Genomic DNA, 70,418 nt, shown 5'->3' with positions numbered 1-70,418 from the left:
CTTCCAGCCCAGATGAGGAGAAGGGATGTTTGCCCCCACTGCCATTACTATTCTTTTAGTTAGTTGAGGGTTTTTTTTTTTTTTTCTTTTTTAGCTTCCCTGAAAGCCACATGTGCAAAGTTCTCCATCATCTCTGTACAGGGCCTTCTGAGCAAGCATCAGGGTGGTCCATTCCTTTTTAGTGAAATACAGAAATAAAAAAAAAATTTGGGAGGCAGAGCCAGGCGGGTCTCTGTGAGTTCGAGGCCAGCCTGGGCTACAGAGTGAGTTCCAGGAAAGGCGAAAAGTTACACAGAGAAACCTTGCCTCAGAAAAAAAAAAAAAAAAAAGAAATTTTGGAAGTTTTTCCTGTGATTTTTTTTTTAAATTTATTTATTTATTATGTATAGTGTTCTGCCTGCATATATCCCTTCAGGCCAGAAGAGGGAGCCAGATCTCATTACAGATGGCTGTGAGCCACCATGTGGTTGCTGGGAATTGAACTCAGGACCTCTGGAAGAACAGCCGGTGCTCTTAACCTCTGAGCCATCTCTCCAGCCCATTTTCCTGTGATTTTTATGGAGTGAATTTTTTAATTTTTTTATTTTATAATTTAATTTAACTTTACATATCAGCCATGGATTCCCCTGTCCTCCCCCTCTTCTTGCCCCCCCCTTAATTTTTTTTTTATTTTGCAAAGGTTGGGAGGATGGGGTCTTATGTAGTAACCCAGGCTGACCTAAAGCTGGAAACGTGGCTGAGGTTGACCTTGAGTTTTTCTTATCCTCCTAGCTCCACTTCCTGAGTGCTGGAATTACAGATGTGCACCTATGGCTGGAATGGAGGAAGCTAGGCAGTTCTCTACCAACGCAGTCACAGCCCACACAGGCATATAATTCATTTCCTTCACTTAATACCTTGTATGTGTTTTCTCATATCCACATATATAAAAGCATGATTTTTTTTTTCTTTTTCTTTTTTGGCATAGGGTCTCAAGTAGCCCAGGTTGGCCTTCAACTCTCCATTCTCCTGCCTCCAGCTCCCAGGGGCTGGGGTTATAGGTATGCAATGCCATGCTGGGTTTATGCAGGGTTTTATGAACGATAGACAAGCACTCTACCAACTGGGCTACAACCCCAACCCTCAAGTGAACGGCTTTTGGATTTTGTTTTTGTTTGTCTGTTTATTTTTTAAGACAGGGTCTCACTATGTAGCTCTGGCTGGCCTGAAACTCATTATGTAGACCAGGTTGGCCTCGAACTCCTAGAGATCCACCAGCCTCTCCCTCTGGAGTATTGGGATTAAAAGTGTGTGCCACTACACCTTTATTTTTTTAATAACTTATATTGGTGTTTTACTATCCTAGGACTGGAGTTACAGACAGTTGTGAGCTGCCATGTGGGTGCTGGGAATCGAACCCGGATCCTCTGGAGGAACAGTCAGTGCTCTTAACCTCTGAGCCATTTCCTCAGCCCGGCTGTTCTTTTTTTTTTTTTTTGTTTTTTTTGTTTTTTCAAGACAGGGTTTCTCTGTGTAGTTTTGCGCCTTTCCTGGAGCTCACTTGGTAGCCCAGGCTGGCCTCAAACTCACAGAGATCCGCCTGGCTCTGCCTCCCGAGTGCTGGGATTAAAGGCGTGCGCCACCACCGCCCAGCCCGGCTGTTCTTTTTGATGGTATAGTTCTTTTGTTTTTGGAGACAGGGTTTCTCTATGTAGTTTTGGTGCCTGTCCTGGATGTTGCTCTGTGGACCAGGCTGGCCTTGAACTCACAGAGATTCCCTGGCTCTGCCTCCAGAGTGCTGGGATTAAAGGCATGTGCCACGGCTGCCCGGCTGATGGCATAGTTTTTTGACAGGACTTCACACTATATCCTGAATTGGCCTTGAACTTATACCATGGCATGTGTGTGGGGTTCCAAGGACAACTTTTCAGAATTGATTCTCTCCATGTGAGTCCCAGGGATTGAACTCAAGTTGTCAGGATTGGCAGCAAGTGTCTTTCTTTACCTGCTGATTCATCTCAACGACCCTGGTGAGTTTTTAAGACTTATTTTTCTTTTTTGATAGTGCTGGGGATAAAACCCAGGGCCTGTGGTCTCCCACTGAGCCCACTCCAGCCTCAAAGTTTCTCCATCTGCCATTTTCCTCCTTTGCATTCATTCCCTTTGTGGCTGGATGGACATGTGATCATTTATTTAACCCATCCCCTGTGGTTGGACATTTAGAATACTTTTCAGACTTTGGCAATTACATGTGATGTTGATAATGAACATTACATATCTGTCACTTTGCGCCTGCTCAATGAGCTGTGAAATAACCCCCCGAGGTGGAATTGCTGGGTTGAATCTACATGAGTTCATAATCTCAGTAACTACAGCTCAAAGTGTCCACGTGACTTAGCAGAGCCACTGACATTCCCACCCCCAGGACAAAAGAATTCCTGTTCTGCTCATAGTCTTGCCAACTGAAAGCCTTCTCTTGTGTGTGTGTATGGAGGCCTCTGTGTGTGTGTGTGTGTGTGTTCATATATGTGCATATACATGTATGTGTGTGCATTTGAGTCCAGAAGTTGACATCTGGCATCTTCAATTGCTCTCCATCTTTTCTGCCTGTATGCATGTCTGTGGACCATGCACATATGCCTGGTGGCCCTGAAGTCAGAAGAGGGTATCAGATACCCTGGGACTGAAGTTATAGATGGTTGTGAGTCACTATGTAGGTGTTGGGAACCAAACCCGGTCTTCTGTAAGAGCAGCCAGTGCGCCGGGCAGTGGTGGCGCACGCCTTTAGTCCCAGCACTCGGAAGGCAGAGCCAGGCAGATCTCTGTGAGTTCGAGGCCAGCCTGGACTACCAAGTGAGTCCCAGGAAAGGCTCAAAGCTACACAGAGAAACCCTGTCTCGAAAAACCAAAAAAAAAAAAAAAAAAAAGAAAGAAAAGAAAAAAGAGCAGCCAGTGCTCTTACCCACCGAGCCAGCTCTCCAGCTTCCTTTTTTTTGTTTTTTTTTTTTGTTTTGTTTTGTTTTTTTGTTTTTTCGAGACAGGGTTTCTCTGTGTAGTTTTGCTCCTTTCCTTGAACTCACTCTGTAGCCTAGGCTGGCCTTGAACTCACAGAGATCTGCCTGGCTCTGCCTCCCAAGTGCTGGGATTAAAGGCGTGTGCCACCACCGCCCGTCTCCTTTTTTTCTTTTTTTGTGACAGGGTATCATGATATATCCTTGGCTAGCCTGGCACTTATGTTGATAATAAGACTGGCCTCAAATTCACAAAAATCCATCAATCTCTGCCTCCTGAGTACAAGATTTAAGGCGTGGAGTGTTCTGTCTAGAGTCACACTTTTTTTTGGTTTGTTTTTTGAGACAGGGTTTCTCTGTGTTTCTGCTCTGGCTGTCCTGGAACTCACTATGTAGACCAGAATGGCCTTGAACTCACAGGGATCCACCTATCTCTGCCTCTCAAGTGCTGGGATTAAGGCGTGCACCACTACTGCCTAGCCTTCTTCCATTCTTACACATCCAGTTTGGAGGGTCCCCTGCTTAGGGAGTGATGCTGCCCACAGTGGGCTGAGTGCATTAACAATGCCTGGCATTAAAGGGAAGCTTTTAAAGGTAAAACAAGGTCACTCAAGTTATTTAAAAAGTTATCCCTGATCACAGGGGTTATGCCAGAGTAAAGCTAAACACAGACATTAGATGGATGTCCTTGAACAAGATCTCTGAAGCTTCTCTATGAAGGCTGTGTTCTGGCAGAGTCTCTATGGAAGTTCTTGTTATCACAACACACTCAACTTTCCCCCTAAGATTTATTGTTTTAATTTGTTTTATTTCATGTGCATGAGTGTTTTGTCTGCATGCATGCCTGTGTACCACATGTGTGCTTAGTGCCCACATAAGTCAGAAGAGGGCATCAATCTGGAACTGGAGCTATAGATGATGGTGAGCTATCATGTGGGTGCTGAGAACCAAATTTAGGTCCTCTGCAAAACCAACAATGGACCCATCTCTCCAGCCCCAATCCTTATTTATATGTGCTGTGTGAGTGTGTGTATATGAGTATGTTTGTATGTAAATGCACTACATGTGTGCATTGCCTAAGGAGGCCAGAAGACAGAATTGGATCCCCTGGGACTGGAGTTACAGGTGATAGTGAGCCACCATGTGAGTTCTGGGAATCAAATTCTGGTCCTCTGAAGAGCAGCAAGTGCTCTTAACCATTGGGCCAACTCTCCAGCCCCAGTTTTTTTTTTTTTTTTTCTAGACAGGGTTTCTCTGTGCAATATAATAGCCCTAACTGTCCTGGAACTCCCTTTGTAGACCTGGCTGGCCTCGAACTCACAGAGAACCACCTGCCTCTGTCTTCCATCCACTACCACACCTAGATTTTTTCTTTTTCCTTTTTGACAAAGGTCAGATAGCCTCATCCTCCCAGCTAACTCTAAGGATAGCTGGCCTCTTGGAGTGTTCCAAACAGTCCATGGCCCTATGGCTGCCAGTGTGCCCCACAAACAGACATTGGCTAGAAAGGCATATTCTAATGTAAGCCTCCCCAACATGAGTCAATTCTCCGTACACACACACACACACACCCCTCACAGCCAGGCCACAGCCTCTGCCTTGCTTAGGCTGAAAATCCAGAACGCCAACAGATGCCCTTCCTAATATGGGCACAGGACTGCCTCCCACCCCATTAGGTCTTTCACATTGAGACTCCCAACCCCCTGAGTACATGGAGGTGTGTCTGTGTTCACTTCTGTTGAATGTGGTGGACTTCTGTGGCTGCCCATCAAGGGTGGAGGTGACAACAATGGTGAGAGCCAGAGCTGAACACATCTGCTGGTTTTCTTGAGATGCTTGTGCTTAAACTTGGCAGCCATGTTGTAAAGAAGGCCAACTAGCCCAGAGGAGGCGACATGGAAGTGTTTTTGCTGAGGCCAAAGTCAACACTGATATCCATAACCAGATGGGAATGATGGTACACACTTGTAATCCAGCATTTGGGAGGCAGAAGCAGGATTAGGAATTCAAGAACAGCCTTGTCTACATATAAAATTTGAAGCCAGCCTAAGCCACTTGAGATCCTGTCTCAAAGAAGAATGAAGGAGGGGGACTGGAGAGATGACTCAGCAGTTAAGAGCACTGACTGCTCTTGCAGAGGACCCAGGTTCAATTCCCAGCACCCACATGGTGGCTCACAACTGTCTGTAACTACAACACCCTTCCACAGGCAAAACAAAACACCAATGCACATAAAAAAATAAGTAATTAAAAAAAAAAAAAGAGGGTTGGGGGGATTTAGCTCAGTGGTAGAGCGCTTGCCTAGCAAGCGCAAGGCCCTGGGTTCGGTCCTCAGCTCCAGGGAAAAAAAAGGATCTTCTATTCCAGCCTGGTCTACAGAGCGAGATCCAGGAAAGGCACAAAGTTACACAGAGAAACCCTGTCTCGAAAAACCAAAAAAAAAAAAAAAAAAAAAAGGATGAAGGAACCTCCCCACTTGAGCCTACAAAACAGACCACACATGGATAGTCAAGAGTCTCTGTTGGAAGGACCACATAGTTGCCTGGTTTTCTAAATCAAGGTCATTTTATTTGAGATTTTCTACATGCCACAAATTTACATTAAGAACAGCCATTCAGAATGTAGTTTGTCAGCACCACAGACACTTGGGTGGGTGTCACTACCAGATACCAACTACAGGCAGTTCTCCAAGCTAGACAGGAGTCAGGGCAGTCTGTCATCAAAAGAGGTGGGGATGGTCACTTAGCACCTGGTCACAAGGCCTTACCCCATGCCCCAAAACAAAACACTCAACTCAGATGCTGCCAGGTAAAATTACACACAGTCTGTCATGGTCAGAAGTGGCACAGGAGAGGCTTCACGCTATTACCTAGACACGTGCTCTTGTGTGTGCATACACACAGACACACCTACAGATGCACGCACACTCTTACTGTGGAAACCCTTGTTCGTACACATATTCCTTGCACAGCAACCCATGAACACTTCGTCAGCACAGAGGTCAGGGCTTTGAATGGAGTCAAGCCTGCCCCATCTGCAGCCCCAGGTTCTGAGGCAGGTTCCAGGCCAGCATTAGCAGCAGCAGCTTCAGGGCCTGGCCTCCTTGAACAGCACCACCCCAGGCAGCCCTATGGGAGCCTGCCAGGTCTGCCTGGGGTGGGACAGGTTCAGCCAAGCTCCTGGTCCAATAATTCAAAGAAAAGCCCACCCACTGGTGGTCCTCCAAAGAGATGTAAGAGTGCAACCACTGAGCAGCTAACATAGTACCCACGGCTGGTCTAGACCCCCATGCAGTATTGACAGAGCCTAGTAACTTCTATTGTACCCTGCAGCCCCAAATGCAGATGAGACCAGTCACAAAACCCTTGCAACAGTGCCGTGGATGCTGCTAATAATTGCAAGTACTAGTGAATTGGTGACATCCACAGGAAGAACGTAGGACCCACTACCTGCAGTCACATTTCATACCCCATTTCCTCTCTCTCTCTCTCATCTCTATATGGCACAGAGTCTCATGTAGCCCAGGCTGGTTTCGAATTCCTTATATAGCCAAAGCTGGCCTTGAACTCCTGATCCTCCTGTTTCTACCTCCTGTGGGCTGGGACGACAGGTATGCCCCACCACACTTCTCTTATTTTTCCTTGTAAGAGTTCAGCAATTTCCAGCTCTTCTAAGGGGTAGGTCACAGCAAGGGCTGGAGGGAAGGGGGCATGCTGGCATCTCTTGGAAAGGATGTTAGGGTGGCTGTCCATCCTTCTTGAGGGTTTGGCCTTGGCTCATAGAGGCCTGGCCCTTGTCACCCACAGCCCCACTGCTTGGGCCGATCTTTCCCACAGACCCCTCTGAGCCTAGACCAGCCCAACCCCCATCATCTTGCTAAGCGCTTAGCTTTTAACTTTGTCTGATGCGGTAGACAGACACTGAATTTGCCCTGGATCCCCAAATGTGAGAGGCACCCAGTGGGTTCAGTGTCTGGGCCCAGCCCTCCCTGGCCACAGCCTGGGTCTAGACCAGGTCTGAACCTCATAGCCTTGTTACAAGGCCTCAAGGGTCAATGGCAGGACAGAGCCTGTCCCTGTCATATATATAAGAGCAGAACACTTCTTACCCTGGCCGATAAAATTCCTCCTTAAGAAAATCAGGAAAGCAGGTTGGGGAGATAGCTCAGTGGGTAATGTACTTGTTGCATGAGGAACTAAGTTCAGATCCCCAGAACCCACAAAAAGCCAGACATGGTAGTGCACATCTGTCATCACAGAACTCCCATCAAGAGATGGGAGACAGACAGGAGACTCCCTGAAAGTTCATGGGCCAGCTCGCTTATACAACAGCAATCAAGAAACCCTGTCTCAAATGAGGTGGAAGGTGAAAAGAGACACCCATGATTGCCCTCTGTTCTCTGCACATGTGCCACGGCACATACAGACCTGCACACACATACATGCACGCTTGCACATAGAGTTTTAAGAAGAGAGAAAATGAGGAAAGCCACTTGGGGAGCTCAGTATGGTTTGCTGGTATGTGCCAAGCCACAGGGTTAGGAGACATGGCATCAAAGACAAGACATAAAACACAAGGGCTGGCTGGGCAGTGGTGGCGCATGCCTTTAATCTTAGCACTTGGGAGGCAGAGGCAGGAGGATCTCTGTGAGTTTGAGGCCAGCCTGGCCTACAGAGTGAGTTCCAGGACAGCCAGAGCTACACAGTAAGACCCTGTCTTGAAAAACCAAAATAAATATAACAACAAACAACACAAGATCTAGAGAAGGAGGTAGAGGCAAGAGCAGCCTGGGCTGGGCTGAGGCAGGGATACAGGCAGCCATGGGAGGTCAGGGGATTTCTGTTTACAAAGGATAAATTCACCTATCTCCCTCCTCTCTCTACCACAGAGAACACACACCACAAGATGCAAACTTGTGTGCATGCACACAGGCCTACCTAGGTATACATGCACACACATGCAGGTGCAAACACCCATGTATACTTGCACACACACGCATCAGGCACATAGATACCCAGCACAAGCACTCACTGTCTTCTTGGCAGGCAGCATATGGTCTGCCACTTAACAGCCGAGTCCTGCCAATCGGGGACCATTAGGGTGGGTTCTTTTCCCAGCGTCAAATGCTGCAGGCTATAAATTGCGATTAACACCGGTGCCAAAATAGCACTTAGCAAAAATAAGCATGCTATTGACATCTGGTGGATCCTTTTCCCCAGTGGAGAAAGAGAAAATTCTCACTTGAAGTCAAAGGACTGCTGCAAGAGACACTAAGAATACCAGGCCTACCACTTGGGTTGCTTCCTCAGACAGTCTGCACCCCAGCCTCCTGTGAGCAGCCCCTTCCTGTCAGCCCAGTTTCTGGACATGAATGATACCACTGGCTAAAACTGCTGGCTCTCACAGGATTGACAGGACAGCTCTGGCCTTTGGAATAAAATCCAAGCAGAAAGGTGAGTTCCTGTCTGAAGGAACGAGGCTGCTGTTTGTTTGGTGTTTTTGTTGTTTTTTGAGATAAGGTTTCTATGTAGCCCTGGCTGGCCTAGAACTCACTATATAGACCAGGCTGGCCTTGAACTCAGAGATTCACCTGCCTCTGCCTCTCAAGTGCTTGGATTAAAGCCTGCACCACCACACCCAGCTGAGTGGAACTTCCTTTAAAGGAAAAAGTCACAAGGCCTCTTAAGACGAATACCTCCAAGCAACCTGCCTCCCTCCTAGGCTGTAACCAGCCACATTCTCATTTTAAGGACATGCAGCAGCTGGTCCAGGAAAGCCTACACAGTGGCCTTCAGGTGCCAGTTTAATGCTCTAAAGACATGCCCAGAAACTGGGGGAAGGAGTCCCACTACCTTTGGGACCCTTGTCTACAGCTGTGTGGGACCTCAGTCTGCCCTCCTGGAACCTTGGCAGCCCATCCCATGTCAGGCAATGCCAGGAAAAGACAGGGCAAGCTTATAGCTCTCAGAAACTGTGTTAGGTCTGTGAGGGCAGGAGCTCTGGGTGTGGGGTGGGTATCCCCTGGGATTGGCCTACAGACAGAATGACTGACCCCTCTGGGAGGGAGCACCTTGGGCTCTACAGAGAATGAAGATCCTCTCAAGCAAGAGACTGGACAGGGAGCAAGGGGCTGGCACTGCAGGCTGTGTATAAACACCGGGCTAGAAGAGCAGGGGCCAGGCAGAAGTACTTCTCTTGGGGCCTGGGACTGAGGGCTGTTTCCCTAACACCTTCCCCAGAGCCAGGTCAGAAGCCCCCAGGCCTCCCCAGGCTCCAACTGCTAGGCACAGCCTGCCCAAGACCACAGGTCATACACCCAGAGGCCAGTTCACTCTGTTCCTTACCTAGAAGGGAAGCTGAGGAGACCACAACTTAAGAAGACCTGTTGCCAAGGAGACAGAGGATGAGGGCAGGCTGGGTCTAGGATGGTCACCAGCAGTGAGCAATGTCTGGTGAACCTGCATGAACTGAGATGTCCAGACTGGAAGCTACCTAGATCAATGTCCACAGCACACTGGGGACCCATCACCAAGAGAGGGCCAGGCAGGAGTCTAGTTGGACCAATCCAGCTACAGGCTCTCACAAGTCCCCTCTAGGGGCTACTGACTCTTAGTCTCACTAGGGTGAGGCCACAGACACTGGGTCCTCCCTCAAGTTTCTTTTCTTTTTTCTTTTTGTTTTATTGAGATTAAGACAGGATCTTATGTAACCCAGGCTAGCCTCTACCTCAGTTATGGAGCTGAGGATGCCCCAACCTCCTGCCTTGACCTCCTGAATGCTGGGATTACAGGTGTGAGACACCCTGAAGGTGTAAGCAGTGCTGTGGATGGAAACCGGGGTCCATGCACACTCACTAACTAAAGCAGTACCCACAGCTCTCAGTGAATTTCTGGAAGGACGAAACGGGTATGTGCTCCTGCTGCAGCATTCTATGCCCGCTCTGGCTTTTACCGTTTTTTAGCTGTTCTAACAAGGCCAGTGGTTGTGGACTTCCTAGGAAGCATTCAGACCTCCACAGCACCTGGAGTTTGTAAGCAGAAGCCTATGTACTGTGGGGAGAAGTGACCCTTGTGAGCCAGGGGCCCAACTCCTCAGGCTCAGCTTGGGGATGATGTCACCCCACAGTTCCTGCCCCAGGGGACCCTCTGGCACAGGTATTATTGGGCTGAAAACATCCCAGAGACATCATTGGGTTAAAACATTTTCTTTTTCTTTGTGGTGGGGATGAAACCCAGGGCCTCATACACAATGGGCGAGTACTCTGCCATTGGGCCATGCCCTAAATGTGTCTCAGTAGGAAAAGGAGCCACAGGCTCAGAGATGTCATTGTGGGGATTTCACAGCGAGAGCCCAGCCCACCCTGACCCCATGTGGATACAGTCACATTACTGAACTCAACTGTAGATGACCATGGACAAAGGGACAGAGGGACAGTCCTCATGCTGAAGTAAGCAGGTGGATTGGGGCCTGTAGCCCACAAAGCCCCTGGGACTGTGGCCAGGCCCTGAAGGCTCTCACATCCGCCTACTTGATCATTGTCACTGAGCCAAGTATTCTTGAGAGCAAGTGAGAGGGGTAAATGTCTCAGAACAACTGGAAACTCTTTCTTCCCATCACAAAACAAGGACCTACTGTCCGCTGGCTTCTTGGACCCTTGTGAAGACCCAGACAGAAAGAGTCTCTGCTAACAAGAGTGGCGGGGCTGGGGCCAGGCAACCCTCTCACCACCACAGGTTCGGTGGCTCCTCAGCCACTCTGCTTTTAAACAAGGTGATCTCGTCCAGGTGCACCATGGGGACATCTCGGATGACATCTGTCAGGCCCTCGTGGAGCAGGGGGAAGATGACGACGTTCAATGCGGGCCTCTCAGCCTGGAAACTGAACCAGAGATCAGCCATTAACAGGGGACGCAGCTCTGAAGGTAAAGGGCTCGGGGAGCCACAGGAGACCCTGGGTTCAGTCTCTAGCACACATACTTCTGATTCTACTTAAGTCATCAGAGTCCTAGAGCCAGAAAGTAGAGAGGAGGGAACTGGGGCTGGGGCTGGGGCTGGGGCTGGACAGTCAGTGTATAACACATATGGAACATCTGTCTGGAACATGAAGGGTTCAAGAACAGAGAGTAGTGATGAGTACACACATTGAAAACAGTGATGGGGCCAGGCAGCGGTGGCGCACACCTTTAATCCCAGCACTCAGGAGGCAGAGCCAGGTGGATCTCTGTGAGTTCGAGGCCAGCTTGGCCTACAGAGCAAGATCCAGGAAAGACACCAAAACCACACAGAGAAACTCTGTCTCAAAAAAACAAACAAACAAACAAAAAACCAGTGATGGGCTGGAGAGATGGCTCAGGAATTAAGAGCACTGGCTGCAGTTAGGCGGTGGTGGTGCATGCTTTTAATCCCAACGCTCAGGAGGCAGTGGTAGGTGGATCTCTGTGAGTTCGAGGCCAGCCTGTTCTACAGAGTGATTCCCAGGACAGCCAGGACTACACAGAGAAACCTTGTCCAAGAACCCAGGTTCAGTTCCCAACACCCAAATGGTGGCTCACAGCTGTCTTTAACTTCAGTCCCAGGAGATCCAACACCATCTTCTGACCTCTACAGGCACCAGACAAACACGATGCACAGACATACATGAAGGCAAAACACTTATGCATATAAAATAAAAGGAAAAAGAGTAAACAGTTACTGCCAGGCTGGGTATGCTCAGTGGGTAGAGTTCCTGCCTAGTATCCCTGAAGCCCTGGGTTCGGCCCTCAGCACTCTATTAAACAGGTATTTTTTTTTTTTTTTTTTTTTTTTTTTGGGTTTTCGAGACAGGGTTTCTCTGTGTAGCTTTGTGCCTTTTCCTGGAACTCACTTGGTAGCCCAGGCTGGCCTCGAACTCACAGAGATCCGCCTGGCTCTGCCTCCCGAGTGCTGGGATTAAAGGCGTGCGCCACCACCGCCCGGCTAAACAGGTATATTTTTGTAGCCCCACTACTCAGGAGATGGAGGCTGGGGGTCAGAGGTTCAGGTCATTCTCAGCTATACTAGGTTTGATGCCAACCTGGGCTACAAAAAACCCTGTTTCAAAATAAAAAACAAGCTGGGTGTGGTGACACATACATTTAATCCCAGCACTCGGGAGGCAGATGCAGGGGATCAAGAGCAAAACTCACTTGGGGTGAGGTGAGGGGCAGGGACAGCCAAATGCTCCGCTTGGCCTGATGGTCAAGTCACTTCTCTGCCCACAGAGCTCCTGTCAGCAGGAGCCCCAAAGCTGGAAACACCTCACCCCACTGTTCTTAAACATTCCCTTGCACTGTTCCCATAGGAGACATCAGAAAAGGTGGGGTGCAGACCAAAGCTGGGGAGGGCACAGGGTAGATGGTGCTGTACCCACACAACCTAACCACCCTCAAACCAGCACTGGCTGACCAGAGCAGCAATGTGACCTGACTCTGTACTCATCTGGAAAACTGGAGGCTCTGGGAGGACTGCAAATAACTCAGTGGTTACTGACACTGGCTGTCCTTGCAGAGAACTTGAGTTGGATTCCCAGCACTCACATGGCAGTGCACAACCAACCATCTGTAACTGCGGTTCTAGGGGGATTCAGCACCTTCTATTGGTCTCTGCAGGTAACTGGACCCACACGGACATACACAGATACACAAGCACATAAAGACAAAAACAACTGGAGGCTCTGGAATAGGAATAGAAGCCCCAGGTCACATCACCTTTGGCTCCACACCCAGATGACAGACTACCAAATGAAACACCAGACAACACTTTCCCATCTGAAATAGCCTGTGGCCTCAGTCAGACACCTCATGTCCCTCATTGAGCCCTACATGCTGCCAATGCTACAGTGGGCCCAGGCCATCTTCTCCAGGCCTCACAGTTCACAGTTCCTGGCTCCTGAGCATGCTCCATGGAGCTGGAACTTAGCAGTCACTTGCTCAGTATCTAGACCACAGTTCTCCCAACCAAGACAGCCAACGTAGACCCATGTGGCCAGCTTGCCAAGTGGGAACATCCCAACAGCCAGCTCTAGAGCTATCATGGAGCAGTGTTGAGGCATGCAGCTTCCCAGATTCCAACTGCCTCGTGCAGAAGATGTGAAGGCTACAAAGCAGTGCAAAGCCCATTCTTTTTTCTTTTCTTTTTTTCTTCTCAAGACAGGGTTTCTCTGGGTAGCCCTGGCTGCACTGGAACTCACTCTGCAGACAAGGTTGGCCTGAAACTTGGCTATCCGTCTGCCTCTGCCTCCTAAGTGCTGGCCATCCACCATGGCCAGCTTTTTTTTTTTTTTTTTTTTTTTTTTTTTTTTTAAGTTTTTGAGACAGAATTTCACATTTCATGTTTCCCAGGTTGGCCTCAAACTTGCGATGCAGTTAAGGGTGACCTTGAACTTCAGATTCTCCTGACACCATCTTCCAAGTGCTGGGATTATAAACCACTATGCCCACTTTGTACCACGCTGGGATGGAACCTAGGTCTCTGTGCATGCTAGCCAAGCACTATACCAACCGAGCCACATCCCTAGTCCCTAATCCATTCTTGAAAACTGACACGCACTCCATGTTGGCCAGACTTAAGCAATCTCCTGTTCCACCTGAGAACATTCTCTCCTCTGTACGTCTGAAGACCAGACACAGACCTGACGCAGACCGAGCCATTTTCCTGGCATGGAGAGTCACATCTGTGCATTCTGCCTTGAGCATAGCCCCTGGGGCTGCCATAGGCCAGAACTTGCCAGAACACAGCAGCAGAGGACAAGTTGGTAACTATGGTTCTGGCAAGCTGGGAACTTACAAGGGGGCACAGTAGGGGTTGGGCAGCCAGTTAGCCTCCCAGGGCCATATGTCCCAACAGACGGCCACAGGCCACAAACACACTTTAAGACCCCATGTAGGAAGGCAATGCCAACTGGGCCTCAAGAGAGAGTGGCATGGGTACCACAGTGGGCAGCAGACCTCTGTCACACCAGCCCGAGAGGAACTAGAGAACAGTGCCTCCCACTCAGGTTTGGGATTCCTGAATCTTTAGGATGGAGGCTGCATGACCTGACATGGCTTACAGATGTCAGGTCTGCATGCTCCAGGGAAGCAGTGGCTCTGCCCTAGCCTTCACTGGCTTGGCTATTGGCTGTGGTTGTGCCAGGGGCTATCATGCATGCTCCTGAGCTTGGGCTCTGATGCACAGAAGAGGCAGGACCTGGAAAAATCCTACACAGGATTTAAGCCAGCATGCCTGGCCATGTAGAGGCGCTATGAAGAGCCTAGAGCAGGCAGAATGTGAGGAGGGAAGTTGGGAAGCCAATCTCAAAACCACTGGGCAGACGGCACTGGGTGGGACAGCAGGTAATATTTACCTAAATCACAGCCCACCCAGGGAGGGCATGGAGCCGATCTATCACCGAAAGGTTCCAGTTGTGCCTGGAAGATACGACTCACTAGAGACAAAGTGGGAGAAGCTCACTTAGGGTCTCAGGACTGGTGAGACATGTGCAGGCTAGACCTCAGCCATGCCACAGTGACCAGCCCTCACTGGAAACCAAGAGACCAGGTGACACAGGGTCCCCCGTCCCCAGGGCTAATAAGGAACAGGCCCGAGGAGAGCCCAGGGAAGCAGGGACTTATGGGGCCTCCTTGCTTGCCAAGTCTGAGAAATGGCAGTGTGAAAGAGAAGTACAAGATTGGGTCAGCAGACGGCCATATACCAGAGCCCAGACCCTGATGCCACAGTGCTGCAGGGAGACACCAGTTAGCAATGTGGCCACACACAGAACTGGCCAGTACAAGTTTCCAGGAATGATAGGAATATGGACAGAGGCAGGGATGGTGCTGGACAGGTATGTGTGCCTGAGGCCAAGAGCAAAGTGGAAGGTCTGGGGTACTGGTAGGAACTCGGATAAGCAGGGCAGACACACTCCTCTGCTCATCATCCTAGGAGACCACAAGTCCCCAGGGTCCACCAGGAATCTCTGTCACTGAGTCTAGTTCCCAGACACTGAATTCATACAGGGCCAAAGAGGTCCAAATAGGGGAGGGACATGCAGAAGAACATAATCCAACACCCAGGGGGGCTGCACGGTGCAAAAGGTGAGAAAAGGAGCCAGCAAGGTGGTACATGCCTGTCATTCTAGCACTGGGGAGGTTTAGATGTCAATCCCCAGAACGGCACCAGACGCATGAAATACCATGGGACATGGCTCAGCTACAGATATACACAGGCCCCAGCACAGCATACATCTAATGTGGCAGCATATGCTTGTGATACCAAAACTTGAGAAGTAGAAAGGGGAGGATCAGAAGGATAAGGTTATCCTTCACTCAATTAGAGGTTAGCCTGGGATACACGAGACCTTATTTTTTTAAAAAAAAGACATGGGACACAAAACATGGAGAAGAAGTGAAGTCCATGACACTGTGTGTGTGTGTGACATTAGACACAGTGGCAACCTAAATCCAGTTGCTTCCTGTGAGGTGGGGGAATCCAAATCCAAACCCCAAAAGATGAAGAGCCTGAGCTGCAGTCTTGGCATCAAAAACAAAGACAGCCAACACAGGAGGGTGAGAAAGAAGCAACTGCCCAGGGACCTGAGGCACGCAAGCAGCCTAGCATGGGGACAGACACAAAGGGTGACCCTGGAAAGAACTAATATTTCCCCAATTACAGTAGCAGGGAAGAAGGCCTTGTTGGCCGAGACCTCCCCACTGTGCATTGAGGGGGTCACTAAGCATGCAGCAGCTAGGAGGGGGTGCTCAGTGCTTCCCTGAGCTCTCCAGGTGATAGAAGAAGAGCACTGGGGGTTGCTCCGTGTGGCTGAAGCAGGAAATTTAAGGCCAGCCTGGGCTACCCCAAAGGTGGTATGACGTGCCTATAATCTCAGCACTTAGGAAATGGAGGCAGGAGGGTGAGAAGCTGAATGTCACCCTCAGCTCCACGCCAGCCTGGGCTACAAAAACCCTGTCTAAAGAGTTCTTAAACTAAACAGACAACAAAAGCATCAGGAAAGAGGGCGGCAGCCCAGCTTTTCACAAACACCCTGGGCACCGAATAGCTGGCCACTGAGAGCAACACTGCCACCTGCTGGACCATGGCAGCAGAGCACCCTGCAAACTGGGCCTGGATCAGGACTCAGCACTTACCCTGAAGGGCTTCTCACACCAGCAGGACAGCTCCCTCTCCCTTGATTTACATTTTCTTAAGACAGGGTCTCATGTAGCCCAGGCTAGCCTCAAACTCACTATGTAGCAGAGGATGACCTGAATCTTACCCCACCAGCCAAGTGCTGAGATTACTAGCATGTGCCAGTACATCTGCAGTACTATAGATTGAGATCTATTTATTTATTTAGGTTCATGTATATACGTGAGCCCACATATGTTTATGTGCACCACATGTATACAGGTGCCTGAGAGGCCAGGAGAGGCCATGAGGTACCCTGGAACTAGTGTTTCAGGCAGCTGCAGGTGTGAGCCACCTGATCTGGTGGTGCATCCTCTGCAGGAGCAGTAAGCACTCTTAACTACTGAGTTAACTTACTCAACTACTTAACTACTTTCTAGCCCTGTGCTGCAGGAACTGACCCCTGGGTTTGCTGCCTGCTAGGCAAGCATTCTACCAACTGAGCTAAACTCTCCATCTCCTACTTGATTTTTAAAATGGTCTTGTTGTAGAGCCTAAGCTGGCCTTGAACTCACTATGTAGCCCAGGCTGACCCAAACTCCCTATTCTGCCTCAGCCTTCTGAGTGCTGGGATTCCAAGTTTGTAGCATCAAGCCTAGCTTCTTTCTCCCTTCTAAGGTGCAGTTCTGTCCTGCATGCTGCCAACTGGCTCCAGGGCTTCCTGCCTCAGCTCCCTCATCTGTAAGCTGTAGTTAATACACTCATTCCTCAGGACGCCTGTGATAGAAGAAGAGCTAACTCCTGAAAGCTGTCCTCTCACATCTACACACGTGTTGTGGCATGCACACCTGTCCTGCAAACACACACAAAATAAATAAATGTACAAATGTAATACAAAATTTCAGTACTGACAGTCCATTCTGGTACCTGATAAAATGACCAAAAACATGGAAAAACCAGGGGAGCCAGGAGGAGGTCTTTCCCATGGTGGCATTTCAGTAAGCGGAACAAAGGGAAGACAGGAAACAAAACCATCAGCAATGATCAGGGACTGTGCTTGTGCCCCCAACGTCCTCATGCTGAAACCCTAACTCCTGACATGCTGCTAGCCAAAGGGATGAGATCTCAGCTTGGCAGAGGCAGAGGCAGAGGCAGAGGCAGAGGCAGAAGGAGCCACAAGTTCAAGGCAATCTGGTTTGCACAGTGAGTTCCAACCTAGCCTGGGATACAGAGACCCTGTCTCAATAACAAAAGTGATGCTTTGGGAGGTCTGAAGGCAGAGCCTTCACAATGATGAGGTCAGGATCAAGAAGTCCCTCCCGGGCCCACATGAGACACAGTGAACTAAGACTTTGGCTTCTAGAACCTAGGATAAACTCTGTAGCTGAGGCTAGCCCTGAACTCCCAGGATCCTTGTATCTCAGTCTTCCAAGTGGCTGAGACCAGAGGCTGAGTTCCCTGCAGGAGGCCAGCCCTCTGATCATGCTGCTGGGATCTGGTACTCCATCTCCCCAAAGTTGCTACTGGGCTGAGGACACTGGTAACCATCCAAGACCTCCCAGCCACCAAAAGACCACGGCAGACCATGCTACTCACCTCCGGAGGAGCGACTGCTGCAGGCTCTTGCAGGTGATGAGGGATTCTCCAGTGAACATGTGACACACGACAACATGCAGGCAACGGGCCATAAAGGCCAGCACGGCATCCGGCTGCAGCGTGCCACTTCGAGACACCAGGCACAGGCGCTGCAGAGATGAACACTGGCCCAGTGCCTGGAAGAACTGTGCATTGGCGTTGAAATAGGGCTGCTCCAGCCTGCGGAGAGAGGGGTGTGAGTGCCAGGGACTTGGATCTCCCAAGGAGATCTTGACTCCAAGGATGAGAAGCGGCTAGTCACTGTCTACAGACCCTGCCAGCATGAACTGGCTCAAGGCCATCTGCCTTCCTTCCTCAGGATGCTCTCCCACCCCCACACTGTCACACCTGCTGGCCTTAGGACTCAGAGCAGAGCAGCTGACAAATGCAGGAGAAAGTGGGGGCCCAGCAGGCCAGAGTGGTTGGGAAGGGGCAGAAAGGAAGAGAGCCCTCAGGGCTGCTGAGGTCAGCATCTCACCAGCCCAGGGCACAAGCCCCACCACACAGGCTCCACGGAAGGATCACTGATGTTCTTAGACACGATGAACAGACCTCTTTAGACCATGGAGGTGGCCATGTGGCTTTTCTCCTTCACCAAGGATACCAGTCACCTACACTGTCTGTAGAGCCCCAAGTGACACACATTCACATTGGAATTTTGATTCCCTCCACCCTTTTAAATTAAAAAGATATTTATTTATTTATATTTTGTATATTTATATTTTGTATATTTTATATTACGTATGTGTGTGAATTCCTGCACGTTATGTGCGCCATGTGTGTGCCTTGTACCCAAGGAGGGCAGAAGAGGTGTCAGATCCCCTAGAAACAGAGTTACCAATGGTTGTGAGCCACTTGTTTCTGGGAACTGATTCCAGGTCCTCTGCAAGAGTACTATATGCTCTTAACCACTGAGTTACCTTTCCACGGCCCCACCCTTTTTCTTATTCGCTTTTGTTAGTGTGATGTCAGATTGAACTCAGACCCTTAAGCATGCTAGCCTGGCTCGACCACTGAGCTACAACCCTAGCCTTTCACATATTTTTTCTATTTTTAATTGATTTTTTTCCCCCTCAAGACAGGGTTTCTCTGTGTAGTCCTGGTTGGCCTGGAACTCGCTCTGTAGACCAGGCTGGGCTCCAATTCAGAGATCCACCTGCCTCTGCCTCTTAAGTGCTGCCATTAAAGGTGTGCTGCACCACCACCACCACCACCACCACCACCACCACCACCACCACCACCACCACCACCGCCGCCTGGCTTTTCGCAGTGCTAGGAATTCCTCCACTGAACCATACTCTCAGCCCTTTAGTTTTTAATCTTGTTTTTATTCTTCCAAAATTTTGCATATGCCTATCATGTATATTAGTTATTTTCACCTCTCAATTTATATTTTGAGACAGGCTTCAGTGGTCCTCCTGCCTCAGCTTCCCAAGTGCTTCTTGGGTGTGAAAGTGGCAGGAAGGAGGGGTTCAAGGCCCCTGGAAACCTTGGAGTTACCAGCAGCAGCCTCTGTGTGTGTGTGTGTGTGTGTGTGTGTGTGTGTGTGTGTGTGTGTCTGTGTGTCTGTGTGTCTGTGTGTCCTCCCCCTCCCCAATGCTTTCAACAGCAGGGAATGGAATCCCAGTGCCAGGCAACAGCTGTCACCTCCACCACTAGATGGCAGCATGGACTTTCACTGCAGACCCAGGTGTCTCTAGGCCAACTGAGTTACAGTGGCAATGTGTCCTGTACATACTTTTAAACCGTTTCCAACTAGACAGCCACTTACAGAACCCTGCCCTGGAAGAAGCCATGTCACAGTATTTAGCCTGTGTGAATATACTATCTCTCTCACTCTCCAACTGTGGGACCAGTGAGCCCTGCCTGACCCTCTCCCCTGTACACAAGGCTGGCCAGCACCCAGGATGGCTGGGAAACTGACCTAATGGAGGTGTCATCTGAGGGTAGACAGGGAACAAGGACATGGGATTCACCCAGATCAGACCTCATCCTAACTCTGACCCTTCCCAACTGGCTCAAACTACCAGCCAGCAAGGATCAGACCTCTCCTTGCCATTCAGCTCTCTGGGGTGACTATACCATCCTCTCTGGCTCAAGAGGCTGATGTTGCACTCTTAGCCAGGCAGGATGAGGGAGAATGAGAGCTCAAAGTTGTTCCTGAGACTGTGCCAGCCCTGGCTCAAGTGGTTCTCTTGCTTCCGCCCAGGCAGCCTAGGGTGACTCAGGGTAATACCCCGCCTCCAGTCGTGGGAAAGGTGGCACCCTTTTCTGCCTGACACGTGATCCTCTCACCATAGAGGTGTGCCCCAAACCCAGATCCAGAACAACCTGTCCCTGTGGTACCTCCACCCCACAGGGAGCCAGGCTGGTACAAGCTCAGGTTCATGGCAGGCTGCAGTGGAGGTGGTAGCAGGTGAGCCTGGGATTCCTGGGACTGCCATCAGAAGACTCCCCCAAAAAGTGCAGGTGCCCCTACAGCCCCCACAGCCACAGAAAGCAACTCCTGAGCAAACAAAGCCTCCGGAGCCTACAGCTAGCTCCTGCCACCTGCTGCGCCATCTCTTTGCTCGCCGCCTCAGAAGGCAGTGATCCAGAGGAATGGGGCCATTTGGCTGTTCTGGAAGCCTGTGTTTGTTCAGAACAGGCAGTACCTCACACAGCAGACGGTTCTGTGGCTGTGGGCACAGGCTGGAGCCTGGGTAGAGATGCCACTATGAACCGTGATCAAGCTCTTGGGAAGCCTACAAGACAAATTTAACCCCAGTCCTACAGGCCTCCCATGATGCACACATGGTCCTAACTCTGGAGAGGATGCCAGGTCCCAGGGACAAACCAATACAATAGCCCAGGCTGGCTTGGAATACACAATCCTCTGAATCAGCCTCCCTGCACAACAAGTGTGCACCACCACACCTACTGCAAAAACACAAGGCTTGAATGGATCCATGAAAAACAAACACTGTCAGCAAGACAGAAAAATCTGGAAAAACCTTGGCTCTGAAAGAGTCAAAGTCTCACCTGGTACCCTTGAATTCAGAAAATAGTCCCAATCACAAGAAGTAATCAACAGCAGTGGCCCAGTAGAGGGGTTATCCACCAAATGTATTCTCTGATCCACCTGTCTTTCTTTCTTTTTTTTTTTTCCCTTGAGACAGTCTCATGTAGCTCAGGCTGGCCCAAACTATGTAGCTAAGGATGACCTTGAACCTCTGCCCCCTCCTCCCTCTGCCCACCTCCCAATGCTGGTTTTGCAGGTGTGTGTCACCACACCCAGTTTGTATGGTACTGAGGATGGAACCCAAGATTGAGCTGCATCCCCAGCCTGTACTTGTGATACATTTGCCGTTCTGGCAAACAATAATCATGCACTAACTGGCTTCAGGAAGGATCAGGGGTGTAACAGGACAGACACAGGAAGACACAAGTGTGAGAGACACCACAAAGGAAGCAGTGAGGAAATGGAAGGCCTGGTGACTACAGGGAGCGACAGATGCAGCCAAGGAGGAAGGCGTCCATCTGTGCGCCTGGGAAAGGCAAAAGGCAGATGTGGGAGAGGGAGGAGGGGTGGCTGCTGTAAGAGCACGTTCCCACTACAGCCACAAAGTTTCCTCTTAAGGCGGAGGGGGACCCAAGGCTTATATCAACTTTGTCTTGTTTTTGTTGTTGTTAAAATAGGGTCTGTATAACCCAGGCTAGCTTCAAATTCACAACGGAGCCAAGGATGAGCTTGAACTCCTGCCTCCACCTCCTGAGTGCTGAGGTGACAGATAGGCATGCAGTCACAACATCTGGTTCTTTTTTTTTTTTTTAAGTGTGTGTGTGGGTCCTGTTGTTTTTGAATACAGGTCTCATTCTAGCTCCGGCTGACCTTGAACTCAAGGGAATCCTCCTGCCTTAGCCTCCTGAGTTGGGGGATTTTAGCCATATGCCACCACAATCAACTGACTGGGACCTCTAAACTAGGGAGTAAGAAAGCTCACAGGCAGTTTCCCAAAGCAAGTGTAGCCAGAAGGCACAGGACCCATACACATGGACACCCAAGCATGGACACCAGCTCTGTCACAGAGACCTCCTGAGCTGTAGGACTGTTCAGCTGAGGTCAAGCTGGAACAGCAGGGCAGGGGACCAGAAAAGACAGAGGCTTCCGACCCAGCCAGCCTTAGCATGGCTCTGTTCCAAGGAGGACAGGAAGCAGAGCTCACAGCCCGGCTAAGCAGCTCTGGAAGGTTCTGGGCCATGAGCAACACAGGACCTGCTGACTTCCTGTCACACTCAAGCTAGGGGATCGAGAGGCAAAGGATACGCCCTGTCCTCCCTTGTGGATCCTGAGACCAAGCGAAGCTCTGGGTTAGATTGATAGGTGAGAGGCTTCCTGCTTCAGATTTGACATCAGCATCCATGGATATTGTGGGAGAAAGGTCAGCTTTGTGCCTGGCCCTCAGCACAGCTCCTGTCCTGGCTAGTTTTAGGTCACCTTGACACAAGCTAGAGTCATCTGACAGGAGGGAACCTCAATTGAGAAAATGCTTCCATAAGGTTGGGCTATAAGCAGATAAACCTGTAGACCATTTTTTCCGTTTTTGGGTTGTTTTGGGTTTTTTTTTGTTTTTTTGGTTTTTTTTTGCTTTTCAAAACAGGGTTTCTCTGTGTAGTTTTGGTGCCTGTCCTGGTCCTGGGTCTTGCTCTATAGACCAGGCTGGCCTCAAACTCAGAGATCCGCCTGGCTCTGTCTCCCAAGTGCTGGGATTAAAGGCATGTACCACTGCTGCCCAGCTGTAGGGCATTTTTTTCAAAATTAGTGATTGATGTGGGAGGGCCCAGCCCACTGTCAGTGGTGCCATCCCTGGGCTGCTGGTCCTGGGTTCTGTAAGAAAGGAGCAAGCCAGTAAGCAGCACCCCTGCATGGCCTCTGTCTCATCTCCTGCCCTATTTGAGTTCTCATCCTGACAGGGATGTAGAAATATAAGCCAAGTAACCCTTTTCTTTTTAAGTTGCTTTTGGTCATGGTGTTTCATCACAACACTAGCAACCCTCAGACAGGTACCAAAGAAGCAGGAATTGTACTAGAGACAGACATGTACAAATCCCTTTAGGCTAAGATATGACTTTGTGGCCCCAATGTTGCCTCCACCCACCCACAAACAGCTATGGACTGGCGGAGTCCTTAAGTCCTGTCCCTTCTTGCCTGCCCAGAGGCAAGAAGGTGTGTCATTATATGGTGTGTCCAGCATAAACCTAGTATGGTGGAGCATCCTATAACCCCAGCATTTGAGAGGCAAAGGCAGGACAATCAGCAGTTCTAGTCATCCTCAGCTACATAGAAAGTATGTGTAGGACACATGAGAGCCTTTCCCAGAAGGAGAAAAGGAATGCTTACAATTGAAGAATGATAGGGCACTCCTGTGATCCCAGACGCTCTGGAGGTTAAGGTAGGCGGATCAGGAGTTAAAGGTCTTCCTGGATGACAACAGTGAGCTCAAAACAAGCCTAAAGAACTTGTTTAAAACACGGTAAAATGAGAGCTGGGGACAGAGCTCCATGGTGAAGTGCGTCCCTGGAATACGCAAGGCCCTCACTGATCTTGGGGGTACATGCCTATAATTCCAGATGGAGTGAGACCATAGTTAGAGGCAATCCTGGGCTAGATGAACCTATCTAGAATCTATCTCAAAAATCCAAGGCATAGTGACTCACACCTTTAATCCTAGCACTCGGGAAGCAGAAGCAGAAAGATCTCTGAGTTTGAGGCCAGCCTGATCAACAGAGAGCTCTAGGAAAGCCAGGACTACACAGAGAAACCAAACCCTCTCTCAAAAGCACAAATAAAAAGAACCAAAAATCCAAGGACTAGGAGGTGTGGCTCAGTGGTAGAGCACCTGCCTAGAATCCCCCAGTAAGGGGCTGGGGTGTGGCTCAGTGGTAAAGGAACAAGACCTTCGTTCCATGTTCTATCCACAGCACAAGAGAACCTTTTTTTTTTTTTTTCCGAGACAGGGTTTCTCTGTGTAGTTTTGGTGCCTGTCCTGGATGCCGCTCTATAGACCAGGCTGGCCTCGAACTCACAGAGATCCGCCTGGCTCTGCCTCTTCGGTGCTGGGATTAAAGGCATGTGCCACCACCACCCGGAGAACCTTTTTTTTATGTAGGGTCTCACTAATTAGCCCTGCTTGGCCTGGAACTTACTATGTAGACCAAACTGCCCTCAAACCTGCCTCTGCCTCCTGAATAGTGCTGGGATACAATAGAACTTTTATCCTTTAAATGTTGGATGATGACAAAAATACCCTTTACTTCATAGAGTGTTTCAGCATGGATCCACTCCACAGTTGGCTCTGGAAACACCCGGAAATTTTGTACTAGGAGTTTAACCCCTCAGAGTCTTGAGCATGCTAAGTAAATACTCTTACCACTGAGCTATACCCTCAATCCTTACTTAAAGATTTCAAGACAGGGTCTTGCTAAGTCACCCAGGCTGGGCTCAGACTCACTCTCAGGGACAATGGCCTATGTTTTCTATTTCCTCCCACTTTTCAGGATGGGTCCTGCTATCCTCCTCAAGGCTACCACTCCCAAAAGTCTGAGTTTACCCTGAGATGATCTGTCTCCCATCTTGCCTGCTCTTGTCTCCACCAGCAGCAGCAGCTCCCAGCAGAAGCTCTTCAGCACTCCTCTGCCTGGCCCTCCTGCCCCATCTCTCTCCCACCCTCCTCCAGGGGCCTGGCTGCTCTGCATCAAGGAGGTTTGAATACACTGTCATCTCTCTGTGCTTGTGCTTTTGGCTTTGGTGAGAAAGGGTCTTGCTAATATAAGCTGCCCTGGAACTCAAGCCTGTTTTCCTGCCTCAACCTTTTCTGGATGTTGGGATGCCAAGACTACAGGTATGCTTGCACTCAATGAACATTTCTAGAACCCCAAGGCTTGTGTGCACATGCTATCAGACATCCCCTCCACCTTAGTTAAAGCCCCTAGCCAACTGCTACACACACTCCAAGAATTACTGTGAGGGTGCTTGGGAGACAGCTCAACTGGTAATAGTGCTTGCTAGTGGGCTGGAGATATGGCTCAGTGGTTAAAAGAACTGAATGTTCTTCCAATAGGACACAGGTTCAATACCCAGCACCCACATGGCACCTCACAACTGTTTGTAACTCCAGTTCCAGGGGACCTGACACCCTGACATCAATGCACATAAAATAAATCATATAAAAAAGGAGTGTCTGCTAGCAAATATTAGAAACTGAGTTCAACTGGGCAGTGAGGGTGCATGCCTTTAATTCCAGCACTTGGAAGGCAGAGCCAGGCAGGTCTCTGTGAGTTCAAGGAGAGCCTGGTCTACAGAGTGAGTTCCAGGATTGGCCTCAAAGCTACACAGAGAAACCCTGTCTCAAAAACAAAAACAAAAAGAAACTGTGTTCAAATTCTCAGCAACCATGTAAAACCCAGATAGGCCACACATATCTGTAACCCCCTGAAACTCCTTGGCCAGCCAAAATGATAAGCCCCAGTTTCAGTGAAACACCTTTTCTGGAAAAAATCAGGTGTGGAACAACAAGATGGCTCAGCGGGTAAAAACTCTTGCTGTGAGAAGCTAAGACCTACAGCAATCCTCAGAGCCATGTAAAGGGGGAAGGGCAGAGCCAACCCCACATGTACACTGTGCAATGTATCCCCACACATACACACCACACACACTAATAATAATAGTTATAATAATAATAATAAAATTTGGGGCTGGGTACAGTGGAGTACACCTTTAATCCCAGCACTCAGGAGGCAGAAACAGGAGGATCTGTGAATTTAAGGCCAGCCTGGTCTATATAAGTTCCAGGCCAGCCAGAGCCACATAAATCTGAGTCACAGAGTCTCAAAAAATGGGGGGTATGATGCTGGGCGGTAGTGGCACACGCCTTTAATCCCAGCACTCGGGAGGCAGAGGCAGGAGGATCTCTGTGAGTTCGAGGACAGCCTGGGCTACAGAGTGAGTTCCAGGACAGATGCAAAGCTACACAGAGAAACCCTGTCTCAAAATACACACACACATGCTGGGCGGTGGTGGCGCACGCCTTTAATCCCAGCACTCGGGAGGCAGAGCCAGGCGGATCTCTGTGAGTTCGAGGCCAGCCTGGGCTACCAAGTGAGTTCCAGGAAAGGCGCAAAGCTACACAGAGAAACCCTGTCTCGAAAAAAAAAAAAAAAAAAAAAAAAAAAAAAAAAAAAAAAAAAAAAAAAAATACACACACACACACACACACACACACAATGGGGGTTATGGGAGTGGGAGAAACGGGACACAGCACTGGAGAGATGGCTCAATGGTTAGGGGCACTGGCTGCTGTTCCCAGAGGACCCAGGTTCGGTTCCCAGTACCCACACCTTCTGTAACTCCAGTTCCAGGTGATCCAACATGCTTTTCTGGCCTCCACAGGCACTGTACATATGTGGTGCCACAAACATGCATACAGGCAAAACAAACACATATAAAAATAAAAGTAAACAAATCTAGAACAATTTTTTTTTAAGACCGTAAGGTTGTTAATGAAGTAGCACTATGTGGAATACAGGAAGCAAGGACTAAGTAAGTTTGAGAAGTGAACAAGATGAGAGGCTAAGCTCAGGATACTCAGGATCCGCTGCCTTCCACACCTCCCATGGTTCTGCTCAACTACCATGACCCTAGTTTCCTGAGGCCATTCACTGCAGACACTGAGGCCCCTCCTGCCTTTGATCTCCAGAACAGGCCTGTGTTGGCTCTGAGCTCCACCTTAACAGGCAGATTGCACATGCAAACTCCAGAAGCCTCAGAGAAGCCTGAGGTGGTCTATTCTTCACCCCTCAGACCCTCAGCCCCTCGCAACCTCAGCCCCTCACCTCAGGTCCTCAGCTCAGCCCCTCAGCCTCACCTCAGCCCCTCAGTCCTCAGCCCCTCACCTCAGCCCCTCAGCCCTCACCTCAGCCCCTCAGCCCCTCACCTCAGCCCTCAGCCCTCACCTCAGCCCCTCACCTCAGGTCCTCAGCCCTCACCTCAGCCCTCACCTCAGCCCCTCAGCTCAGGTCCTCAGCCCCTCACCTCAGCCCTCAGCCTCACTCAGGCCTCAGCTCACCTCAGCCCTCAGCCCTCACCTCAGCCCTCAGCCCCCTCAGCCCCCCCCCCCCCCCCCCCCCCCCCCCCCCCCCCCCCCCCCCCCCCCCCCCCCCCCCCCCCCCCCCCCCCCCCCCCCCCCCCCCCCCCCCCCCCCCCCCCCCCCCCAGCCCCTCACCCCCTCAGCCCCCCCTCAGCCCCTCAGCCCCCTCACCTCAGCCCCTCAGCCCCTCAGCTCAGGTCCTCAGCTCAGGCCCTCAGCCCCTCAGCCCTCACCTCAGGTCCTTCAGCCGCTTGCAGTGCTTCAGCATGTCGGCAAGAGCAGGCATGTACACCACCTTCCCCATCATGCCCAGGTTGGCCAGCGACAGAGACTGCAGCTGCTGGCACTGTAGGCCAATGCTCACTAGTCCAGAGCCTGTCAGCATGCCTGGCAGTTGGGCTAGTGTCAGGTGCCGCAGGAAGGCCAGCTGGCCGATGGCAGCCACCTCTGAGTCCCCCACGTTCTGTGCCCGGCTGCAGGGCGGGAGGGAGTTGCGGATGGCAGGCTCATTGCGGGGCATGGCTGAGGAGAAATTGGACCCAATCAGTTCCAGATGCTCCAGAAAAGGGAGCTTCTTCAGCAGAGACCAGAACACAGAGGCAGGCTGGGGGGTCGACTGGCCCAGGAAAGGGTTGGGACAAGTCTGCACCCCAATGCGCACCTTCTTGCCAAAGCCACGGGGCACCGCGTGCATAGCTGGCGGGGCAGGCGCACGGTCAGGCCTGGGTGCTGAATCAGCCACAGAGCAGACAGGCAGGGAAAGGGAACGCAGGTGGCAGAGCCGGGCCAGGAGCTGGCAGAGGTGGCGGCCCAGGCCGTCGGAGCTGTGGTGGTGGGCAGCTGAGAGATTGAGGTGGTGCAGGTTACAGCAGGACTCCACCAGCGTCTCCAGGATGCTGCTGTCAATGTCATCCTCTGCCTTACGGAGCAATGAGTCCGCAGACAGGCAATGCACACAGCCACTGAGGTTGAGGCTGGCCAGGCTGCTCAGGTCCTTCCCCCCATTGATGACCCGCTGGATCAGGTGACCGCCTGACAGTGTACACCGGCTAAAGCTGAAGTAGAAGGGATTGTTGAATTTCATATGCTGGAGGAGGGTGGAGCCATTCAGCCATGACTTGGGCAGTTGCAGGGCATCCAGGGCCACGTTGCGGGCCATGGAGTCCAGCAGGTTCTTGGTGGCCCCACTCTCTGCGAAGCTGCCAGGGACGGAGATGAGAAAGGCATGCAGGTTCTCGGGAGTACGGTCACTAAGCACAGCGAGGTAGAGCCGCACCACCTCCTGGTTGATGTAGCCCGGAGCCAGGCGTGCGTAGAAGACACGCAGGTTCTGGTAATGGGGCACGTTGCTCTGGCCCACCATGAGCTGGCCTGAGAGGACAGCACCCTCACGTGTGCGGTCCAGGATCTCAAAGTAGAGCAGCAGCTTCTGCAGGCTGGCACAGCAGGGCACCACACCATAGGACGGTGTGAAAAGTGTCTGCTTGAGCTCCCGTACGCGGCTCAGCGTGGCCTTGCACTCGCTGCTCAGCTGGCTGGCATCGAAGCCAGGGCTCACATCGATGGCCAGCGAGCGCAGGTGCTGCAATGCTGAAAGCACCTTGGACAGCCGCAGGGAGGTGAGGTGGCAGCCAGACAGGTTCACCTTTACCAGGCTGTGACATCGGGCCACATGCTCAATGGTGGAGCCGGACAACCAATAGCAGCCTGCCATGTTCAGGTGCTGGATCTCCCGGCCGATCTCCTTCACCAGCTGCCTCACCTTATCCTCACTGGCCTGCAGGATGGGGACAGGGCAGGAGAAACAGGTGTCCACGGCTACTCCCCACTCCTGCCCCGAGAAAAGCTGCCTGCCTTTCCTCTCCCATATACCTGTCACTGCCAACAGGGAAGAGACCCCGTGCCCAGGAAGAAAAAGCAGAAAGATGTTCGCTACCCAGGCCTGGTGGCACATACCTGTCATCTCAACACCTGGGAGGTCGAGGGAGGAGCATTACAAGTTTAACACCTGTCTGGACTACAGAGTTCCAGGCTAGCCTGGGGCACACAGCAAGACTCTAGTTTCAAAAAGAAAAATAGCCGGGCGGTGGTGGCGCACGCCTTTAATCCCAGCACTTGGGAAGCAGAGGCGGGCGGATCTCTGTGAGTTCGAGGCCAGCCTGGGCTACCAAGTGAGTTCCAGGAAAGGCGCAAAGGCGCAAAGCTACACAGAGAAACCCTGTCTCGAAAAACCAAAAAAAAAAAAAAAAAGAAAAAAAAAAGAAAAATAGTTGCTTGCTAAAAGCTCTAACTGGGGAAGGAGAGGTGGTTGAGTGATATGTGCTGCTCTTCCAGAAGGCCTGAGTTCAGTTCCCAGCACCCACATCAGGTGGATCACAACTGCCTGTAACTCCAGCTCCAGGGGAATTTGATAACTTTGGCCTCCACTCACATGGGTACACACATACATTTAAAAATAACTAATTTTACCAGGTAACGGCGGTGCGTGCCTTTAATCCCAGCAGTTGGGAGGCAGATAGGCGGATCTTTGTGAGTTGGAGGCCAGCCTGGTCTACAAAGCGAGTTCCAGCACAGTCAGGGCTGTTACACAAAGAAACCCTGTCTTGGGAAAAAAAAACAACAAAAAAAAAAAACAACTAATTTTTTTTTAACTATATATTTTTTGTTTTCTCTCTCTCTCCCTAAACTGTTGTATTTTTGCGGGGGAGGGGAGGGTTTGAAACAGGATTTCTCTGTATAGCCCTGACTGTCGTGGAACTGTGTAGACCAGGCTGGCCTCAAACTCACAGAGATCTACTTGCCTCAGCTCCTGAGTGCTGGAATTATAGACATATGCTATCAGGCACACCTATCTGGTTTTTTTTTTTTTTTCCAATTTGTTTTTGTTTAAGATAAGGGCTTATTAAACTGGTCTGAGCTATGATCACCCTGCTTCAGCCTCCTGGTGCTGTGACTACACGTGTAGCCTACCGTAATGGGCTTGTGTCCCAGGTCAATCAGAGACTTACGCCCTGAGCAACAGAGGGCAGCCCTTTGGCAGCAATGCCCACTGTGCCGCCCACTGTGCCGCTTCACAAGGCCCTTCTACAATCTGTCCTGTGGTGCAGTAACTCCATCCTAGGGTGCCTATGGAGAAGGAGGCCTCCCGCTGACCCCTGCATCTGGGGCCCAGGCTTCCTCCCTCCCAGAACTATATCCACAGGCTCTATGCCTTCCTCCATGGCACACATCACCTCCCCTTTTCAATCCTGGCTCTGTCACTATATCCTAATGTGTGACCGTTCCCGGGTACACAGTTTTCTGTACAAACATCATTACCACCAGCCCCCACAGGCTGGCACCTAGGTCAATCCTGGCTTCCCACCCACACCTGCCTCACCTGGTAGTCCTTCTGTAGCAGCACAGTATGCACCAGGCTCTTGTCCAGGCACAGGGCTGCCAGCTTCCGGCAGGTACACCGCACATTGAGAACCAGGTCTGTGCTGGGGACATGGCTCAGGATATGCAGGAGAATCTCATCTGAGAAGCCCAGCAGGTGGGTGTCACCCGCTGCCTCTGCAGCTGTGGGGGCAGCATCGTCATCGCTGGACATGTCCTAGAAGTTAGGGACAGCAGAGGGATCTAATAACAGATCTAATAACAGATCAGTCATTAGATGCTAGCTGGACAAGCAGAAGGACCTGAGTTTGGACCCCAGCACCCACATAAAAACCTGAGAAAGGTAGCACGTGTCTGGAATCCCAGCGCTAGGGATTCATGAACAGGAGGATCCCACCCTGCCCCCATAGCAGAAAAACTTTACCAACTCTTCACTGAAGGGTGAAGAACAGAGTTCCCAGGATCCCCTTAGAACTGCAAACCAGGAGACAAGGTGATAAAGAACCTCTGATAGTCACTTTCAGCCAACTCCCAAATGTTCTGGCTTTTCCTAGGTGTTAAAACAGCTTGCTGTATAGCCCAGGCTGGCCTTGAACATGGTGCTGGCAATATACCCATGTACCAACACTACTGGCTCCCGACAATCACTTCTATTCTCTTTCCTTCCTTTTTGACAGTGTCTCATGTAGCCCAAAGTGACTACAAACTGGCCAAGGATGACCTTGGACTCCTGATCATCCGGTCTCCACCTCCCAAGTGCTAGGATCACAAGAATGCACCACCAGGCCGAGTCTCCTCAGTGCTAGGAATGGAACCCAGGGCTTCATGCATGCTAGACAAGCACTCTAGCCAAGCCACATTCCAGCCCTTTACAGCCTTTGCCAGTGACCAACATACAGTGCATACAGGCCCCTGAACCACAGCCTACCCTCCTGCCCCTCTGACTCCAGGCACAGCTACCCAAGCAGGAGCAGACTTTACACAGGACACTCGGGAATTTGAACAAATACATGCTGTACTGAATTTTCCCTCTTCTTTTTACATTTCTGTATGTAATACTCTGTGTGTGAGAGAGAGAGTTGGTGAACAAGTTCTCGTGTTGAGTCAGAGAAGGGTGGGAGATGGAGAGAGAGAGAGAGAGAGAGAGTGTGTGTGTGTGTGTGTGTGTGTGTGTGTGTGTGTGTTGGTGCACAAGTGCCTGTGGAAATCAGAGAAGGGTGGGAAAGGGAGAGATTAAGTGTGTGTTGGTGCACAAGTGCCTGTGGAAGTCAGATGACAACTGGTAAAGTTGTGGAAGTCGGTTCTCTCATCCACCATGTAGGTCTCATAGAACTAAGGTTGTCATGGCTGGAGAGAGGGCTCCAAGGTTACAAGTGCACACTGCTCTTTCAAAGGGCAGTTCCCAACAACCACGTTGGGTGGCTCCTGACTGCCTGTAACTTCAGTTCCAGGGAATCTGATGGTTTCTATGGGCAACTGCACTCACATGTATATACCACAAAACAGACTCACAAATATATATCATCATCATCATAGCCAAGTGGTGATGGCACATGCCTTTAATCCTAGAACTCAGGAGGCAGAGCCAGGTGGATCTCTTAAGTTTGAGGCCAGCCTGGTCTACAGAGGAAGTTCCAGGACAGCCAGGGATGCACAGAGAAACCCTGTCTCAAAAAAAGAAAGAAAAAAGAAAAAAAGACACCACAGCCTGGGTCTGGAGCATGACCCCAGCTGCCACCTTTGGGGCTCCCCACACTCAGGGTGGGCATTTGGTGGAGAACCCTGGGTGACACACCTTTTGTTGCTTTCTGGTCTCACTATGGAGCTGGCAGGCCTGTAACTCCCCATGGTCTAACCTCGGCTTCCTGAGTGCTAGGACTACAGGTGTGCGCCAGCACTCCTTTCTTGCAGAAGGGTGTGGTGATAGAGTGTGCACCCTAATAAACTTTGCCTGAAGATCAAGAGACAGAACAGCCACGAGATTAAACACAGAGGTCAGGCAGTGGTGGCACACACCTTTAATCCCAGCACTTGAGATCTCATGCCTTTGCTTGGGAAGCACGCACGCCTTTAATCTCGGAAGTGATATAAGATGTGGTGAGACAGAAACTAAAGGCTTCTTGGCTGAAACTTTTTCAGCTGGGCCTTTCAGGTGAGGACTCAGAGGATTTCAGTCAGAGGATTTGTGGAATTGACAAGGTGAGACGTGGCAGTGGCTTGTTCCTTTATCTCTCTGATCTTTCAGCATTTACCCCAATATCTAGCTCTGGGTTTTTTATTAAAAGACCTTTTAATAAATTCAATTAATAAATTTAAATAACAGAAGGGTTTCCTTGTTTACACATGTGTATATGTTTGTGTGTGTGTGTTGTGCTGTTGCTGTGTGTGTGATGTTGTCATGTATGTGTTCACATGTATGTGATGGTGTGAGTGTGTATATGGAAGCCAAGGTGGACAAGGACTGTCTTCCTAAGTCTTTATCATATTTTTCTAGAGCTCATCTAGATAGGCCAGCCAGCAAGCCCCAGGGATCCAACTGTCTCTGCTCCATCAACGTGGGATTAGACCCACAGACACCTTTTTCTGTGGGCTAGAGATGCAGACTCAGGTCCACATCTGCACAGCAAGCACTTTACTGACTAAGTCATCTCCCTAGATCAAGGATTATTTTTTTACTACCTAAGAGGGAAAAAAGCACAGAACTAGGCTAACTTGCCTCCAGAGGACAGCAACTCTATGCCATGCCCACTCTTCCTTCAGATACCAGGCTCTGGCCAGGATTTACTTGTGGCAACTTAACCGGAACGCAACTGGTTTAGAACTACGACACTCCAAAGCTGGCTAGGGAACTTGGAAAGCTAAGCATGGTGCTGCACTTCTGTAATCCTACAGGCATAGGTGCACATACACATGCAAATACAGAAAAACAGAAAAAGAAAAAAAAAACTTGAAAAATTTTTTAAAAAGGCTCGGATGCCAAGATGTGGCCTCATGGTTCACTAGGCTGACTTAGGCACTGCCCCTGGGATACACTGATTCTATATGCTTCCAAATGGCTCCTTCTCCATCTGAGCCCAAAGCTCTGTTCTCAACTCCAGCCCCAGCCAATCTCTCCTTCATTAGATCATGCATTGTCTCAGAGTATAAAAATGAGGCCATAAGTTAAGAATTACCCCATGCATCTGTATGATGGCACACACCTGTAATTCTAACACCCAGGAGGATGAGGCAGAATTATAAAGTAAAGGCCAGCTTTGACTACATCCATCCCAACAAAAATCAAAAAGGAAAGAGAAAAGAAGAACTACCCTAGGGCTGGAGAGATGACTCAGAGGTTAAGAGCACTGGCCGCTCTACCAGAGGTCCTGAGTTCAATTCCCAACAACCACATGGTGGCTCATAACCACCTATAATGAGATCCGGTGCCCTCTTCTGACATGCAGGCATGCGTGCAGAATACTATACACAATAAATAAATAAATCTTTTTTTTTTCCTAGAGCTGAGGACCGAACCCAGGGCCTTGTGCTTGCTAGGCAGGTGCTCTACCACTTAGCTAAATCCCCAACCCCAATAAATAAATCTTAAAGTTAAAAAAAAAAAAAACTACCCTTCAGGTTTCCAACAACCTCTTCTCTCCTGAATTCTCCTTCCAACCTGGATTTCAGTGCTGGGTTCGTCAGCATGACCTTGAACTGACAGTCTCTCTTGTTCTTTGGGGAGATGGCTTAGTAGTGAGGAGTTTGCCACACAAGCATGAGCACCTGAGTTTGGATCCCTGGCACCCTTGTAAAAGACCCAGAGAGGCCAGGTGGTGGTAGTGTACGCCTTTAATCCCAACACTTGGGAGGCAGAGGCAGGTAGATCTTCAAATTCGGATCTTCGAGTTCAGTGGTTCGAGTTCGAGACCAGTGAGTTCCAGGACAGCCAGGGCCACACAGAGACCCTGTGCCCAAAAACAAACCAACCAAAAATGTGGACCTGCAGCTGTAATCCTAGTAATGGGGAGGCAGACACAGAAGGACCCCTGAAGATGCCTGGAGAGACAGCCTAACTCAATCAGTGAGGTTCAGAGATTTTGTCTCAAAAGTGTAAGGTGAAGGAGCTGGAAAATGATGGCTCAGCTGTTCAGAGCACTGGCTGCTCTTATAGAGGACCCAGGTTCAGTTCCCAGCACTCACGTGATGGCTGACAATTACTTATAACTCTGCTTTCAGGGGATCCAACACCTTCTTCTGATTTCTGTGAGCACTGCATGAACACATGGTACATAAACATACATGCAAGCAAATACTCATACACATTTAAAAAAAAAAAAAGGTGCTGGATGTGGTGGCACATATCTTTAATCCAAGCACTTGGGAGGCAGAGGTAGGAGGAATTCTATGAGTTAAAGGCCAACCATAATCTACATAATGAGACCCTGTCTTAAAAATAATTAAAGTCAGGCGGTAGAGGCATACACTTTTAATTTCAGCACTTGGGAAACACAGACAAGCAGATCTCTGTGAGTTCGAGACCAGCCTGGTCTACAAACTGAGTTCTAGGAGACCTTTTGTTACACAGAGAAACCAAATTAATAATAATAATTTTTAATTGATTAATTTACTTAGTATTTATTTTTGGTTTTTTGAGACAAGATTTTGCTGTGTAACAAAGGATTTCCTGAAACTCCCTTTGTAGATCAGGCCGGCCTCTGCCTCCTGCCTCCTGGGATTAAAGGCATGCACCACCACTCCTGGCTTTAAAAAAGAAATTTTTTTAAGGGAGAGAGTGACTCTGGAAGACACCCAACATTGACCTCTGGCATCCAGGGGTGTGGCCTCCACAAGCACCCACACACATACACAGACAGACAGACAGGCGCGCGCGCGCGCGCACACACACACACACACAAATAAGCCAGACATGGTTGTGTGGATCTATTGTCCCTGCTACTTAGAAGGCTCAGGCAGGAAGATGGCTTGAACCTGTAAATTTGACAGCAACCCAGACAACACAGCAAGATCTAATTTCAATGGCTCAAACCTTACTGGCTGGCTGTATTGCCCACTCAAGGAAAGGAGGGGCTTCTGAGTCAGAACTCCACAGGACCACATGACCAGACATGCCTAATTCCTAACCCATACAACTCCTTGAGAGCTGCTAACACAGCAGTGCTCCCCTGGAACTGTTCTTGCGGGAGGTAAGTGTTATAACACTCTCCTTTCTCACTCCTCTCTCATTAATCTGCAGCTGGACCACACACTCTTCCTTGTCAAGTGAGGAGACACTTCTGGGCACAGTTTCCTTCAAAAGAGAAGCATACAACAGACCCCAGCCATGTTCTATCTACTCTGGAAAACACTTGAAAGTCTCCCTGGATAAATGCAAGGAAACTCCTAAGACTTAAAAGTGTGCCCAAAGGCCAGCAAGATGGCTAAGTGAGCAAAAGAGCTTTGCCACACAAACCTGATGACCAAGTTCAAATCCTGGAACCCACATAAAATGCTGGATACACCGGCCCACTTCTGCTGTGCCAGCCCTGCTACAACAAGACAGGAGGAGGAGACAGGAGGATCAGGAAGAAACTCAGAAGCCAGCTACTCTGGAGCATGCACCATGGTGGAAACAACACAGGGGAAGGCAGAAGCTGGAAAGGTTAGAGGCGACTACTGCAGTCTCAGAGAACCTGAGTTTGGTTCCCAGCATCCACATCAGAGGGGCTGACAACCACCTATGACTCCACCTCTAGGTGCATGAGATCCTTCAGGCCTCCTCAGGCATTGCACTCATGTAACCACACCCACACAGTTATACATTTGTACACATAATTAAAAATAAGTAATTGAAGCCGGGCGCTGGCAGTGCACACCTTTAATCCCAGCACTTGGGAGGCAGAGCCAGGCGGATCTCTATGAGTTTGAGGCCAGCCTGGGCTACAGAGTGAGTTCTAGGAAAGGTACAAAGCTACACAGAGAAAAACCCTGTCTCGAAAACAAAAAAAAAAAAAAAAAAAAAAAAAAAAGTAATTGAAACAAAGTGAAATGCAAGAACCAACTCCTGAAAGTGGTCCTCTGAACTCCACATGCGTGCCATGCCATGAACATGCCGGTACTCATACATACACACTAATATAATAAAGTGTACCCATAGGTGGGAGTCCTAAGAAAGAACAAATATAAACTCAGATGGGCAGGCAGCAACAGGAAAATAGCCAGATCATCCACCCTTCCCCCATACTAGTGTGTGCAAAAATACTGTACACCCATATAACAGGACTCAGTGGGATTCTCCAGCGGACCTAAATCAGAGAACTTTGGGGTCAGACCTAAGCCCTATCACCCTTCCCCACACCACAACCAGGCTCCAGAAAGAAGCAGGCTGCACTTATGCTGACAGGAAAAAAAAGGAGCGGGGGCTGGGGATGTGACTGAGTTGGTAGAGTGCTTGCCTAGCATGCACGAAGCCCTGGGTTCCATCCTCAGCTTGGCATAAAACCCCGCGTGGTAATGCACATCTATAATCCCAGATTACAGAGGCTAAAACAGAATTGCTGTTAAATTCACGACTAGCCTGGGCTGCACACTGAGTTCCAGGCAAGTCTGAGCTACAGAGTAAAACAAAACAGGAGCAGAAGGGGCAACGTCCCGGAGCTGCGAAAGCTGAGCCAACGCACAGGGAGATGGGGGAAGGCCTAGAAATTCAGCAGGCCACGCGAAAAGGTCCACACTGACCAGCGGATTGTAAGCCTGGGAACAGGATGGGGACTAAGAAGGGAGGGCCTGGGAGAAGGGTAGGAGAGGGCAAGGATGGGCCTTGGAGCAAGGCCAGGGTCGGGAGGGAGCACCGAGGGGACCCCAGCCGCCGGGGCGGGTGAGGCGCCGGTCGTACCTCTCCGGAGCTGGCCGCCGGAGCTGCAGCCTCGCAGTCCCCCAGCCTGCCAGGGCAGGGATGCTCGAAGCCGGCACCGCCACAGCTCCACAGAAACCCCGGTAAGGGGCGTGGCTGCGCCTCACTTTCGGCGCCCCTCCAACGTACTTCCGCTGGCGCCCGGATGGACAGGATGCTGCCGCCATATTGGGTGTGGCGTAAGTACTATCAGGACTAAAAGGCACCCAGAAGGTCACAAATGACTGGTCACTAAACTACGTCGTCAGTCTCCTGCTGTCACTCCAGCTCGCTTCTAGCTTCTAGTAGCCTTTGCATTTGCCCTCCACGCAGCACACTGCGCTCCAAGCCATCTGTCAAGAGCACCCAGGCATCCTCCATAACCATAGCAACCTTCAGGCGCACACGCTCCTGATCTTGACCCTCATTTGTGTTATAATTCTCAGTAGCTCATTGCACCATCCGACTTTACTAGACATTTTTTTGTTTGTTTTGAGACAAGTTCTCAAGTGTAGACCTGGCTGTCCTGGAATTAGACCAGGACCTATGTAGACCAGGCTGGCCTGAAAGTCACAGAGATCCTCCTGCCTCTACCTCCCCTCTCTGCCTAGGCCACTATATATATAATTTTTATTTTTACTTTTTACCGCTACTGAGGATTGAACCTCATTCATGTTAAGTAAGTGCTCTGCCGGTACTCATCCCCCATAACTAAGCAGAGTCTCTGACCAACACTGTTCTTTGCATGTCATAACACCGAATAAATATTTGTTGAATAAATGAATAAATTACTTTCTCCACAGAATTTGCAGTTAAAAATGGTTTACTAAGGCAGAGCCAGGCGGATCTCTATGAGTTCAAGGCCAGCCTGGTCTACAGAGTGAGATCCAGGACAGGCACCAAAACTACACAGAAAAACCCTGTGGGGGGGCGGAGTTTATTAGAGATAGTGAAATGGCTCATCAGGGAAAGAGGCTTGGCCATCTGAACTGAGTTGTATCCCCAGGATCCATATGGTAGAAGGAGAAAACTGGCTCCCAGAAGCTACCCTCTGACCTCTGTGTCTGCACCTTCTCATGCATACATGCCCTTCCTTGCCCAAGCGCACACAGAAAAAGAGAAAGGAAGGACAAATAAATTTTTTAGTTAAGATAATAGTTTAGAAGGAGCTAGGGGATGTAGTACAGTTGAGTGCTTGCCTAGCAGGCATGAAATCCTGGATTCTGTCCCCAGCACTATATAAACTAATCCAAATGGACGCAATCCCAGCATTCAAGAGGAGGACCAGCAGTTTGAGGCCAGCCTTATCTACATAGTGTGTTTCAGGACAGCCAAGGCTACTGGGAAACCAAGATGTCCTTCTTACCTCCATTTGGGGTGGTGGTGGCACGCACCTTTAATCCCAGCACTCAGGAGGCAGAGGCAGGCAGATCTCTCTGAGTTCAAGGCCAGCCTACATTGTGAGTTCTAGGACAGGCAGGGTTACACAGTGAGACCCCATCTTCAAAAAACAAACATCCTTCTTACCTACTTGGGACAGAACACATTGTGAATAATTATAAAAATTAATAATAATAAATTATGAACACAGTGGGAAAGCTGGGTTTCAAGCCCCTGATTAAACCCTCCAGTTCAGCATTGTCAACTACTTCAGAGAGAAGAAAACTGCCTGAGCATTGGGAGGAAGGAGTGGGTGGAGCCTGGGACAGGGCTTAGGTGGAGTCTAGCTGAGAAAGCCTCATCACTCCACATCAACTGGTTCCCCCTATGCCTGATAAAGACTGCCACAAATGGAGCTCCTGTATCCATTTTTGGAGAGGAACATGTCCATCCACAAAAGATTTTGAGGGGTCCACAATTTCCATGGGCTCTGGCTCATCACAGCCATCGATATATAATAATTTCTTACTTTTTTGGGTTTTTGTTTTTGTTTTTTGAGACAGGGTTTCTCTGTGTAGCCCTGGTTGTCCTGGAACTCTCTCTCTGTAGACCAGGCTGGCCTGGAACTCATGAAGATCCACCTGCTTTTGCTTCCCAAGTGCTGGGATTAAAGGCATGCACCACCACTGACCAGCAATTCCTTTCTTTTTATTTTTTTATTATTTTTTAATTTAATTTAATTTTGAAACAGGGTTTCCCTATGTAGCCCTGGCTGTCCTGGAACTTACTCTGTAGACCAGGCTTGCCTGGAACTCACAGAGATCCGCCTGCCTCTGCCTCCTGAGTGCTGGGATTAAAGTTGTACACCACCACCAGGCTCTCTTTTTAATTTTTAAATTACATTTATTATTTTATTTATTTATTGTGTATGATTATGTGTGTGCATGATGTATGTGTATGAGTACATGTGGCAAGAAGCACATGTAGATGGATGGAGAGATGGCTCAGTGGTAAAGAGCACTGGCTGCTCTTCCAGAGGACCGGGGTTCAGTTCCCAGAACCCACATAGCAGCTCACAACTGTCTGTAAGTAAAGTTCCAGCAGATCTGACACCCTCACACAGACATATGTGCAGGCAAAATACCAATGCACATAAAATAAAAAGAAACAGATCAGTTAAAAAGAAGCACATGCAGAGGTAGGGGACAGACCCATGGAGTTGGTTCTCTCCTACCACCATGGTTTGCTGAAATCGAAATCAAGTCATTTAAGCTTTCATGGAGGAGAATGCTTTTCCTCATGACTGGTCTCCCAGGTCCTTTCCATATATACATTTTAGATAGGGTATCACGTAGCTCAGACTGGCCTGAAACTTACTATTTAGTTCAGGATGGCCTCAAACTTCTTCCTGCCTCTGCTTCCCAAGGGCTGGGGTCACAGATGTGTTCCATCAAACTTGGATGCACACTAGTGGATGCACAACAATGGAAGCCAACCTGAAAAAGCTCCCCTGTGGGATTCTAACTTGAGGACATTCTGAGAAAAGGCTCGTCAGTAGTATATGATGAAGATATCACTGGCCTGGATAGAGACTGGCTGTGCTAGGGCAACCTTTAATCCCAGCGTTGGGGAGGCAGAGATAGGGGGATATCCACGTTCGAGGTCAGCCTGGTCTACAGAGCGAGTTCCAGGACAGCTGGGGCTACACAGAGAAACCTTGTCTCAAAAAGCAAAAAAAAAAAAAACAAAAAAAAAAAAAAAAAAAGTAGAAGGAGAAAATAAAATTGTCCTTTGGTCTCCATGCACAAATAGTGGTTTGTGTCGAAGTGACGAAGGTAAAGCCACCATGTCCTGACTTCATTTTGTATCTGCGTAAACACTTCTCAGCCCCCTACTCCCCAACAGCCACGTTGGCCTTGGCAACATAGTTGGTATTTCTGTGACCCTGACTGTGGTCCAACTGTATTAACCCAAGTAATTAATATTTATATACACTAAACATAAACTAAAAGAACTGGAAAAGGTATAAATCAAAATGCACTACAAAAAGATCTGCTAAATTAATTTAGATTTTATAAAAGTACACTATAAAAGGAACCATATTCTTGCTGGGAAATGAACCTGGGTCCTCTTGAAGAGTAGCTGGTGTTCTTAACCACTGAGCCATTTCTCCAGTCCAGTGAGAAGGGCTCTAACAGGCCCAAACACAGCGAACATGGCGCTGGCAGGGCTTGCCCTCTCTGCTGCCCTCTCTTTTGCTAAACTATTAGATTACATTCCTAAAGCTAGTCACCAAGGTCTATTCCCTTATTTGGACACTTCCTTATGCCTGACTATAAAACTCCAAGGTCCAGCTATCAAAAACCAAGGTCCAGCAATCAAAATTCATTATTTGGCTACACTGGCTAACCTGTCCAATCAGGACTTACTGACTTAGCCTAGCACAGACTTCTCCCTTTCTCCTTAAAAACGACTCCTGGAGAAACGCCAGATGTGTCTTTGTCCAATCCAGAGGCAGCCCCCCAATCCCCTCACCCCCACTCCCACTCCCCCCATCCTGGCTTCTTCCTCTGGGGGTAATAAATCTTCTTTGCGCTGAGAATTTGGTGTCTGAGTGTGTTCTGTGCTGACTCCAAGGCCACTTCACGGTGGATCTCTTTGAGTTCAAGGCCAGCCTGATCTACATAGTGAGTTTCAGGTCAAACAGAGCTACAGAGTGAGACTTTGTCTCAAAAATAAATAATACATACATACATACATACATACATACATACATACATACATACATATGTAATTACTTTCAAGAGGCTAAAGTGATGGCTCAGTAGTTAAGAATGTGTGCTGTTCTTCCAGAGGACCTGGGTTTGGTTCCCAGTATCTACAACCACCTGAAACTCCAGCTTCAGAGGATCTGACACCCTCTTCTGGCCTCCTCAGGCACCTGTACATACATTTGTATAAATACACACAGACAAACATTCACATGGGTATGAGTGTTTGCCTGCATGTGTATCTGTGTACTACATGCATGCAGTGCCCACAGAGGTCAGAAGAGGATGTCAGATCTCCTGGGACTGGAGTTCAGGCAGTTGTGAGCTGCTATGTTGGGTGTTGGGACTCAAACCGGAGTCCTCTGCTAAAACAGAGTGCTTGCAACTGCTGAGCCATCCCTTCCAGCCCAGAGTGTTTCACTGAAGGACCACGTCAGTTACTACAGTGGTCAGTTCAGGTCACTGCAAGTGTGCAAACCTACAGGGGCACACCTCCATCAAGAGGAAACCCTGGTGCACACTGCAGCCTCAGCACTACCAGCAAGAAAGGAGGTGATGATGTAGACTCATCATTTGTAGCAGATGGAGCACCCAGCTTCCCCGTGTTGGAAGTGGGGGTGGCTGTGGGTGGCTGAGGACAGGCATCACACGGGAACTCTCAGTGCTTTCCCTTGGAGCTCAACGTGAGCCTAAAAACTGCTCTAAAGAATATTGATTTTTTTTTTTTCACCCATGCTGGGTACAGACTCGGGAACTTGTACATGCTAGGGAAGTGCTTTGCCACTGGTCTGCACACACTGTGTGTGTGTGTGGCTCTGGCTGTTCTAGAACTAGTTCTGTAGACCAGGCTGGCCTCAAACATGTAGAGATCCCCCTGCCTTTGCCTCCTGAGTGCTGGGATTAAAGGCATGTGCCACGGCCACCTGGTCTCTAAATTTAAATTTAAATAGTCTCAAATCACACATAGAACTGAGCTGAGCAGCAAGAATAAGTTTCACCGGTGGGGGATGTGGCTTTGTGGCAGAATGCTCATCTAGAATATTCCAGTTTGGAGCTGGGAGTGTAGCTCAATGGTAGAGCTCCTGCCTGGAATCTCCCAGAGAGATAGGTTTATATGGTTCTAGGCCATCTAGAACTACACAGTTCTATTATTTTTTCTGGAGCTGAGGATGGAACCCAGGGCCTTGTGCTTGCTAAGCAAGTGCTCTACCACTGAGCTAAATCCCCAACCCCTGTTTTTTTGTTTTTTGAGACAGGGTTTTTCTGTGTAGCCCTGGCTATCCCGGAACTCGCTCTGTAGATCAGGCTGCCCTCAAACTCAGATATCTGCCTGCCTCTGCCTCCCTAGTGCTGGGATTAAAGGTGTGCGCCACCCCCATCTTCCCCCCACCCCCCACCCTGACTCCTCACCTCCACCCCCGGCTAGAATCTTTCTCTTGTAGGGCAGTTTTCACATTTCTGGAAAGCAAGAAATCAAGTGTGGGAACTTTTGCTTATCAGCCCACTCACCCCACTTCGATTTTTTTTTCTTTTGAAACAGGGTCTCATGTAGCCTAGGCTGGCCTCTAATTCACTATGTTAGCCAATGATAACCTTAGACTGCTGCTCCTCATGCTAGGGATCAAACCCAGAACTTTGTGTATGCTAGGCAAGCACTCTTTGTCAACTGAGCTTTAGCTATTATTGTTGCTGTTGTTATTATTATTGCTGCAGTACTCGGGCCTTAGGGGAAGCATTCAAGAGCTAGAGGCAGAAAGACCAGAAAAAGGTTGGAGATAGACTTCTCTGATGATGTGTGAGGCCTTGGTACAACCTCAGGGGTAGGGTCGGGGGTGGGGGACGCACAGTGATAGGCCTTTGTTGTGAACCTGGCCTTGAATAGCCAGTTTGCCTGCTAGACCAGGGAGGAAAGGGGGTGGGGCCAGTGGATACACTGGATACTCTGGAGGCTACACTTTGGATCCTTTAATGGCAAAGATTGAAGGAGCATCAGCTGCTACTGGTGTGCCCATTTCTCAAATGGCGACTTGGCAACCAACCTGTGTCCTGTTCTGTCCTGAGGGTAGTGTTTTGTCTCCCAGCTTTGTCCCCAGTCAACCCTAGATTCCAACCACGCTTGCACTGTCTGCCTTGGTCACTCTCCTCCAGCCTCTCTCTGCCCAGGTCTATCTATGTATGAGTCTCTATTACCTTTTCTTTGGTCTCTTTTTCGAGAAGGTCTCACTACGCAGCCCTGTCTGTCCTGGAACTTACTATGTAGACCAGGCTCACCTCAACTCACACATCCACCTGCCTTTGCTTCTAGAATACTGGAACTAAAAGTGTGCACCATCACGCCCAGCCTGTTTGGGAGGAAAAAAAAAAAATCAAATTTCTTAGGTTTTGTTCTTGCCTGAGGTAGTTTATTGTTTTAGGGTTGGTTTAGGGACTCTTATTTGAGGCAGTGTCTCGAGTATCCCAAGCTGAGGATACCAATCAAACTCATTGTACAGCTAGGAATGGCCTTGTACTTGTCCTCTCACCTTCACCTCTGAAATACAAGATTTATGAGATTTGTTGCTTCATACTCGCCTCAGATTTGCCTCAGCCTCAGAGCTGGGATGACAGGTGTCCACTACATCTGGCCATTGAATTTTGATGTCTACAGGAGACCACACTGGACACAATTATGTTTTTTCTAGTGGCCTCTGCTCATTGTTTTTGGTCAAGCCTCAGCTTTTAAGAGCTAAGGCATCTCTCCAGCCCAGAACCTTGTGATGCTGTATGCATCTGTATGCATCTGCCTTCTACCTATGGCGTTCACCACCTTGAATACCTCCTGAAGGAAGGGGGCACATCTGGTTTGGTTTCTACCATATTGGCCCAGTGGTTGCTTGGTGAATGAATGAGTGGGTGGGGGAATGGCTAAATGTAGGAGTTGACAGATGGAGACTGGTAGGTATACCGGTAGATATTGAATAGGTGGGCGAATGGATGGACAGATAAATGGGATTCTTGACCCACCACAGCAGTTTTCTCTTGTGCCAACAAGTGGTCCAGGTAGAGAAGCATCAGAGCTTATCCATCACCCCTTATGCTGCAACGGAACCATGTCAGGAGGGAACTTCCTTAAGACTCCCAAACACAAAGGGACTTATTTTCAGAGGAGCTACTTCCTCCATCTTTAGCTCCTTGTTATGGCTGGCTGATCCTTAATTCAAGGCCTGGGGAGCCTTACCCTTGAAATTTCTGGTATCAGTCACATCCCTGGTAAAGGGAAGAACAGCCAAGACTGCTCTCACTTCCCACTGTCTTGCAGAACTCAAAGGCTAACAGTACAGAAATGAGGCCTCCAGCACTCACAGCCCTGGCCTAGCCTTAGAAAGAGCTGAGGCTATAAACAGTACCCTCCAGTCAGAAGACAGGATTACCAGTTCCCAGGGGGCGGGCTTGGCTGCTGATCCCCAGGTATGTGGTTTGTGTTTATGATGCAGGAGACCAACTTGCCCTCCCCCACTCTAAATTCAGAAATCTTTCCAACATCCACCCTTAAGACACATGAAGTCTTCATAACTCAACAGGCTGTTATGCCCTCCCACTGGCCCAGCCCACCCTAGGTCCCCCTTTGAAGCAAAGTGAATAGCTCTCGTCCCCCCTCTCCCAAAACTAGCAAAGCCACAGAACCACAAGCTTTGTTTGTAAGGTGTGCACTTTTATTAAACTGGTCTCAAGTCAGTGTACAGGCAAGCCCTGGCTGCCTCAACACCTCAACCCACTCCCAGGGAGACCAAAGCCTTCATACATCAAGTTGGGGGAAAAAAAAAAAAAAAGAGGGCCACTCTGATGGCTGACCATTCAAAAGTAAAAACGAAAGTATTAAGGCGGAAGATTTAAAAAAATTTTTGCAGTACATAATTTACACAGAAGCAATGTTGTCACCTCCCCGGTGTGGACTCAGCCACCCTCCTCTAGGGAATGGGGGTGGCTTCTGGGAGGGTGAGGGACTTCCTGTAGCCATGTATCTCTCATGGACACTTGGAATGACTATTAAAAAAGAAAAAAAAAACAAAGAAAAAAAAAACAATGTACAATCAAAGTCCTCAGCCACATTGTAGAACTTTGGGGATGCTTGCTCCAACCGACTGCTGTCGCCTTCACCGTTCCAGTTTTTAAATCCTGAGTCAAAAGCGCCAAAACAAAACAAAAAAAAACCAAAAATTTTTTTAAAAACTTAAAAAAAAAAAAAACAAAGCCATGCCAATGTTGTCAATTTTTTTTTTTCTGCGCAAGTTAGGTTTTGTCAAAGAAAGGGTGTAAAACGCAGCTCAGTAACAGTCCGCCTAGAAGCATTTGCGGTGCACGATGGAGGGGCCGGACTCATCGTATTCCTGCTTGCTGATCCACATCTGCTGGAAGGTGGACAGGGAGGCCAAGATGGAGCCACCGATCCACACAGAGTACTTGCGCTCAGGAGGAGCAATGATCTGAAGAAAGCAAGAAGATACAGTGATGTTGAGTATTCTGGATGCCAGTCTTACCTGCAGCCAAAGTGTTTGCTCTAGTAACCACAGGGCCCACCCCAACATGGGTCCAGGCCTAAGGGTGCTTAGCTCACCTTGATCTTCATGGTGCTGGGAGCCAGAGCAGTGATCTCCTTCTGCATTCGGTCAGCAATGCCTGGGTACATGGTGGTGCCACCCGACAGCACTGTGTTGGCATAGAGGTCTTTGCGGATGTCAACGTCACACTTCATGATGGAATTGAATGTAGTTTCATGGATGCCACAGGATTCCATACCTGAGGGGAAAGGGAGACAGAGACTTAATAGTGTTGACTCAAGAGTTGGTCACCATTAGATGGAGAAGGAACTAGGTCACTCAACTCACCCAGGAAGGAAGGCTGGAAAAGAGCCTCAGGGCAGCGGAACCGCTCGTTGCCAATAGTGATGACCTGGCCATCAGGCAGCTCATAGCTCTTCTCCAGGGAAGAAGAGGATGCAGCAGTGGCCATCTCTTGCTCGAAGTCCAGGGCAACATAGCACAGCTTCTCTTTGATGTCACGCACGATTTCCCTCTCGGCTGTGGTGGTGAAGCTATAGCCACGCTCAGTCAGGATCTTCATGAGGTAGTCTGTCAGGTCCCGGCCAGCCAGGTCCAGACGCAGGATGGCATGAGGGAGAGCGTAGCCCTCATAGATGGGCACAGTGTGGGTGACCCCGTCTCCGGAGTCCATCACAATGCCAGTGGTACGACCAGAGGCATACAGGGACAGCACAGCCTGAATGGCTACGTACATGGCTGGGGTGTTGAAGGTCTCAAACATGATCTGCAAGGAAAAATGGGCCTTTGTCAAGCTCTGAAAGCCACAAATAGTGAAGGTAGGTGGAACTGTCAGAACAGATTTGGGACATGCAGAGTGCAAGAACACAGCTAAGTTAAGTGTGCTGGGAGTCTCAGGACAGGGGCTCCATTTAGACCTACTGTGCATCTACCGAATACACACTCCAAGGCCACGTATCACCAGCCTCATTAGCTTTGTCACACGAGTCATTGTTAGTACCTACACCCATAGCACTGTAGGCTTTTAAACACCTAGTCAGAAAGGCAACCGAGAGAAAAAAGACCTCATCTGGGAAAAAGTAGAAACTGCAAAGTTCCAAGGGAGACTCAGTTCATAGAAGAGAGTCCTATGGGAGAATGGCAGAAGAAAGACAATTGAGAAAGGGCGTGGCTGAGAAGTTGGCAAAGATGGAGGTGGCCACTGGGGCTGCTGACCTGGGTCATCTTTTCACGGTTGGCCTTGGGGTTCAGGGGGGCCTCAGTGAGCAGCACGGGGTGCTCCTCAGGGGCCACACGAAGCTCATTGTAGAAGGTGTGGTGCCAGATCTTCTCCATATCGTCCCAGTTGGTGACAATGCCGTGTTCAATAGGGTACTTCAGGGTCAGAATGCCTCTCTTGCTCTGGGCCTCGTCGCCCACGTAGGAGTCCTTCTGGCCCATGCCCACCATCACACCCTGCAGAGGGGAACGGTGTTCTCAGTACAGCCACCTCCCGCCAGGGGAACCCCAATATCGCCACCCTCAAAGGGAGGGGTCACCTACCTGATGCCTAGGGCGGCCCACGATGGAGGGGAAGACGGCCCGAGGAGCATCGTCGCCCGCGAAGCCGGCTTTGCACATGCCGGAGCCGTTGTCGACAACGAGCGCAGCGATATCGTCATCCATGGCGAACTAGAAGGGCACAAAAGAGGGCCGTGGTCACCGCGGGGCCACCAGGCGCAGCCGCTGCCGCCCTGCCCACTTCCGGCACGCCGCGGCCTCGGGCCGCCAGGGGGCGCGCGCCCAAGCTCGGGGGACAAAGGAAGCCCAGGCCGGCCGCGTTATTACCATAAAAGGCAAACGCTGGTCCGGAGGCGGCCCCACGGCAGGAAGCCAGGCCTCCGCCCCCTCCCCAAACGGGCGCAAGCCCCGCCTTCGCCCCGCCGGCGGGCGGCTGGTGCGCGCGCGGGAGGCGACCACACCCAGCAGGAAGCGCGAGCGGGCGCCCCGAAGCCGCTACGACCCCGCCCCTTCCGGACAACGGCCCCGCCCTCGCCCAACCCCAGGTGGCCGTGCTTCAAGTCTCAAATACGCAGGCGCAAGTTTAACTTGGAAGAGGGGGAAGAGGAAGGGCTCCCTCCCCAGCGTGCACGCGCCCCAATACCCAGCGATAGAGCGCGCAAGCGCAGTGGCCTCCCAGCCCCCACCCAGCCGCGCCGCCGCGCCCGCCAGCCGGGCAAGCCAAATGGGCAAACCGGTTTGGACAAAGACCCATGGGCCACCAAGGCGTGATCATAGCATTTGGCTCCCAACATTTGTGTCCCCTCAAAGTGGGCAGATACGACTCAGCACCCGACAGCCGCATCGGTTCTCCTAGCGCCCACACTGCGACCCTAGTGGGTCCCCAAGCAGCGTGCTCGGAGCCAGAGCAGGTCCACGAGTGTCTACACCGTGGCAATGCGGCTGCAAAGGGTCCGCACTCTGGGCGGAAAGTTGCATCTGCAAGTGTCCACTCCACAGCCAGGCACCACCCTCCACCCTTCCCCTGTGTCCGTACTGAGTGTCTCCCGCGACCCTGCCGTGAAGTGACTGCCCACGGGAGGGCTGTGGTCGGCTGGGCCTAGTGTCCCTGCTTACCTGGTGGCGGGTGTGGAGCGGCGAAGAAAGAGCTGCGAGAGGACTGTGCTCGCGGGTGGACGCGGACTCGACAGTGGCTGCGCGTTGCGCCGCCGGGTTTTATAGGACGCCACAGCGGCCACTCGAGCCATAAAAGGCAACTTTCGGAACGGCGAGCGCTGATTGGCTCCGCGCCGCTCACTCACCGGCCTAGCCGCACAGTGCAGCATTTTTTTACCCCCTCTCCCCTCCTTTTGAAAAAAAAAAAAGAGAGAGAGAGAAAGCGAGATTGAGGAAGAGGATGGAGAGTTTTGGCGATGGGTGCTGGCCCCATAGGCCCGGACATGCACAAATAGCCTCTGCCCTTGTAGACACTGCCGGGATTCAGGGTCCCGGTTATCAGGCGTCCCATTCCAGGGGTCACTCACCCACCTTAGGACCCTCTGGGTGTGGATGTCACGAGAACATTGAGTACCTCGGTGGGCAAGGGTCAGCATAGAGGCCCGGGCCATGTTTACGTGGCCTCTTGTTTGAGGGACACGCGGAGCCTGGATTGAATGGGCAAGGAGTCACTCCCCCTTGCCAGCTATAGCCTGAAAGCCAGATCTGGGGGACTTCTAGTGAGGTTCCAATTTGCTAGGTGTGTTGAGGTACAATTTAGAAGCAGAACTGTGGTTGGAGGGTTCTTCACGGGTTTTGGCCACTTAGGAGACCCAGGGCCACACTCCAAGGACAGGGCAAGCCTGGTGGTTCAGTGGTCGGAGTTGTTGCAGAAAGATGTCTCCCGATGTCCCCTGCCCCAGACCTAGAAAGGAACTGTGTTCTATAGAACAAACAAAACTTGTCATGGAGTCGGACACTTTTGGAGGGCTGCCTGATCACACCCAGGCAGGACTAAGCCTCGGCCGTTAGCTGGTGGCTCTGGGTGGTTGCCAGGCACCGTTGGGCTGGGGCCCACCATCTATCCTCTGTCTGTTATGTGCAGCCACAGCTGAACTGTGTTCTAGTTCATCTGGAGGCCGTGGGGACTCTGGGAATGACAGCGTGCTTAGAAAGGAGTTAGTGGTGCCTGGAATCCCCAATCCACCATAGAAGACCCCCCCATGCCCCACCCCCACTCCGCTCTCCTCAACATGGGTCTATTTATCAAACTTCAGGCAAAACTTGAGCACCCAAGAGTGTTCTGTTCAGGTGATATCTACACAGGGGATCGCGGTTGAAGGACCCCTGGCTTAAGTTAGGGGGACACACACCTCCTGGGAGAAGGTGACAGAAAATGGAACTTAGACAAGAAGGGTGCTTCAGGAGAGATGCTCTGGGCCTGTCATGGCTTCACATATGCATAGTAGGAGCTCAGTGAGTGTAGGTGTTGAAACTGAGGAAGGCTTCGTCCATATATGGACTACAGCAGCAGCCCGGCATGAGGAGGCTGAACCAACTTCCTTGTGTTAGGCGGGTAGCAGGACATTCTGAAGTTGCAGAGGCCTCCAGTATAAAAAGGGTGACCCCAGCATCTACTGGGAGCACACCCCCAGATTCAGAGCTACAAAAGAGATTTGACAAAAGTCTTCTGCAGTCACCAACCCTGGGCCTGAGAGAACTTTCCCAGCCTGTCCCCTCCCTGCCTCCGGGGGACGGGACTGCCCTGGCCCTGGCCCTGTATCTCTCAATTGTTCAGGCAGTTTGCCAGCTGCCTGAGGACCTGCCAGCCCTGCAAGTCACAGGTGGGGGTGGGGCAGGGTGAACACTGCCTGTCAATGAGGACTGCCTGGAGTGTTCCCAGGGGGGCCCTGATGGGGTGCAGGGGAGAAGATGCCACCTATCACCCGGGGGTGCAGGATGAGGTGGGAGCCTCTTGTGGGACACCAGGCAGCTTTACTGGGTGGGAGCAGACCAGATTCCCAGGCAGGACCTGTGCTACCACTTTGTCACCTCTTGGTCCTGGGGCCAGTCAAGGGGCAGGCACTCCAGCCCCACCCGACCTCTGGAACAGTTCTGATCTATCCCACTGGCTTATGGTTCTGTCTTGTCTGCAATGGCCATTTTCCAGTATTCTCTTACACATTCTTGAGAGAGAGAGAAATTGAATCTCTTGATTTGTTATTGGGTATTTGTGAGGAGGGTGGGGTTGTTCTTTTGTTTTTTTGACAGGGTCTCAGGCAGCCTATGTAGCCAAGAAACCTTGAACTCCTGATCCTCCTGCCTCCACTTCCTGAGTGCTGTGATTAAAGGCATGTGCCACCATGTTCAGCTTCTCTTGTTTGTTGGAAACAGTGTCTCCCCATATAGCCCAGGCTGGCCTCAAAGTCCTGATCTCCCTGCCTCAGCTTCCTGAATAGCTATGAAGACAGCCATGGTGCCTATTCAGGCTAGTCTTAATAACTCAGCACCACCCCCAACCCCCACAACATCAAACAAGCCAGCCCTTTGAGGGGCTCCATCACCCCCACTGCCACCCACTACACACACACACTGAGGGGTCTGTTCTGTCGGATGAATAAGAGACTGCCTGGCCTGGGTGTCCTCAGCCCTGAAGGAGAAGAGGACCCTGAGAGGGCAGCAGGGCCGGAGGGGGCCTGAGCTATTGAGTTTGGGGTTCAGACAGGAGACACTAAGCACAAAAAACAGGGTGGGGGTGGGGGAGAAAGAGGAAGCAGAGGAAGGGGAAGGCAGAGGAAGTGAATCTGGTCTTCTGTGGAGAACTTTGCCCTCACAAAGAGCCGTCACTGTAAGGCAGGCACCCAGCTGGCTGTCCCAGCCAGGCCCAGCCGATGGATGACACCTGGAGCTTTAACACATTTTTTTTTCCTTCACGGGTCCCCTGCCCTGAAAGACCTTGCAGCAAGAGAATATTTACAGTCTAATTCTCCTTCTTTCAGAAGCCACATGTCACTTCTGCTGGGGACATTCAAGCCCAGCTGTCCAGGAAGACCCTAAGCTACACAATTGTAGGGAAGAAATTGAGGAAGAGGAGAACTTCCTGTTACCCTGGCAAGGGTTCTGTCCAAGAGGGTGGGTCCCTGGAGACAGCAGGATATCAGTTGTCAGTAAGACACTAACTAAATGAATGAGGGAGGGCCTGGAGTGTTCCAGAAAACATACTCCCTTTTTACAGACTAGGAAACTGAGGTGGGACTGACTGAGTACCCAGTGCCTTAAAATCCAGCCATAAGGCCTCTGTACTCAGGGCCCCTCCCTGGGTAAAGTGGCCTCTGGAATGTCCCCGGGGACTGGGTCCAAGGACTGCTCCGAAGCTGGAATTCCTGGCCCCACCCCCTCCTTAGTACATATTTCTAAGTCCTGGGGTTCAGTAAGGGCAAGCTGAAGGCTCCTGGTCATAGGGTACCACTGGAAGAATGTACTGGAAGCCTGCTGATAGGGTCCTCCTCACCCATACTCTGATGATCCAGAGTCCCTCAGGGCTTTTAGAATATAGGAGGTTTGCGAATGAGTGTGGGGTTCCTCTAACTAACTTCTTAGCCTTTGGGGCCAGCTTCAGGCTGCCCTCTCCAGGCCCAGAGGAAGCAAGTGATCCTGGTAAGATGACCCAGAAAAGGAATAGCCTGGGGTCAAAGCAGCTGGACCTTTCCTCCCAAGCAGCTGCTGAGTTACACAGTCGAAATACCTGCTCCCTACTTTGAGGCTCCAGGGTCAGGGAGGCATGTGGGATGGTTTCTCAGGCCCTGTTTTGAGCAATGGGAATAGAGTAAGCAGATGTTTGGAGCTAGCCCTCAAATAAGATAATGCTTGCTGGTGCCAAGAAGGAAAGCAAAAGATTTCTTTAGGACTGTCTAGGTGGCTCAGTGTAGAAAGTTGCTTGTCTCCAAACCTTACTACCTGAGCTCAATCTCTGGGATCACTGTGATGGAAGGAGGGAACCAACTCCCTCAAATTGACCTCTGACCTCCATGTTAGAACTGGCCATGCATGTCCCCCCCTCCCCCCACAGACATAAATCAATGGAGGGTTTTTGTCTGTTTGTTTGTTGATGTTGTTTGCCTTTGAGATAGGGTCTCACTGTGTAACTCCAACTGGCCTGGAACTCGCTACTACACAGACTAAGCTGGTGTCAAACTCACAGAGATCTACCTGCCTCTGCCTCCTGAATGCTGGGATTAAAGGTGTGTGCCACCATGCCCTGGCTCTAAAACATTTTTTTTTCCAGAGCTGAGGACCGAACCCAGGGCCTTGTGCTTGCTAGGCAAGTGCTCTACCACTGAGCTAAATCCCCAACCCTAAAACATTTTTAAAAGATTGATTTATTACTTTTATTTATGTGTATGTATGTGTGCCTACAGGAGTTTATGGGCACCATATGAATGCAGATGCCAGACAGTTGAGAGCCACCTCATGAGGATGTTGGGAACGGAACTCAGGTTGTCTGCAAGAGCAGTTAGTATTCTTAGCCACTGAGCCATCTCTCCAGCCTCCCCAACCCCCCCAAAAAAAATTTTAAAGGTTTCCACCAGGCAGTGGTGGCACACGCTTTTAATCCCAACACTTGGGAGGCAGAGGCAGGCAGATCTCTGTGAGTTCAAGGTAGGCTGGTCTATAGAGTGAGTTCCAGGATAGCTAGGGCTACACAGAGAAACCCTGTCTCAATCAACCCATCAATCAATAAGGTTTCTGTAGGAAGGGCACATGGTGAGGGTGCTTTTTAAATCTTTGTTATTTATATTACATTTATTTATTTGTGTGTATGTGCCACAGCAAACCTATGGAGATTGGAGGACAAATCCTGGGAGGCAGCTCTCTCCTTCTACCATGTAGGTCCCAGGAATCAAATTCAGGCCATCAGACTTTGTGGCAAGAGCTGGAATCCCCTGAGCCATCTCATCAGCCTTTTTGTCTTTCTTTGTTTTAGATTCTCGTAGTCCTGGCTGGCTTTGAATCCCTGATCACTGGGTCTCCACCACTGGATGACACCATGCCCAGCTGTTGTTTTTGTCTTGAAACAGGGTCTCACAAGGCTGATGACCTGAAGCAGCTGTGTCGGGAAGACAATGGCCTTGACCCAACTCTTTTTTTTTTTTTTTTTTTTTTTTTTTTAAGATTTATTTTGTGCCCCTGGAACTGGAATTACAGGCAGTTGTCAGCTACCCATTGTGGGTGCTGGAACCAAACCCAGGTCTTCTGCAAGAGCAGTTAAGTGCTCTTAACCACGGAGCCATCTCTCTAACTCCTGACCCTCTAGTATCCTCTAGTATCCACCTTCCCATCACAGGGAACACTACCACACTCACACTCAGTTTCCAGGGCCCTCTTTCCACCACATGGGTTGCTGGGGATTGAACTCAGGTCATCAGGCTTGGTGGCAAGCTTCTTTATCCACTGAGACATCTCACTGGCCCACGTTTGGTTTTCTTTTTTTAAATAATTTATTCATTCATGTGCATCGGTATTTTGCATTGGTATTTGCCTGCATGTATATAGGTGTGAGAGTGTATGGTCCCCTGGAACTGAAGTCACGGTCATGAGGCCATGTGGGTGCTGGGAATCAAACCTGGGTCCTCTGGAAGAGGGGTCAGTGCTCTAAACTGCTGAGCCCATGTTTGCTTTTCTTTAAGGCAAGTTCTCAAACTGTCAGGCAGCCTGGCCTCAAACTTAGAAGCCCACTCCACCTCCCCAGCCAGGAACTGGGGAACTTCTTAGACTTCTTGGGAGAGTTTTGAAAAATCCTTTTAAAAACTACCTTCTGTCTTGGTCCCCTAGGGCACCGGGAAAACCGGCCCCACCCTTCTGGGGAGTTCCCACACTTGCAAATTCAAATTGATGTATTCAGAAACAGAAAAGAAACTTCCAGGTCTTCCCCTGCACTCACACCGGTAGAGCCCTTTCTGCTTGTCCTGGGGTGAGCAGGACTCCTGTCCCTGCTGCGGTTGGAAACATCACCCAGTGCTCAGTGGAAAGGCAGTGAGAGGGATGGAGGGAAGCTAGGGTGTCCACTTATCACTGGATCTAAATTAACAGCCTGCAAGGGGGTGGCCACCGGCTTGATGTCACTGGAAGGCTAAGGCACTCCTGGGGACATTGGTCTCTTCAGGTTGTCCAGGAACCTAGAATGCTCAATTAAGATGATCACCAGTTCAAGGCCTGCCTAGGGTACATATAAAGCCTGTTTTGCCAGGCGGTGGTGGCACACACCTTTAATCCCAGCACTCGGGAGGCCAAGCCAGGTGAGTTTGAGGCCAGCCAGGTCTACAGAGCGAGATCTAATACAGGCACCAAAACTACACAGAGAAACCCTGTCTTGAAGAAAGAAAAAAGAGAAAGCCTACCTCAAAGAGAGATAGAAGAGTTGGAAGAAATAGTTCAGTGATAGAGCACTTGCCTAGAATCCCCCAATGAGGGGCTGGGGTGTGGCTCAGTGGTAGAGCACCTGCCTAGAATCCCCAGTGAGGGGCTGGGGTGTGGCTCAGTGGTAGAGCACCTGCCTAGAATCCCCAGTGAGGGACTGGGGTGTGGCTCAGTGGTAGAGCCCCTGCCTAGAATCCCCCAGTGAGGGGCTGGGGTGTGGCTCAGTGGTAGAGCCCCTGCCTAGAATCCCCCAGTGAGGGGCTGGGGTGTGGCTCAGTGGTAGAGCCCCTGCCTAGACTCCCCCAGTGAGGGGCTGGGGTGTGGCTCAGTGGTAGAGCCCTGCTAGATCCCAGTGAGGGGGGGGTGGCCGGGAGGGGTAGGGGGGCTGGGGTGTGGCTCAGTGGTAGAGCCCTGCCTAGACTCCCCCAGTGAGGGGCTGGGGTGTGGCTCAGTGGTAAAGCACCTGCCTAGAATCCCCCAGTGAGGGGCTGGGGTGTGACTCAGTGGTAGAGCACCTGCTTAGATCCTCACACTGAGGAGCTGGGGGTGTGGCACAGCATGTGTGGTCCCTAGCTCATGTTGGGCTTTGTGGTGCAGATATTTAATCTTAACATTCAAGACACAGAGGCAGGAAGATCTCTTGAGTTCCAGGATAGCCAGGGCTGTTACACAGAGAAACCCTGTCTTGAAAATCCAGAAGAAAAAAAAAAAAAAAAAGAAGCCCTGCGTGGTGGCTTAGACTTTTAATCCCAGCACTTGGAAGACAGAGGCAGACAACTCTGTGAGTTGGAGGTCAGCCTGTTTCAGGACAGCCAAAGCTACATAGTGAGACCCCGTCTTAAAAAAACAAATGAACAAAAACTGCTGCCTGTCCCAGATTTGGGGGTATATTTGGAAATGCCTCTCACAAGTGGAGAAGTGAAGTTTACCTAGAGGGATGCCAGCATGGAGGAAGTGGGATTGGGGGGCGGGGAGAGTAGGGTAGATGTAGGTGTGTCTGGCCACAGCTGACTCATAAGCTGAGCCCTAGGGGTCTGCCTGTGCCTCAGTCCTGGTCTCCCAGCCGCTGAGGGCCTACAGTATACTGGGTGCTGCCCCCAACTTACCACACCCCTACCCAGTCAGCTGGAATCTCCCCATTCCTTAGATGAGCAAATGAGACAGTATAAGACCTGTCACTTCAGCTATCCCAGGGGCTGAGGCAGGATGACTGGGAGAATTGGAGACTAAACTACCAATCTAAAATAAAAAAAAAAAAAAATTAACTAGGCATGGTGGCGAACGCCTATAATCCCAGCACTTGGGAGGCAGAGGCAGGTGGGTCTCTGTGAGTTCGAGGCCAGCCTGGTCTACAGAGTGAGTTTCAGGATATCCAGGACTGTATGAGACCCTGTCTCAACAAACAAAATGAGGCTGAGGATGGGAGACATGAGGTGGGGAGTGGGATGGGAAATGTATCAGATGCCTGGGGGAAATGACAGTAATCCCAGCACTTGGGAGGCAGTGGCAGGCGGATCTCTGTGAGTTCGAGGCGAGCCTGGTCTACAGAGCGAGATCCAGGAAAGGTGCAAAGCTACACAGAGAAACCCTGTCTCGAAAACCAAACCAAACCAAACAGAAAAAAACTAAAATAAATAAATAAATAGACTAACAAACAAATAAATAAATAAGGACCAGAGAGATGGCAGTGGTCAAGAGCATTTATTGCTCTTGTAGAAAGGACCAGGATTAAGTTCTCAGCATCCACAACCATCTGTAACTCCAGTTTCAGGCCATCTGATGCCCAGTCTGAACCAGCACATGTATGGTACACACACAAATAAATAGGCAAAGTCCTCCTGCACATAAAAGAAAATAAATCTGAAAAGCACTACATAAGTAAATAAATAAAGAGGGCTGGTAAGTCAGTCATGCTCATTCATTCTTGTAAGCCAGTCACTTGGAAGAATGGCACAGGATTGCACAGAGACCAATGGGCCTGCATTGTGACTTCCAGATCAAGCTAGGCTATAGATCCAGACACCATCTCAAAAACACACAAACAAGGGTTGGGATGTGGCTCAGTTGGTGGAGTGCTTGCCTCCAAGCACAAAGCTTGGGATGCCTTCCTCAGCTCCATGTAAAACAAGTATGGTGGCATATCTGTAAACCGGGCATTCAACAGGTGGAGGCAGGAGGACCGGAACAAAGTCATCTCCAACTACATAGGGAGTTCCAGGCCAGTCTGGGCTCCACAAAATCCTGTTTCAAATAAATTAATATGCTAACAATGTAAATTGCTGTAGGGCCAGTGAGATGGCCCAAGTAGATAAAGGTCCTCATCCAGCAGACCTGACAACCTGTTTCTCAAAAGCTGTCTTCCTACCTCCATGTGCTTGCATGACAGGTCTGTGGCCACATACACATCACACACACTATTGATACAATTTAATTTTTTCCCCCTGAGACAGGGTTTCTCTGTGTAGCTTTGCACCTTTCCTGGAACTCACTTTGTAGCCCAGGCTGGCCTTGAACTCACAGAGATCCGCCTGCCTCTGCTGGGACTAAAGGCGTGCGCCGCAGCCACCACCGCCCAGCTGATACAATTTTTTTTTTTTCCGGCTGATACAATTTTAAATTTAAGTTAAAACATCTTTAAGACAGGTTCTCACTTTGTAGAATTGGCCAGCCTGGAACTCTTGATGTAGACCAGGCAGGCCTTGAACTCCTAGAGGTCTGCTTACCTCTATCTCCTGTGTGCTGTGTGTGATTAAAGGCATGCACTACTATGCCTGGCTTAGGAAACAAAAATTTAAGATGGCGGGGATAGTGCTCAGTGGTAGAGCACTTGCTTGGCATATAACGACCCTGTACTGAAATCCTAGTTTTCGGACAGCATATGCTGCATGAGATCCTGTGACCAACAAGATTGCTCAGTGGTGCTTGGCACCAAACCTGAGGCCCTGAGTTCAATCCCCTAAATCCACAGGATGGAAGGGGAGAGCCTACTCTTTCAAGCTGCCACCTGACCTCTAGTCATACATAAACGGTGGCTATTTCGAGTATTTATACAATAAAAATAAATGTAATTTATAAAACAAAGCCAGGGGCTGGAGAGATGGCTCATCAGTTAAAAGCACTGGCTGCTCTTCCAGAGGACCCGGGTTCAACTCCCAGCACCCACTTGGCAATTCACAATGGTCTGTAACTCCAGTTCCAGGGTACCCAACATCCTCACTCAGACATACATGCAGGCAAAACACTAATGCACATAAAACTAAAAATAAATAAATTACTAAAAAACAAAAAACAAAGCCAGATGATAGTGGCCAACACCTTTAATCCCAGAACTCAGGAGGCAGAGGCAGGTAGATCTCTATGAGTTCCAGAATAGCCAGGGCTACACAGAGAAACACTGTCTCAAAAACAAACAAACAAACAAAAAACCCCAACCAACTAAACAAAGAAACAAACAAAAACCCCAAAATAAAACAAGACAGAGCTGGAGAGATGCCTCAGTGGTTAAGAGCACTCACAAGGTAGGTCAAAATTGTCTGTAACTGCAGTTCTAGGGGATCCAAAACCTTCTTTTAGCCTCTAAGGGCAATGGGTATATATATATGATACACAGACATACTTGTAGGCAGAACACCTGTGCACACAGAATAAAACAAAAAACTCCTTTAAAAAAAAGGGGGGGGGCTGGAGAGATGGCTCAGAGATTAAGAGCACCAACTGCTCTTCCAGAGGTCCTGAGTTCAATTCCTAGCACCCACATGGTGGCTCACAACCATCTGTAATGAGATCTGGAGCCCTCTTCTGTGTACATAATAAATAAATCTTAAAAAAAAAAAAAAAAAAAAAAAAAAAAAAGCAAAGAAGCAATAAAATAATATACACCACACAGTCTGGCTATCACTGGACTATATCAGAACTTAATTATCTGGGGCCTAGCACAGTACCATAGCAAGCCTTTGGGCCCTTCACAGAGTCCTGGATTTTGGAGTGCTGCTGTTTTTGAGGCCCAGTTCAATGGGCACACAGAGGCTCTACAAGCGCTGCCTCTTGCAGCCACAGGGCCTGGGCCTGGCCCAAGTTTGGAAACTTGATCAGCTGCAGATGGGTCACCTTCTAACTAGGTAGGACTTTCCCAGCCAGAAATCTCAGCCTCTTTCTGAGCTGGCCAGGAACTGGAGCTGTCTGATGGAGAACCGGCCTGGCCTAGCTATCTGTACTTCTAGAATGCCTGGCCCCATGCCAGCTGTTGGGGGCCACAAGGGACATGCAGCCATGTACTACTTGGTAGAGCTTAATCTTGGCTTTGTGGGTTTTTGTTGTTGTTGTTTGCTTGTTTGTTTGGTTTTGCTTTTATAGACAGAGTCTTGCTATTTAGTTCTGGCTGGCCTGGGACTCACTCTGTAGACCAGGCTGGCCTCAAACCCACAGAGATATGCTTCCCTCTGCCTCTGGAGTGTTGAGATTAAAAAAAACAATTTTTGATGGGCGGTGGTGGCGCAAGCTTTTAATCCTACCCAGCACTTGGGAGGCAGAGGCTGATGGATCTCTGTGAGTTCGAGGCCAGCCTCGTCTACAAAGTGAGTTCTGGTACAGCCAGGGGTACACAGAGAAATCCCGTTTTGAAAAACCAAAATCAATCAAACAAACAAATGAAAAAAGCAAAACCAACTTGCAGCACTCAGATGTGTTGCACAAGCAGGGGGTACAGATGTACCTGAGGCTGGGGACCAGTTCATGGAGGGACCAGCCTGGAGAAATGATCCAGACCCATGTTGGACTCTGTGGCAAACTAGCTGTGCACAGTGCCAGGGGCCAGAACCTTTGCCTTGATCAGCCCAGGCAGCCCAGAGCAGCCAGGAACATATCTGTTCCTCCCTCCCATGTTCACAGAATAGTCCATGGTGGATCCTGGCCTTTCTTCCTGTAAGCCACTTCAGGCTTTGTGTCAAGAAGGATTCAGCTGTGTCTCCCAGTGATGTCACCCGGGTCTGGATGTCCTTGAAAAGTCACTCGATTTCTCTGAACCCACAGGGTCTGCAAAAATCTGGGTTGTTTTGTTTGTTTGTTTGTTTGTTTGTTTGTTTTAGGTAATAGTGTTTCATCACAGGCCCTAAAGAGAGCCCAGGTGAGGTTGTTGGTAAAAGTGCAGCCCAGTTGCCGCAAGAGAACCCAGCATTTTGGGGATGCCAGTATAAGAGGACAACCACCAAGAACAGCCTTGGCTGTGGAGTGGAGCCAGCCAGAGCCTAGAAGACAAGCTGTGTGTGCTGCAGAGGGCAGAGCCAGAGAAGAGACCTAAGCCCTTGGAGGAGCCCAGAGGATCCTGAGTGAATCCCAGACATTAGACATTTATTTATGCAGTTGGAATTTGGTTTTGCTTTGCTTTGATTGTGATGGTGCCCTTCCCTCTTCAAGTAGGACGTATTTAACTTTTTTTTTCTTTTTTAATATATCAGAGCCCACAGTTGAGAAACTTGAACTCCTAAAAGAGATTTTGGAGTTTTGCAGTTTTTTTTTTTTTTTTTTTTTAAGAGACTGAATTTTCTTTTTTCTGTCTTTTGTTTTATTTGTTTGAGACAGGGTTCCTCCATAGCTCTGCCTGTCCTGGAACTCTGTAGACCAGACTCACCTGGAACTCAGAGATTTCCATGCCTCTGCCTCCCAAGTGCTAGGATTAAAGACATATACCACCACCGGAGACTGAATTTTTAAAGTATTTTAATTTTTAAATTTATTTTATTTTTATTTTATGTGCATTGGTATTTTGCCTGTATGTATATCTGTGTGAGGGTGTCAAGTCCCCAGAAATTGGAGTTACAGAGAGTTGTGAGCTGCCATGTGGGTGCTGAGAATTGAACCCGGGTCCTCTAGAAGAGCAGTCAGTTCTCTTAACTGCTGAGCCATCTCTCCAGTCCAAGCATTTTACTTTTTAAGACTGTGGGACTTTTTAAGTTTGTAAAATGTTTTATATTGTGATGTTTATAATAATGTGAGGTATTGGGAATGAACAAGAAAGGGAAGGTTGTGGCTTAACAGTGATGGTTTTGTGTGTCACATTCTGGGGCTAGTTTTATGTCAGCCTAATGCAAGCTAAAGTCATCTGAGAGGAGGGAGCCTCCAATTGAGAAACTGCCTCCAGAAGACCAGGCTGTAGGCAAGCCTGGAGGGCATCTTCTTAATCAATGATTGATTGATGGGGGAGGGCCTAGCTCATTGTGGATGGTGCCATCCCTGGGCTGGTGATACTGGGTTCTATGAGAAACCCAGTGAGCGAGCCAGTAAGCAGCACCCTTCCATGGCCTCTGCATCAGCTCCTGCCTCCAGGTTTCTGCCTTGTTTGAGTTCCTGTCCTGACTTCCTCCAATGATGAACTACACTGTGGACACATAAGCCAAATAAACCCTTTTCTCCCCACATTGCTTTTGGTCAGGATGTTTCATCACAGCAAGAGTAAACCAACTAAGACAATCCTGTCATTTGATGGCTCAGTGGTTAAGAGCCCTGGCTGCTCTTGCAGAGGACCCAGGGTGAGATTCCCTCCACCCACATGGTAGCTGGCAAACATCGGTAACTCTAGTTCCAGAGGATCCAGTGACCTCTTTTGACCTCCATGTGCACTGGCACCAGGCATGCAAGTGGTGCAGACATACATGCAGGCAGAGCAATACACATAAAATACAATTGAAAAATATTAACAATAAGATATACTAAATGCATAAATCTATACTATACAATAATGATTTTATATTTAAAATAAGTAAATAAAAGCTCCTTTGTCCTTCCCTGTGTCTTCAGGGACTGAGGCTGCACTCCATATGGAGCCCTGTCTCCCGTAGACCCCCCACATGGCCAGGCAGTGTCTTTTTTATGTTGTGTTTCTGTTTGGAAGGTCTGAAGAAGGAAGGAAGGAAGGAAGGAAAGGAGGGAGGGAAGGAGGGAGGGAGGAGGAGGAAGGAAGGAAGGAAGGAAGGAAGGAAGGAAGGAAGGAAGGAAGGAAGGAAGGAAGGAAGAACTGACTCAGTGTGGTATTAAAAGGGGCAGGACAAGGTGAGGCTGTGTGGTGACTGTCTGGGGAGGTGTCCCTATCCAAGAGGGTGTGACAACCCTGGCAGGGAGTATGTCTGACGCAGGACAGCTGACGGGACCGGGAGGAAAAGACTAAGGCAGCATGGTGCTTATACTCCACAGCGGATGTTGGCAGCAGGGAGCAGGGGTGTGTCACAGGAAGTCCTGAGCTCTGTGAGCAGCCACTGACTCACCCACCATCCTCACAGTTCAGACTCCAGCCTCACTCTCCAGGGGCCCCCAGGGAAAGCAATCGAGTCTGATATCTCAGAATGTGGGAGAGGCCAGACCAGACTGTGTAGCTGGGAGGGTGCCTTTCTAAAGGTCAAAAGTCTTTGGGGGTGGGTTTTACAGTCTGAATAGAAGTAATAGAAGTCCACCAAGGAGTGAATTTGGAGGAGGGGTTGAAAGAAGAGAACGAGAACGTTGGGGAACCAGGAGCTCCTGACATTTTAGGAAGTGTCTAGAGGGGCTTTCCTGAGATGGACTGGCACAATATTATTCTTGTGTTGGCCAACACCCATGCTGTCCATATCCATGGAGGTTCCACTTGAGAAAGGACTCATCCAGGTGAGGGTGGGGCGGCTGTGGGAGTTTGTTGGGGAGTCCTGATAGCACTGCCTGCTCCTCCCCTTTCGATACTGATCATTCAGGGACACAGTTTGGTAGAGGAAGGTCAGAAGGGACATCATATCCTTGACTCTGAGAGAATGTGCTTGGCTTCAAGTTGAGGTTCCATTTTCTGGCAGGGAAGTGGAGACTCCTATGCTTTTGCTCAGCTTGAACTCTGGTGATTACAGGGTAAGAGTGAGGTGTGGCTGGAGAGATGGCTCACTCGGCAGGGTAGAACTCTGGTTCCAGAGGACCTGGGTTTGATTCCCAGCACCCACATGGCAGCTCATAACTATATGTAAGTCTAGTTCCAGGGGATCTCACAGCATCTTCTGGCCTCCACAGGCACCAAGCATGCAAGTGGGGCACAGACATGCGTAACGTCATAACACCCATCCACACAAAATGAAAATTTCAGACACACGAGGTGGGGGCTCCCCTGCGGTTGGGCACTCAGATACAGGTGGACCCAGTACCTCAGAACTTGGCAGAGGCTTTGGTGACGTCTCACTTGGTAGAGTGCTTGCCCAACAGCCAGTGAGCCCTGGGTTCTAGCTCCACACCACTGTAATGTCAGCCTTGGGGAGGGAGAGACCAGAGGATTGAAAGGGCAAGGTTGTCCTTGGTTCCACAGAAGGTTTGAGGCTAGCTTAGGCTACATGAGAACCTGTCTCAAAAATAAAGAACTTGGTGGAAACTGGAAACCATGTCTCAGCACAGAAAAAGACAGGGAGACAGGATGACAAGATGGCTCACAAAGTAAGACTACGTGCCACAAAGCTAACGACTTGAGTTTGATCTCTGGGACACTCGAGGGGAAGGAGAGAACTGACTCCTGAAAGTTGTCCTCTGACCTCCATACACACGTGCCTTGGCCTCCAGAACCCACACACGTACAATACACCCACAGGACAGATTGTCACATAAGGCCACCCAGCAAAATGTGGCTTGGGAACTCGGCCAGGTGGTGATAAAGTACTCTAGGAGGCTGGAGATTTGCAGGTGTCCCCAAATGCCTGGGGCAAGGGTGTCCTTTGGTACAGGGCTGGTCAGGGCTCTCTGCAGCTGGGACTTTGCCCTTAGAGGGTACTAGGGAGCCACTGGGAGTGCTTGAGGAGGACAGGGGTAGGGCGGCGAGTGTTTCAGAAAGTCTGAAGGGACAAAAGGAGGAGCCCAGTGGGTAAAGGCACTTGCTGCCAAGACTAGTGTCCTGAGTTCGATCCCCAGAACCCACATGGTGGAAGAAAAGAACTCCATGTCTGCAAGTTGTCCTCTGCCTTCTCTGCATGTGCGTCAGCGCGTGCACAAACCCATGGCTGCAACAGTAAAGAAGTGAATAAATAAGTGTGACAAAAGGGCCTGCGAGGACTGGGGATTGAACTCAGTGCTAGAGAACTGGCTTAGCATGGGAAGGCCCTGGGTCTGCAAAATTAAAAATAACAATAATAAAATATAATGAGATTAATAGGGCTGAAGAGGTCTTGGGAACCTTGGGTTTTTAAAAATATGATGGTCTGGAGAGACAGCTCAGTAGTTAAGAGCATTTGCTGCTGTTGTTTTTGTAGAAGACCTGGGTTCAGTTCCCAGCACCCACATCTGATACCCTCTTCTGATTTCCATGGGCACCAAGCATGCATGCAGGCAAAACACTCACACGTAAAATAAAATGAATACATTGAGTAAAAACTTTTTAAAATATATGTACTTATTTCATTTTGCATGTATGTTGTGTGCCCGAGTGTATGTATGTGTACTGCATGTATGCCGGAGCCCTCAGGTCAGAAAGGGTATCGATTTCCTGGAACTAGAGTTATAGGCAGATGTAAGCAGCCATGTGGGTGCTGGGAACTGAACCCAGGCCATCTGCAAGAGCAGCAATGGCTTCCAACTACCGAGCCCCAGGAATCCTTGAATTTTAGGTTTTGCTCTGGTCGAGTCCAAATCTGTTTGTGTTGTTAGTAGCCAAAGCCCTGAGGTGCCCAGGAGAAGAGCCTGTGTATCTTGTGTAGTCTTTTCACTTTTTGCGTGCTTTGCAATTTGGAGCAGGTTTCCTCTGAGCACGGAAACCTCAGAGGTAGGCAGTGCAGGTATTTTAGGGCTGTGGGTAGCTTGCTCCACCATGGAGGTCTGGGACCTCTCTGGAGTGTTGGGTGTGGCTGTGTAAACCTGAGTGAAGTGAGGAGGTACTGAGTCTCACCCGAGAGTTTTTGTCCCTTGGCAGCTGGCCGGATACCTCTGAAGGTTGTCAAGGGCTGCGCCTGGAGAAATAAGCCTGTCATCCCAGCTATGAGGGAGGCTGAGGCAAGAAGAACAAAAGTTCAAAGCTACACAGTGAGTTCAAGGCAGTCTGGGTAACTTAATGAGACCCCTATCTCAAAATTAAAAGTACTAAGAGGGCTGGGGTGAGGCTCAGTGGTGGGGTACCTGTTTAGAATCCCCAGTGATAGCTGGAGGCATGACTCGGTGGCAGAGCACCTGCTTAGCATTTCTCTGTTCCTGGATTCCATCCCCAAAGCTGCCAGCAAAACCTCAGAAATTTCAAGCTGTTTGATTACTGCTCATTCCTGGGAGGAGCCCAGGCCATCTGCCTGGAAGGAGGGGCAAAGACAGGTGGGGAAAGAGTGTTCAGGGGTCACCTGATGAGCTAAGTTTCCTGGTTAGGTGATAGATAATCCAGACCCAGGGGCCCTTGAGCCCAGGGCAGAGAGCAAAGGGTAAAGAGTTGGGACACCGGTAGAGTCCGCCTATCATCAGGACTGTGGGATATTACCTACACTTGTGATAGTCACTCTTCCCTGAGGGTGTGCCCGGTATGGCGCCAGCCTCCAGCTGAGCTAGCTGCTTCTTGCACACCCCTCATCCCCACCCCAGTCACTCAGGCCCTGGGGGCAAGAAAAGATATTTGCTAAGAGTTTCAGAAAGGCCAGGCACAGAATTTTTTTTTGTTTTTGTTTTTTTGTTTGTTTGTTTTTGTATTTTTGGCATAGTCAAAAGCTGAGGCAGGAGAAAAGCTGGGGGTTAAAATCCAGCTAGAATTACCAAGTGAGTTCCATATCAGAATACAGAGAACCAGTCTCAAGAAAGAAAACACTATAATAAATAAGGTTAGGTAGCCAGGCGGTGGTGCTCACTCCTTTAATCCCAGCTCTTTGGGAGGCAGAAGCAGAGGCAGGCAGATTTCAGTCAGTTTGAGGCCAGTTTGGTCTACAAAGCGAATTCCAGGACAGCCAGGGCTACACAGAGAAATCCTGTCTCAAAAAAAAAAAAAAAAAAAAAAAAAAAAAAAAAAAAAAAAGGAAAAAACAAAACCCAAATAACCCCTCCAAAAACAATTTCAGCAGCATTCAGACTGAGTGGGCTGAGACTGTTGGGGGCCAGACAAGCCCCGGAACTCTAAGAACAGTGCTGGCGTGGCTGCAGTAGTGAAGACAGCCAGAGTCCTAGAGCAGCCAGGAGACAGCTTCTGAGTGTGGGAACAGGGGGCGGAATTGGGGGGCTGTCTCCTGAGAAATCACAGCCTGGGACCTTGGGTGTGGCCTCTGCTAGAGGCCTTGGCCATCTCTTGGCCTGCTGTCACTGGCCACACATGGGGACCCTTCCTGGGAGTACTCAGGACAGTGCTGATTCTTGTCAGGGACCCACACCCGTCAGGGACAGAATCATCACACTCCTCCTGGGCCTGTACTCTACTCTCTCAGCCCTGGGACTCCCAACAATATGATAATGGAAGGTCTGGCTTTAGATGGCACATCCCACTCCCCACCCCCACTCCCCTCACCCCGACCAGGGTGACAAGGGAGCTGGGCTACCATACAGAGAAGAACTCTTTTTTTTTTCCCCCGAGACAGGGTTTCTCTGTTTAGTTTTGGAGCCTGTCCTGGAACTCACTCTGTAGACCAGGCTGGCCTCGAACTCACAGAGATCCTGCCTGCCTCTGCCTCCCGAGTGCTGGGATTAAAGGCGTGTGCCACCACTGCCCGGCAAGAACTTTTGATGGGAGTTGAGGAGAATCCTGAGGCTGTTAGGGGACTGAAGAACCCAAGTGGAAGGAGTTCCCCTTTTTTTCTCTTGAGACAGAGTTACACTAAATTGCTGAGGCCGATTTTGACTTCTGGTCTTGCTCCTGCTTCAGCAGTAACTGAGATAACAGGCTCAGCTGGATTTTTGCCGTCAGTGCTTTTCTTTTTCTTTCTTTTTGAACCCAGGACCAGGGACTTAGGTTGGAATTCACTGGCTCAAAAGCACAGGGCCAGGGCTTTGGGGCAGGTTACTACCTCTTATCAGATGCTAACCCCACGGGCTCATGCGGGCCTGGCTTGGCGCCTACTGAATGTCCTCTGGCTATCACAGTTCTGGAGATAAGGCCAGCAGCCCCCTGCCTGTCCCTGTCCAGCACATCGTGGCCCAGGCTCCCTGCAGGCCCAGGCCAGTCCCTACCCCACCCCCTCAGCTGGCCCAGCCCACTTGGCCTAACTTCCTCTCCTTAAAAGGCTAAGTTTGGGAGAAGAGTAGGGAGGGGGCTCTGGAGCCTCAAATCAGCTGTCCCCTCTACCCCGAGGGAGCAGGGGACCAACCTGGGGAAACAGGACAAGACCCCAGCAGCTGGGGCTCAAGAAGTCCCTGTCTGGGCCCCCACTACAGGCTCCTGTATAGGACCTTGAGGTCGTTCCCTCTTTATCTCCTCTCTCCATTCCAAACTGTCCTTTTGAAGAAGATACTGAGGCCCCAGGGTGGCCAGGCCTGGGCAGTGGAGTTGTGGTGGTTGGGGTGTCACAGGCAGGGGCCTAGGACAGAACAGCAAAAGATGTCCTCCTGGTGCCCCAAGGGGCTACCTTAGTCGTACTTTTTCTTTCTCTCTCTCTTTTTTTTTAAATGCTAAAGATTGAACCCAGGGTCTTGTACATACCAAGAGTTCTATCACACTGAGCAATATCCTCAGGCCTCTTTTCCGTTTTTTTTTTTCCTCTTGGGACAGAGTCACACTCAGTTGCCAGGGCTGGCTTTGAACTTCCAATCCTCCTGCCTCAGTAGTAAGTGAGACAGCAGCTTGTGCTGCCAGATCCATCTGGGTTTTTGCTGTTGTTATTGTTCTGTTTTGTGTTTGTTTGAGACGAGCTAGCTATGTAGCCCTGGTTAGCCTAGAACTTGGTGTATAGATCAGGCTGGCCCCAAACCTGTAGTGGTCCTCTTGGCTCTGCCTTCAAAGTGCCATGTCTACAGGTGAGGGCCACCACGCCTGGCTTCTATTTTGTTTTTGGTTTGTTTGTTTTTGGTTTTTGTTTTTTGTTTAAGGCAGTCTTGCTCTGAAATGAGACTGTCCTCAAACTCACTGTGTAGTCCCAGCTGGCTTCGGACTCATGGCAGTCCTCCTGCTTCAACCTCTCCAGTGCTGGGATTACAGGTGAGTCACCACACCCAACTCTGCTACTTTTGCTCACAGTTTCAGTTTCTCTGTTTGTCAGCTGGTGGTGCTGCCTGTCAAGCTCAAACTCCAAGTCCCTCTGGAGGATCTGAGGGCCTAGCCCTCTAAGACAATAGAGAACAAATCCAGGGAGGCCAGGATAAAAACCCTGGGAGTCAATCATGCAGCCTGACCTGATGGTGCATGCCTCTCCAACTAGCTACTTGAGAGGCCAACGAGCAGGAGTAGACCTTGAGTTCCAGGACAGCCTGGTCAGTTTAGTGCGGCTCTGTCCTAAAATAACAAGTATAAAGAGGGCTGAAAGGCGGTGACTTAGCTCCCTTGGTAGAGCGCTTGCCTAACACTCGTGAGTTGTGGGGTTCAGAACCTCAGCGCACTGTGGAATAAACCGGATGTGACGATGCATATCCATAATGCTAGTACTTGGGAGGTGAAGCATGAAGGATCAGAAAGTAGTGGTCATCCTTGCCTACATAGGGAGTTCAAGGCTAGCCTGGGCTATGTGAGACCCAATCTCAAAAACAAATAAATGATAAGGGCTAGAGAGATGCCTCAGCAGTTAAGAGCACTTGCTGCTCTTGCAGAAGACCTGAGTTTGGTTCCTGGCACCCATGTTAAGTGGCTCACAACTGCCTGTAACTAGTTCCAGGGGATCCTATGTCTCTGGCCTCCAAGGGCATCCACATACAAACACACATACACAGAATGGCCAGACGTGCATTGACGTTCCACAGCAGGCAGAACATTTACTCACGGAGTTCCAGGCCAGCCAGGTCTGCATGAGACCCTATTCCACCACTCAACCACCAAATAAATAAATAAATTTTAGCTGGGTGTGGTGGCGCAGGGCTTTAATCCCAGCACTTGGGAGGCAGAGGCAGGCAGACCTCTGTGATTTCAAAAGCCAGCCTCATCTACATATGAAGTTCCAAGCCAGTCAAAGCTAAATAGTTTTCTCTGTGTAGCTGTGACCGTCCTGGATCTAGTGCTGTAGATCAGGCTGGCCTTGAACTCAGAGATCCATCTGCTTCTGCCTCCCGAGTGCTGGAAATTTTTGGTGGTTTTGAGAGAGGGTCTCACTATGTAATCCTAGCTGACCTGGAACTTAGTATGAGCAGGCTGGAATCGAACTCACAGAGATCTACCGGCCTCTGTCTCTTTGGTGCTGTAAGACCACTGTCACCATGCCTGGCCACAAATACTATTTTTTAAAAAGAAAAGAAAAGGGAAGGCTGTGGCTACGGCTCTGTGGAATGTTCTAGGCCCTGGGTTCAATTCCCTAAAATGCAGCCCTGCCCACCTCCCCACCCCCTTTGGGAATGCCAGTCATCCATCCAGGCCAAGGGGCTGGAGAGCAGAGCCCTTGGGTGTCCTCTGGCTTAAAGTACTAGGCAGAGACTGGAAGAGCTGATCCCCATCTAGCTCATGGCCTCAGTTTCCCTTTCTGTACTTCAAAGAGGGAAGGGCCTGGCTTGCAGATGTGGGGAGGTAATGAGCAGCTGGGTTGTACAGGGATCAGGGGTTTGGCAGGGTTGTGGGGCTGGGGTGTCCCTTCCCTCTGGTCCCCGCCCGCGGCCGCTGCCCACGAGTCGTCCATAAAAGGCAAGGAGCGCAGGTCGCGCCAAACTTAGTCATGCGGCGGCGGCCGGCGGCTGCCCGCGCGACTTCCTCCCGCCGACTTCCCGTTTCAGAGCGAAGCCCGCAGGGGATGCGAGGTGTGGTCCTGACTTTCGAAATGGCCCTGATTCCCCTAAGGGAACCTGCGGGCCGCTGGGGATCTGCGATGCCTGGTCGCTGTTCTGTAGAGAGGACCGAGGAGGGTCCGCAGGCGCACACCCCGGCTTGTGTTTGAAAGAGTCGGGGCTGGAGTCTCACTCTGTATAGCCTAGGCTAGCCTGCTTCAGCCTGGGATTGGTGGGATCCCAAGAGTGAGCCATTACTCTGGGTTAAGGAATGCATGAAGGGCTTCCAGGAGGCGCAGCTGTTACCCTGGAGGAGGGAGGGAGCTGGGATAGGAAGTTTAGGAGGGGGCATTGTTCGATGGTTTTGTTTTTTCTTCAGTGCTAGTGGTAGAAGCTGGTGCCTCACACATGCTAGGCTAGTGTTCCCCCTCGAAATGTTCTAGATTTTATATTTTTTTGAAACAGGATCTTATGTAGCTCAGGCTGGTCTTGAACTCTTTTGTTTTGTTTGAGACAGGGTCTCACTCTAAATCCTTGGTTGGTTTGGAACTTATTGTATAGACCAGGCTGGCTTCAAATTCACAGAGATCTACTTGCCTCTGGAGTGCTAGAATTAAAGTTATGTGCCAACAAGCCCAGCTTGGCCTTGAACTGATTCTCTAATCTCTACCTCCTGAGGGCTGACAGATGTTTACACTGCACTCACATTTTTGTTTTGTTTTATTTTCTTTCTCTATTTTGAGACAGGGCTCTAACTGGCCTAGAACTCTATATGTAGAACAGGCAGGCCTCAAACAGAGATCTGGCTGGCTCTGCCTTCCAAGTGCTGGGATTAAAGATATGACCCATAATGCATGGCTTGTTTTCATTTCATTTCTTTCTTTCTTTTCTTTTTTCTTTTTTCTTTCTTTCTTTTTTTTTTTTTTTTTTTTTTTTTTTTTT

At 49.9% G+C, this 70,418-nt stretch overlaps 2 protein-coding genes across 2 annotated transcripts; both read right to left on the bottom strand.

Moving 5' to 3' along the window:
- Nucleotides 1-10,178: 10,178 nt before the first annotated feature.
- On the bottom strand, nt 10,179-37,246 carry Fbxl18 (F-box and leucine rich repeat protein 18). The gene is made up of 5 exons (XM_028887385.2): nt 37,121-37,246; nt 30,251-30,466; nt 27,105-28,648; nt 17,708-17,926; nt 10,179-10,868 (listed from the first exon to the last, which is right to left on the bottom strand). Exons 2-5 carry the CDS (start codon nt 30,461-30,463, stop codon nt 10,712-10,714), a joined length of 2,133 nt encoding a protein of 710 aa, XP_028743218.1. The 5' UTR covers nt 30,464-30,466; nt 37,121-37,246; the 3' UTR covers nt 10,179-10,711.
- A 7,692-nt stretch (nt 37,247-44,938) lies between these two features.
- Nucleotides 44,939-48,521, bottom strand: Actb (actin beta). The gene is made up of 6 exons (XM_028887383.2): nt 48,423-48,521; nt 47,349-47,477; nt 47,022-47,261; nt 46,134-46,572; nt 45,863-46,044; nt 44,939-45,731 (listed from the first exon to the last, which is right to left on the bottom strand). Exons 2-6 carry the CDS (start codon nt 47,469-47,471, stop codon nt 45,588-45,590), a joined length of 1,128 nt encoding a protein of 375 aa, XP_028743216.1. The 5' UTR covers nt 47,472-47,477; nt 48,423-48,521; the 3' UTR covers nt 44,939-45,587.
- Between the last annotated feature and the right edge of the window lie 21,897 nt (nt 48,522-70,418).

This window comes from Peromyscus leucopus, chromosome 23 (genome assembly GCF_004664715.2).
Source record: "Peromyscus leucopus breed LL Stock chromosome 23, UCI_PerLeu_2.1, whole genome shotgun sequence".
Taxonomy (NCBI): domain Eukaryota; kingdom Metazoa; phylum Chordata; class Mammalia; order Rodentia; family Cricetidae; genus Peromyscus; species Peromyscus leucopus.
The sequence above is the reverse complement of the archived record's forward strand: the minus strand, read 5'-3'. Positions and strand labels throughout refer to the sequence as shown.

What these genes read in the sequence shown, in the direction of transcription:
- Fbxl18 (XM_028887385.2), bottom strand. Translation starts at nt 30,463, where the DNA reads ATGTCCAGCGATGACGATGCTGCCCCCACAGCTGCAGAGGCAGCGGGT. An exon ending in TGCTACAGAAGGACTACCAG is followed by an intron (nt 28,649 to 30,250) that starts GTGAGGCAGGTG and finishes CCCATCCTGCAG; the next exon opens with GCCAGTGAGGATAAGGTGAG. An exon ending in AAGCGGCTGAAGGACCTGAG is followed by an intron (nt 17,927 to 27,104) that starts GTGAGGGCTGAG and finishes CTCTCTCCGCAG; the next exon opens with GCTGGAGCAGCCCTATTTCA.
- Actb (XM_028887383.2), bottom strand. Translation starts at nt 47,471, where the DNA reads ATGGATGACGATATCGCTGCGCTCGTTGTCGACAACGGCTCCGGCATG. An exon ending in TGGGCCGCCCTAGGCATCAG is followed by an intron (nt 47,262 to 47,348) that starts GTAGGTGACCCC and finishes TCCCCTCTGCAG; the next exon opens with GGTGTGATGGTGGGCATGGG. An exon ending in CCAGCACCATGAAGATCAAG is followed by an intron (nt 45,732 to 45,862) that starts GTGAGCTAAGCA and finishes TGCTTTCTTCAG; the next exon opens with ATCATTGCTCCTCCTGAGCG.